Source organism: Gymnodraco acuticeps, unplaced genomic scaffold (genome assembly GCF_902827175.1).
Source record: "Gymnodraco acuticeps unplaced genomic scaffold, fGymAcu1.1, whole genome shotgun sequence".
Classification (NCBI taxonomy): domain Eukaryota; kingdom Metazoa; phylum Chordata; class Actinopteri; order Perciformes; family Bathydraconidae; genus Gymnodraco; species Gymnodraco acuticeps.
The window spans coordinates 39946-112034 of record NW_022992046.1 but is presented as its reverse complement, the minus strand read 5'-3'; the positions used below and the strand labels follow the sequence as shown (position 1 = coordinate 112034).

Sequence of the window (72089 nt, the reverse complement as noted above, 5' to 3'; positions counted from 1 at the left end):
ATTAATATCCCACTGCTATATACAATATATCTGTTTGTAACTTGTGTTTATTTTCTTAAGACCTTTTGGAGAAATCCAGAGTGACCTTTCAGCTGCCAGCAGAGAGGAGCTACCACATCTTCTATCAGATCATGTCAAACAAGAAGCCTGAATTAATCGGTAAAACCCTTTTTGTGAAGTTGATGCCGCACTGACCCTACACAGAGAAATCAGAACTTTCTCTGTTTCATTTCAGACATGATGCTGATTACCACCAACCCGTACGACTACCCTTTCATCAGCCAGGGGGAACTCACTGTGCTGAGCATCAACGACACTGAGGAGCTGATGGCCACTGATGTGAGTGCACCTGCGTCAAATCATTATAAATAATACATGCAAAAACCATGAAACACAGACTAAGCGATGTGTGGAAAACAAGAAATGTACGATATCATTTTCTGTAAAAATCACTTAAACAAAGTATTATTATTATGAATACATTTTATTTATGTATGTATTTATACTTTTTCAGTACACCAACCACTTGTTATGAATTACTTATTTTTTCATTATAAGTTTTAATATAATTTTAAATAAATGGAATGAGCATTAATCAATCATTTAAATAAAAGTAAGATTAAAAATAATAAAATATTTTTGCATGTGATGAAACTACCATCAATCTACTCCAAAATGTACTAATCATAAAGTTTCTACATCCATGTCTGTTTCTCAGAAAGCCATCGACATCCTGGGGTTCAACGCGGAGGAAAAGGTTGGCATCTACAAGCTGACTGGTGCTGTGATGCATTATGGGAACATGAAGTTCAAGCAGAAGCAGCGAGAGGAGCAGGCGGAGCCCGACGGCACAGAGGGTGAGACTTCCAAGCTCAATTTAAACTAAATAGGGTTGCAGGATACATTTGACAAGCCTACATTATAACGTGTGGTTTCTGTCCCACAGTGGCTGACAAAGTGGCCTACCTGATGGGCATGAACTCTGCAGATCTGCTGAAGGCGCTCTGCTATCCTAGAGTGAAGGTGGGGAATGAGTATGTCACCAAGGGACAGACTCCTCAGCAGGTACAGTGTGTTTCTACATCTGAAAAGTCTATATAAAAAAATTACATTGAAATAAGCTTTGAATATAGGAATATAATATGAGAACTTGTTCCCCCTCTGATTCCAGGTGAACAACGCCAGTGGGGCTCTGTCTAAGGCGGTGTATGAGAAGCTGTTCCTGTGGATGGTCACCAGGATCAACCAGCAGCTGGACACCAAACTACCAAGACAGCATTTTATTGGCGTCCTGGACATCGCAGGGTTCGAGATTTTTGAGGTAAACAGGATTCACTTCTACATAAGATGGAGCAAATCTTTGTGAAATAATGTCTATATTTGTTGTAATCATTGTTGTCCATTCCAGATGAACAGCCTGGAGCAAATGTGCATCAACTTCACCAACGAGAAGCTGCAACAGTTTTTCAACCACCACATGTTTGTGTTGGAGCAAGAGGAGTACAAAAAGGAAGGGATTGTGTGGGAGTTCATTGACTTTGGCATGGACTTGGCAGCCTGCATTGAGCTCATTGAAAAGGTGCGTCATTTTTTTATAATCACATATATTTGTTGTGATTTCTCTTCTTTTTTTTTTACTGTATTTAAAACAGTTGGTGCTTAGCATATTCTTGTAGGAAATTTAGTTTGCATTTTTTAATATCAAAATAAACTGATTGAAAACAGCAAGGCAGTATTAACAATAACAATGAATACATAGATAGGAACACATAATATACTTAAAATTATACTTTAAAAAATGACAGTGGACCAATAGCAAGTACCCTTTTTGACAATGTAGAAAATATATATATATATTACATTCATATTGTGTATATATAAATAAATAAAATATGCACAGCCCGAGGTAAATGCAGTGAGGAAATGGACACCCCTGTGACTAAAGAAATGTGTAATCAAAAATTGTTACATTGAAGATGTTCTTATATTAGCATGTATGTATCAGCTAGAATTAGAAGTGCAGAGCAATAATTATTTAATTAATTTCAAACTGGTTTGTTTCAAATGGTGCAACATTTCTCAACGTTATACCAAGCCGTTATCTTACTCCAACACTCATTACTTCTTCCTTGCAGCCGATGGGCATTTTCTCTATCCTCGAGGAGGAGTGCATGTTTCCAAAGGCAACAGACGGCTCCTTCAAGAACAAGCTGTACGACCAGCACCTGGGGAAGAACAGCATCTTCCAGAAGCCCAAGCCCTCCAAAGGAAAGGCTGAAGCCCACTTCTCCCTGGTGCATTACGCCGGCACCGTGGACTACAACCTGAGCGGCTGGCTGGAGAAGAACAAAGACCCGCTCAACGACACCGTGGTGCAGCTTTACCAGAAAGCCTCCCTGAAGCTGCTCTCACAGCTCTTCGCAACATACTCCACTGCTGACGGTCAGTTCACTTTGAATAGGAGAAGTGGAAGAAGTACTCTATTATTTAATTAAAATGAATAATACCACATGGCTTAAATACAGTATGTTGCATGCAACATACTGTATTTAAAATGTAATTTACATAAAAGTCTAAAAATAATGGCATCCAAATATACTTAAAGTACCAAAAGTCAAAGCAATAATTCTGCTTTACAGCACTTTTGAGAATAATACATACAGTATAGTAGTTTTTGATAATAACTGATGTATTAATGTGTTTATCATTACTACTTATTGTAGCTGATGGAAGTAAGAGAAGTGCCAAGAAAAAAGGATCTTCTTTTCAGACGGTTTCAGCACTTTTCAGGGTAATTATCAATAATGATGAATTTATTTTGTGTCTGTCTCGTAAGTTAGTAAAAGTTACTAAAACTATTATTTTTAATTCTTTTTTTATTTATTCCTTTGATACAACTATAATATTGTTGATTATTTTATATAGAACAATTTCTTGTCAATAGACAATAATATGTTTATTTCTTTCAGGAAAACCTGAATAAACTGATGTCCAACCTGCGTTCCACACAGCCACACTTTGTGAGATGCATCATCCCCAATGAAACCAAGACACCAGGTGAGAAGAAATATATTCATTATGAAGTTAAAAGAACACGATTTATACCAGCCTCACACATCTTCACCTCACACCAAGAAAAGTGTTAATTATTCAACGTTAAAGGTGCTTGTAGGTGGATTTTGTTATAATCAGACAAGCAGTTTCCCTTTGTTTTCATTCTTTATGCTAAGCTAAGCTAACAAGCTGCTAGCTCTAGCTATATATTCAATGACAGTAATGAAAGCTATTTTGATTGTTAACTCTTTTAAATAAATCAAATACATGTATATAATTGATATGATCCTTTACGAAATTGTTTGAAAAACTGAGGAAAATGGTTTGCTTTGAAACAACTTTAAGTCCAAACCCCCTAAAATAATAACTTTAATGTTGTATACATTTTAAAACAAAGGAAATGGGAAGGCTGAAAAATGAAAAATCACTTAAACATTTAAAATAGATGATCATTTCGATGCACAAAACAATTATTCTACTAATTGTTACAGATCTCAAACAAATCAAATCGTAGTTATCTTAACTCAAGATAAACATTTGTTGAACTATTCCTTTGTATTTTCCACATAGGCTCCATGGATCACCAGCTGGTCCTTCACCAGCTGCGCTGTAATGGCGTGTTGGAAGGAATCAGGATCTGCAGGAAGGGATTCCCCAGCAGGATCCTCTATGGGGATTTCAGGCAGAGGTAAATCACAACATTCTGTCTGTTTTATTTGTATTGTATGTTGTACACTATTTTACATTTACTGTGTGACAGATACAGGATTTTGAACGCCAGTGCGATCCCGGAGGGGCAGTTTATCGACAGCAAGAAGGCTTCAGAGAAACTTCTCTCTTCTATCGATGTGGACCATGCCCAGTATCGATTTGGATACACAAAGGTATCTTAAAAACCTCACATTGTTTGTCTCGGTTTTTATTGTATTTTTAGGTGAGTACGATTTTATAAGCAGTCTCGATAAGATATCGGATTTTAGTCACTTTTTTCCACCACTGCAGTAATAATGTTGAGAATATATTTTAAATACCTTTTAAAAAGTGGAAATGTCTGGAATAAATTTAGAACTTCTCAGAATAGATCACACGTAGCATTCACTGCTATTTTTTTATTTAATTCTCGACCTTTCCACCTATACAAATGTTGCTTTTTCCCCTATTCCTGGCCCTAATCCTCTTCCTAACGTTTATTCTCATGTTCCAGGTGTTTTTCAAAGCGGGCCTGCTGGGTCTCCTGGAGGAGATGAGGGATGAGCGTCTGGCTGTGCTGATGACTCGAATCCAGGCCGTTTCCAGAGGCTACGTCACCAGGCTGCGGCTGACGGAGATGTCAAAGAAAAGGTCTACTAACATTTATTTTATATACGCATGACTTTAGTTGAACAAAGCTACCAGACATTTCTAGGAAATATAAGGATAGGGGACTTTTACAGAATTAAAGCACAATGAAAACATGTATTTAATAGTTAAACTTTAAATCTCAAGAAAGTTTCATTGTCTTTTGTGGCACATAGGGCAATACGTGGTAAATGCATGTGTGTTTTGGGATTTCACTTAAAAACACTAAAATATCTTAAGACTTAACATCAATTTGATGGATTGTCATGAGATTTTCTTCAAACATGTATGTTCCTCTCAGGAATCTGGATAGATGCTAATGATTTTCCTTTAGCGCCACTAGAATGTCAACAATCTTAATTTATCAAACCCTTTATTTCCGACAAAGTTAGCCTCAGCTGTACTTTGCGTTTAGTGCTAACTAGCAAATGTTAGCATGCTAACAAGCTATGCTAAGAAAGAGAATATGGTTATCTTTATACCTGCTTAACATCAAGGTCTTAGACTGGTTAACCTGTTAGCATGCAGGTGTTGGCTAACACTTGGCTAACATATCTACTTAATGTAAGTATTTTAGGCAGTAAAAATGCTTTTTATAAAAATACGCAAAGCCTTAAAAATGTATTTGCTTTTTCACCCCATAGAGAGTCCGTTTACATCATCCAGTACAACATCCGTTCTTTCATGAATGTGAAGAACTGGCCTTGGATGAGACTCTTCTTCAAGATAAAGCCTCTGTTACGAAGCGCAGAGGCCGAGAAGGAGATGCAGAACATGAAAGAGGCGTTCTCTCGACTCAAAGAGGAGTTTGCAAAGTCGGAGGCAAGGAGGAAGGAGCTGGAGGAGAAAATGGTCATGCTCTTCCAGGAGAAGAACGACCTTTACCTTCAAATCCAAGCGGTACGTAAACATCAGAGGTGTGCTTTTATTGATAAAGAAATTAGGAGAGACAGCACTTGTTTCTATATTTAACTACATAATCAATAATGATGTAAGATAAGAAAATGTATTCCGGCAGGGAAATTGGACATGGCAGGGGTCAAATTCAACAAAGTAAAAGTAGAAGATTATAAATAGGAACAGAGCAGATGGTGGTAAACTAACTATTTAGGTTTATGGCACAGAAAAAATATGAATACTAACAATTATTGGGACACACGAAGCGTTTAAAAATAGATTAAAAAAAGAATGCCAAATATAAAACATATACACAATATTCAAATAAAAATATTTAAAAATGAAACAAATTTGATCAAATAGGTCTAGATAAATATGGCCACACAATTAACATTTTACTATTTAAATAAAACAAATATTTTTATTAGGAAAAATATTTGTTTAATGAGGAACTATTTATAATTAGCTAAAAAGGAGGCTGTACTGGCAAGAAGAATAACCGTCATCCTAACTTCAACAGTTTCAGTTTTTACTGCACTTAATAATATGTTTATAATGTGCTCCTCAGGAAAGGGAGAACCTGTGCGATGCCGAGGAGCGGTGCGAAGGTTTGATAAAGAGCAAGATCCACCTGGAGGCCAAAGTCAAAGAGTTCTCCGAGAGGATGGAGGAAGAGGAGGACATCAACGCAGAAATCACTGCCAAGAGGAGGAAGCTGGAGGACGAATGCACTGAGCTCAAGAGAGACATCGATGACCTGGAGCTCACCATCGCTAAAGTGGAGAAGGAGAAATATGCCACGGAAAATAAGGTTCCTCTGATGATTTCATGCCTCTTTTGGTGGAGATGTGGATGACTAAAATCTACAATATTTACAACAACTAACAGAAAAGTGCTTCTCTTCTTAGGTAAAAAACTTGGTAGAGGAGCTCAGTAGTCTTGAGGAAAAACAGCTGAAGTCTTCAAAGGCGATCAAAGCTCTGCAGGAGGTGCACCAGCAGACGTTAGACGACCTCCAGGCCGAGGAGGACAAAGTGAACACTCTGATGAAGAACAAAATCAAGCTGGAGCAACAGGTTGATGACGTGAGTACAGACCACAACATCCATGTTTTAATTAGATCATCAAGGTTGTTTGTTTGGAGATGTTTGTGTGAGATACATATCTATAGTTTGCATCATTTCCCTGGTTTTGCTTCCTTGTCTCCTGCAGCTGGAGGGCTCGCTGGAGCAGGAGAAGAAGGTGAGTGCAGACTTGGAGAGATTCAGGAGAAAACTGGAGGGGGATCTGAAGCTGTCCCAAGAAACCACCATGGACCTGGAGAATGAAAGGCAGCAAACGGAGGAGAGACTGAAAAAGTATGTTGTTGGGTGATTCATTATTATTCCTTAGAAATAAAATTGATAAAATGACTTTTAGTAACTGAGCATTTTAGTTTGTAAGGGTTAAACTTTTTCCTTTTTGCTAAGAGGAGTATTACACCAATGTCATGTATGTACATTCAGTCTGTATCTGCAGCCATTTAGCTTAGAACATCATTTGAAACTGTAAGCCTAGTTCTGTCCATCAATGTAGCGCTCTCACGATACACGGTTATCGCAGCAGGCGGTTATCATGATACTTGTAGAAAATTATAATTATGCTACTAGTGAATTCATATTCATTTATCTTTTCATTTAAATAAAAATAAAAAAACACTAATTTGTTTAAGGGGCGTTGGGGGAAAGCGATATATTGAAGGATATATATTAATTGAAAAATATTTAAAAGAAATTTGCTCTAGATTATTTTACATGATATTATCATAATGTATGCATATTATTAACATGATTTAAGGTTTATTTTACAGTTATCATCGATTCAGTTTAATAAAACACCCCTGTCCAAAAGGAACAATGTTTGCCCAACAAATAAATAGCTGTGTACAATATCTCAAATGTCTATAAAGTTTACTTGGTGCCGACTTAAATATCAAACTGTGGAAATTGAATATGTCAGCACTTTCAAATAAGTATTCAATACTAAAATCTGCCTACCAGATCATATAAATCTAACTATTTAAGACATTAAGTGTAATGTACAAGCAAAAGCAAAAATGATTCCGTTTTGTTCAGTCATTGTCTATAAGCAAAGCTAACTGACTGCTTACTCCAGCTACAAATCAGAATATTTTCCAAAATGTTGGAAAATATGTAGAAACTTCTTGTTTTTATGGGTTTTTGCTAGGCATTTTTGTTTTCTAATTGTAATAAAGCATGGAAATATCTGATGTGCTGAAAATGTACTCTTTTCAGAAAGGACTTTGAAATCAGCGATCTGCAGAGCAAAGTCGATGTTGACCAAGTTCTGAATACCCAACTACAAAAGAAAATTAAAGAGCTTCAGGTATGATTCATAACAGGGACGTGCACAGGTACGGGCTAATGTTGCCCGGGCAACGGCCCTTTTGCCATTTTTGCCTGACCTGCCCCTCTGGAGAGAGCAAGAGTTTTTTTTGTTTTCTATTGTGGCTGAATCAACATGATAAACCCACAATTAGTATTGTAGCGTCTCGCTGCGGGAAACACACCTTGTCCGCGCTGTCATCTGCCCCTAGTCACGTGACTTTGTTTACAATCTGACAGCTGGAAGCAAAGGAAAGCCCTCCGAGTCCAACCTCATATGGCTATGGTGATCACACCAAACGCCTGCCCTGGCTCCTGCCCGTTAGAGTATAGGGGACAAACCAGGGGACTTTACTTCCTCTTGACACCGTCGGTTACTTACAAAAAAAACACCTAAATATACTTGTTATTGTGCTTCTGTCTTTCTGTGTCTTTTACTCTGCTCCGTAAACTCCCTCACCCTTTTTTTTCTTGATCGCCCTCTCACGGAGAACACTTCACTGTCCCGCTTTATTGTAGGATTTCTGCCATGTCTCCACTTTAGCTGGACAATCTCTGTTATTAAGTTATGGAATTCTAAATAAATAAGTAATTAGATACCTTACCGTTACTACGCTCATAAAGAATGATAAGAATAATGCGTATTGAACTGATTTAATTAATTAGTGAGTTTAAAAAGGTAATTATAGAAGCCCTATGTTATCAGTAGCCTATGTCTGCACAGCAGTAACAACGGTAAAACTACATTAAAACAGAATTGTCCCCATTGTTTCTTTAATAGTTACTAACATTAGATATTTTAATGAGATATGGACCGCAACAAAAAATGTGCCTGAATAACGAATTTAGCAGTTGGACATAAAAGTCAACTGAGTGTCACTTGCAATGACAGTGTTGTGTTTTTATTTTATGAGTTTATGTTAGAATTTTCAAAAGGCCCTTTTTCCAGTTTAGAGCCTGATTCATAACAATAGTAGATATTTTCCAATGCATTTTCTTTACTATCATAAGAAGTTGAACAGGTTTTTAAACACGTGTTTCCTGTAGGCTCGCACTGAAGAGTTAGAAGAAGCAATAGAGTCTGAGCGCTCGGCTCGAGCCAAAGTGGAGAAGCAGCGATGTGATCTGTCCCGAGAGCTGGAGGAGATCAGCGAGAGGCTGGATGAGGCCGGGGGGGCCACCGCCGCTCAGGCCGAGATGAACAAGAAGCGCGACGCCGATTTTCAGAGGCTGCGTCGTGATCTGGAGGAATCCACCCTGCAGCACGATGCCATCGCCGCAACTCTGCGCAAGAAACAGGCCGACAGTGTGGCCGAACTCAGCGAGCAGATCGAAAACCTCCAGAGAGTCAAGCAGAAACTGGAGAAGGAGAAAAGTGAGCTGAAGATGGAAATCGACGACATGGCGTGCAACACGGAGAGTGTCCTGAAAAGCAAGGTAAAAGATCTCCAGATATGACGATGGTTTCTATTCTACGCTCCTCTTTTGATACTTATAATAGGTGTTAAATATTTCAGGCTCATCTGGAGAAACTGTGCAGGAGCCTTGAAGATCAGATGAATGAATATAAAACCAAAGCAGACGAAGCCCAGAGGTCTCCGAGTGATTACACAACGCTCAGTGCTCGCCAAACAACTGAAAATGGTACGTTTCTTAATGTGAACTTTTTTATAAGATACAATTAAGATGTAGGTATATTTATTTTGTGTCATTTATCAAACAGGTGAGCTAACCCGTATGCTGGAGGAGAAGGAGATCACTCTGTCGCAGCTGAACAGAATCAAAAACGTCGGAGGTCAACAGATTGAAGAGTTGAAGCGACTCTTGGATGAGGAAACTAAGGTCTGAAGACACAATTCAATTCAAAAATTCAAAAGCAATACAGGCAACATTTATATATTTTCAACAGTTGATAGATAACTGGCACCTTGGGCCCCTGGTAGCTGACTCCTTTGTTTACTTCCGTAACATTGTTTGTGACTTCACTATGGAACACTCATGCTTCTATTGGCTAGCGCTCCAACACATTGTACGTGATAGGCTAAGAGGCGGGAGATCTCTAAGCAGTTTCCCAGTCACAACAGAGCCGGCCAGCTAACCAATCAGAGCAGACTGGGCTCTGGTTTCAGACAGAAGGTGAAAAGAGTGCTGCAGGACAGATAGTATGAGAAAAGAAAACTCCTGTTTGAATATTAAGGCAGGTGAACATGTCACAGCAGTGGCAGAAATGCAAATATGAAACCAAACATTTGCAAAATGTATGTGTTTTTTTGTGAAATTATAATAGTCATTTTGTTTTACAATTTGTGTAACCTTTGTAATCAAAATGATTGTACTGGTACATTTCCAGCTGAATCAGAATCAGAGATTCATTGGTCCACAGCAAGTTGTACCTCAGCTGTTGCGTTGACTGCTTATTTAGCCAATAATGTATCTTAAACAATATCAGGTTATAAAATACAAAATGTTAACAAGCTTTACCATGTTGTACTATCTTGATGAAGCAGTTTTACTTCAGGCAATAAACCAGTGTTGTAATGAATATGTTTTCGCTTTTGTTAAGACAAAGAACGCCCTGGCGCACGCTTTGCAGTCGTCTCGACACGACTGTGAGCTGCTGAGGGAGCAGTATGAGGAGGAGCAGGAGGCCAAAGGGGAGCTGCACCGCTGCCTGTCCAAAGCCAACAGCGACGTGTCCCAGTGGAGGACCAAATACGAGACGGACGCCATCCAACGCACCGAGGAGCTGGAGGAGGCTAAGTAAGAAATGGCTCCATGTTTTTTTAGTCACTGCTGATGCATTATTTCCACTTTAACACCAATCATGTCTGGTTTCCAAAGGAAGAAGCTGGCTCAGCGGCTGCAGGAGTCTGAGGAAATGACAGAGGCAGCTAATGTCAAATGTGCATCTCTGGATAAAACCAAGCTGAGGCTGCAGGCGGAGGTGGAGGATCTCATGGTGGAGCTGGAAAGGTCAAATGCAGCTAATGCGGCGTTGGACAAGAAACAGAGAAACTTTGACAAGGTTTGTTTGTTTCCTCCTCTTTTTCCCGATGTTTAAGGGTTTTATTAAACCAGTCTTCTCCTCTTTTAGGTTCTGGTTGAATATAAACAGAAACATGAGGAGAGTCAGTCAGATCTGGAGGTTTCCCAGAGAGAGTCTCGAGTGTTGAGCACAGACCTTTTCAAACTGAAAAATTCCTACGAAGAGGCTTTGGATCATCTGGAGTCGATGAAAAGAGAGAATAAAAACCTTCAGCGTAAGAGCTCTGCTGCAAACAAATCATGCATTTGGTGTTGTTTGTTTTTGTTTCTGACTCACGATGATAATACATATTTTTATTTTCTTTACACTTTCAGAGGAGATTACAGAAATCACAGAGCAAGTCGGACAATCTACTAACATATGTCATGAGCTGGAGAAAGTTGCAAAGCAAGCCGAGCAGGAGAGGAGAGAAACCCAGGCGACTCTGGAGGAAGTGGAGGTGTGTATTTTGTCCATGGGCGGATTATTAGACAGGTTCCTGGGTAAATACGTCCGTACTGTAGGACCAAAAAGACAGACTTTTTGTTTCCTCTATTTGTAGTCATTTTGTGTCTCTTTGTAGACGTTTGTGTTCTATTGTGACCTCTTTTTATCCCTTCGTATTCATTTTTACAACTTTTTAGTCCTTTTGTGTCTGTGTGACCATTTTGTGTTCCTTGCTGGTAATCTTTTTTTTTTGTTGTAATATTGTATCACATTGTCCTTTTGTGTCGGGTTGTAGTAATTAGTTGTCTCTTTATTGTTGTTTAGTGTCACTTCTTTGTAATTGTTTCAGTTTTTCTATTGTTTTTTTTGGTCATGCATCTTTTTGTGTAGTAGTTTTGTGCCTTTCGTAGTTGTTGTGATTCTTTTTGTGTGTCTTTGTGGTCATTTTAAGTTTTAAGTGAAAGCCATGGGGGCCCCTGAGACTTTTGGCCCTTGGGCTTGTGACAGATAGGCCTTTCAATAAACCATCAAGGTTACTTCTTGAACGACACATATTGATACATTTTTCATTATAATAGACACAATATTAAGGGCTTTGTTTTATGTTGCAGTTCAACCTGGAACACGAGGAGGCAAAGATCCTGCACCTTCAACTGGAGCTGAACCAGATCAAGTCAGAGGTGGACGGAAAGGTGTCTGAGAAGGACGAGGAAATCAACCAGCTCAAGAGGAATAACCAGAGGACCGTGGACACTCTGCAGAGCACGCTGGACGCCGAGACGCGCAGCAGGAACGATGCCATGCGGATGAAGAAGAAGATGGAGGGGGATCTGAACGAGATGGAGGTCCAGCTGAGTAACGCAAACCGCCAGGCGTCCGAGGCCACCAAACAGCTGAGGAACCTGCAGGCGCAGCTGAAGGTTGGTTTATGCCAATGCCGACACTACAGGCAGAAAACGTTTAAATCACAGGTTCACATTGAGATTTTTGTCTAGTTTGCTTCCATAACATACAGTATATCCATAACTGAGATCTCCTACATTCACCGAAAATGTGCAATAGATAATCGCTCACATACATATTTTAGCATTACATTTCAGAAAACGTGGTATACAAAATAAATTGACTGAATATAAGTAATCAACTGGGGAATTTTCAAGGTGATATCTGTTAATTATTAATCGGTATATCAGAGCCTGATTTATGTAACATTCTATTAAAAACATTTTTTAAAATTTTATTACCGTTACTATTATCAGATATATAAAAAAAACGTATATGCAAAATTCCCTCTCAAGACCAACAGAGAGAACTTAGTTCATGAGAACTCTTTAGTTCTCATGAACTAAAGAGCAGATCGCGTTCACACCGGAATAAGTCCCTGGGGGAGGATTAGGCAAATGAGGCCACTGACGTCACTTCTTCTTCTTCTGCTTTGAGTTTACTGGCAGGCCGCAAACAACTTCACGGCGTATACTGCCACCCGAATTCCCCGGCCGGAAGTTCCCGGAGTTGGGGACTGGTTATGGCTAGAAAGGATCCGTCTTGTGTAAATATGACGTCACGTTCTCGTTGTAACTCTCGTTGGAGCGGCTCGGAAACACATCTACAGCAGTAAAGGCCCTGACACATCAAGCAGTCACCAGAGAACTCGCCGACGCCGACTGTTGCGTCGGCGTGTTCTCCTGCGTCTTGGCCTTGTGTCGCACTGGAACACACCGCAAAGACTTCAGCCGAGCACGTACGAACTGCGCATGCGTGAGCGGCAATAACTCTCCTTACCAGCAGGCGGCGGTAGTGTGTATTCGTCATTCAAAAGAGACAACAACCGGAAGACAGAGAAGAAGAACAGACTACGTGATATAAACAAACAACAAATAGCGTGTGCGTTCCATTTTCACTCTCGTCCATCGAAAACATGTTTCGTGCGGTACTGGAGCTATCAGCCATTGGAGTGTTGCTTGTGGAAGACATTCTCAAGCAACCGTTTCGCTTCTCATGCACTGATTCGCTAGCTGAACAGCCAATCAGAGTGATTTCTTTGTCCGACTGCCTGTGGCCGACGCACGGCCGATTCAACATGTTGAATCAGCCATGCGTCGGCCATGAAAGGCCAAATAAGGCGTGTCATGGCCGGCGGTGCGGGACCATGTGCGGGACACACCAAATTGAGTTTGGGCGACAGGGCACGCTTCGTCGTCCGACTAACGAAAACGGCCGATTTCGGCCTGGTGTGTCAGGGCCTTAACATGCAACATACACATTAATGCAGCAGCAATATTAATAGAGAAACATCAGACATAATAGTAAAACACTGAAAGGGAACATTTTATTGCACCAGGAGCTATCTTGGGACTTTTACTGCAACAACGTTGACTTGCCTGTGAATAAAAAATAAACCATAGTGTTGGTGATCTACAGTGTTGTCATTCTTCTTTGAACAGCAAGACCGCTAACACCCTATTTCAACAATCACACTCCCCGTAATTGACATAATTAATAGATAGTTTAGCTTCTCACCATCATTTGATGTGGCCCACTGATGTTAACGATCGTAACTGAAAGGCTGCCTGCCAAACGTAAACAGTCAGCCACGTGACTTGCAAACTCTTGCGAGAGTTTTACACTAGACGGATCCTTTCTAGCCATAACCTTGTGGACTGGCTTCAGTAGAAGAATTCCGAGTAAATCGCCAGAACGCCGACACCTCCTCATCTCCACGTTTTATTTTGTGTTGCCATAAGTTAGTCTCTTACCGTTTGTGCGCTGGGCTAATGCTAATAATGCTAATGCGAGCAAATAAAATGGCGGCTTCACAAAACTTGTTTGTTACTTGGGGTAACAAACCGTAACAAAGCTTCTAGTTCTGGATTTGTTTTGGTGTGAACGCACATTTTCTGAACTATATCCGAACTATACTGGGAAAAATACTCCAGTGTGAAAGCGCCTATTGACTTACATATTTGAATCGATAATAACTGTTAAAAATATTTAACCTTGTTTTATGCAATGTTTGGATTTCTGTTCTGGTGCTGTATACAAATTAGCACGTGTTATAATGCCTTATTTAATTATTGAAACAGAAAAATTCAGCGAATTTGTCATATGAAAAATAATTGGGCAAGTGAAACGGTGATATCTAGTAGTTAAAATATTTACCCTATTCATCTTAGTTTCTCCCCTCTGAAGCTCCAAGCCTTTGCTTTCTGCCGCAGGACGTCCAGGTCCACCTGGATGAAGCGCTCCTGTGTCAGGAGGACTTCAGGGAGCAGCTAGCCATCACAGAGCGCCGCACCAACCTCCTGATAGCGGAGAACGAGGAGATCAAGGCGGCGCTGGAGCAATCTGAGAGAAGTCGCAAGCTGGCCGAGCAGGAAGTGATCGACTTCAGCCAGAGGATTCAGCTGCTGCACTCTCAGGTTAGGACACGGCTGTACCAGAAAGATATATAAGGAAACAATGTCAAAGTTAATGGTGTACCCATTGATTGCATAGGGTAGAACTGGACAAGAAACAAGACATTAGGTTAGATGAAAAGTTTTGGAAGAAAAGTTCACACTGGCCAACACACATAGAGACCAGATAAACGTGCAACGTGTAACACAACGTCACACAAGCGACACTACATGCCACTGCTACATTTGACCTAGCAAGGATCCGATAAGATGTAATGTGCTTTGTGACTTTTCTTGTAGTTGTTCAGGTTGGAAGTCCTTCATGCTCTTACTTTGAAATGCGTAAACCATTTCAGACATGTCATCAGCATGTGCTATCAGATTGCCGAGTGACACAAGTAGATTTTCAGTCGTCCTAGTCAAAGGTTTGTTTTAAAACTCCTTAAGTATAAAATGCAAAAGCCATAACAGAGAATTGAGATCCAAAAATGAAAACTATATTCACCCATTTCTGATTGAAAGTTGTAAAACGTCAGAAAGATATTCCCAAATTGTTTTCCTTTAATACATTTTAAGTATTTACAGATTTCTTATTTATAGAATTTGTTTTTGCAGTTCAGTTTTACAATACATTATATTTTTTGAGTTTACAAATCTTTTATTTTTGCATTTGTGAAAGGTTTTTACATTTACAGACAGATTGTTGATCTGTCCACACACATACAGTACTAGAGACAAATCCACCTCCATTATCTCACAATTATACTAAATGTGTCATATTTATATGATTTCTACTGATCAGAACTCCAGCCTCATAAACACCAAGAAGAAGATGGAGTCAGATTTATCTCAGCTGCAGTCAGAGATGGAGGATACCGTCCAGGAGGCGAGGAACGCCGATGAGAAGGCCAAAAAATCTATTATGGATGTAAGTCTCCTCCAAATTTGTATTAATCTACTGCGGAGAGCCATTTCAATGAGGTTGTGCAGATAGATACAATACAAATGTCCATACAGGCTGCCATGATGGCGGAGGAGCTGAAGAAGGAGCAGGACACCAGCTCTCACCTGGAGAGGATGAAGAAGAACCTGGAGGTGTCAGTGAAGGATCTGCAGAAGCGTCTGGAGGAGGCCGAGCAGCTGGCTCTGAAAGGCGGGAAGAAAGAGCTTCAAAATCTGGAAGCCAGGGTATGAATCAAAAAGGGATAAAAACAAATCTTTGTAGGTAAAAATAAAACAAAATTTGATTTTAAATGACTGTATTTTTAAGGTGCGTGAGCTGGAAAATGAATTGGATTCAGAACAGAAACGCAGCAGCGAGGCCATGAAAGGTGTGCGGAAATACGAAAGGAAAATTAAAGAGCTCACTTATCAGGTACAATCCTGCCATATAACTGTGAGTGCCACCAGGTGAGATGTGCAAAAAACTAAATAACACCCTCAAATGTTTCAGGGTGAGGAGGAGAAGAAGAGCGTGGCAAGACTTCAGGATTTAGTCAACAAACTGCAGCTGAAAGTAAAAGTGTACAAGCGGCAGAGTGAGGAAGCGGTGAGTAAAAATACACGTGTGAAATGTTCATGTGCACATTAAACAAAAACAGTCTGACTTATGATATTTTCTATGACACTCAGGAGGAACAAACCGGCGTCCATTTGGCGAAAGCTCGAAAGGTGCAACATGAACTGGAGGAAGCGGAGGAACGAGCCGACACGGCAGAATCCCAGTTGAATAAGTTACGATCAAAGAGCCGTGATGTTGTCGGTAAAGGGGAATAGAAATCTAAACTGTAGTGACAACCAATTATTCTCATTATATCATATTTCGAATGGTCTAAGGAAAATAGTGTGGTATTGATTTTTGGTTTTAAACCTTATTCATTAAAAGGGAATATTTTATTTTCGAGGTTGAACCTGTGTAGCCAAAATACAAACAATAATTGAAAACAATTAAAACCATTATGACAGAAATAAATCCTACTTTTTTATTTGATATGGCTTTCAATCTTCAAAATGGTTTTATTTTATTATTTGCAAAGAAATTCTCATATTCTCATTTTTGCCCTATAGGACAAATACATGCTATTCGCTGTATTATGTGTTTGATGCATGCAACCATATCAATGTTGTTGCTAATCATTGACATACCCCAAGTTGTAAAATATCCCCCAAGCATTTATTATTCATAAAAGAAAGACATTTGATGGTTTTTTTTTCACAACAACAATTGGCATTATTTAAACAAATGGACGTTTCAAGGGTTGAAATTCAAAACATTTATGAATATTTAGCAGTAATAATTATGATACATATGCATGCTAAAAGATTTAACTGAAAGTGGAAAATACATTTTTAATTAATTTTTATGGCAGTTTTATGACACAGCCAGAAATGTTCTAAAAGTCATCAAATATAAAGACATGTGGTTTAATTTGCACAGTAAGAAAGATGTTGAGTCAGTGATAGTTGTACAACTTGTGGCAGCAATCGAAAAAACTGACCTTCAAGTAAGACGGGAAACTTGTGGCGCGTTGGTGTTCGGATCAGGTTCGGATCAGGTTCAAACCCCACTGCAGTCAGCATGTCGTTGTGTCCTTGGGCAAGACACTTCACCCCAAATTGCTCCTGTGTGCCCACAGTATTGAGTATGTAAGTCGCTTTGGATAAAAAGCGTCTAACAAGTGACATGTAATGTAAGCTACAATGTCATATATATATATATATATATATATATATATATATATATATATATATATATATTAGTGCTGTCAAACTTATCGCGTTAACGGCGGTAATTAATTGTTTGAATTAATTGCGTTAAAATATTTAACGCATTTAACGCATGTGCAGAATGGCCCGCCCCATACGTGCCACCAGTGGCAGCGCTGGGGTAGGCTACACCCATACCAAGAAATGGCTTAGCCCCACCATGAAAAATGATGTTAAAGGAGACCTATCATGCTATATTTAAATGATATAGTGTATGACCATACCTATATAAGGTATATTTATACATTTTATTTTTCAAAATACCAAACAGATCATTTTTTAGCCATGCCTCGTTTCGCTCATTTTCGCTCTTTTCCAAGCCTGTCTTTGAAAATTCTGAGCAGCAGCTGACCACGCCCCCTGCAGAAGAGGGGGGCATGAGCCGGTGAGAGTCACGTTAACATGCTTGCTGTGATTACGAGTGTGGAATAAACATGTCATCTCAGAGCAATGCATGTGTTCAAGCGTATTATCAATTTGATCCAGAGACTGACCCTGAAGCAGCGGAGGTTTTGGTGGAGGTGGAAACATCTCGGTTGCAGCAGGACGTTTCTGAATGGTTAGTTGACAAGCTGTTGTTCCTATTTATTTTACTCTGTTACGATGCTTGCTACTTATTCCGTTCATATTTTGGCTAATTAGCAAGAATGCTATGTGTACAGTTTATAACTTAGAGCTTGTAACGCAAAAACAGCGATACATATATATATTTATAAAGGGAGACATTCATATTTTCAGCATATATACAATGGCCTCATTGCGTTTATTAATAGTTTAGTCCTTTTCTTCCAACATCGTGCAACAACCGTTGGAAAGTTCAATAACTTAGGGTGATAAAAAGTATAACTCCAACAACACCTCAGTTGTCAGCAGTGTGTGTAGTTTCATGTGTTTTTAAAAGCTCAGTTATTGACTTCTTTCTACAGGTGTACATGTGCAAATTGCGCCACGATGCCTTCTGAACGGAGAATGTGTGCTGCATGGAGATACCACAGGTAACATTTTTGATAGCTTCACTAAGTTGTCTGTTTAGAGAATACATTTTTAACATGTCATTCAATATATCTTTATCACACTAGGTGTCAAGACGGATGCAGGAACTTGAGGACTCTATAACCTGTGGTGGACCATCCTGGATTGGAGCCTGTGTGCCTGAATGTGTTCTTCCTGCAGAATGCATTTAATATTTACAGAGCTGAACATGGTGGACTACAGTTGAGGCAAATAGAGCAGTGAGTGGTTTGTTTGTTTTGACTGAAAGTGTAAAACGAATGCTAATATTGTTCATGGAAATAAATACTGGTGTATATGGCTTTATGCAATCTTTCATTGTACATGTACTATTATATATATATATATTATTACACAGCAATGGCATAACACACCCATGTGTACGACAAAAAAAGTCCACACACAACCTTATGCTTTTGAAATCAGAATATTCTTTACCCATCCAAACATGAATAATCACGACACATTTGATATCAACTCTGAACTTTATTGTCAAAATGAACGGTTCTTTGAACCCATAAAAAAAAAACGAAATGTACTTGTATTTTGTATAAATTACACTAAATATTTTTTTTAATGATTTCAGGCGTCACAGGTATCTAGCCTACAGAAGCTTTGTGAGCTGGTGCTGGGGCTTCCTTGGACGCAGGATCAGAGTGGTGATTCCGGTCTGCGTTTTCCTCAAGGAGGCAGGAGTTTCCTGATCCGCAAAATGTCGATGTTGGGTTCAGACAGCAGCCAAATTGAACCGTGTAGCATACCCGGCGATGACCTCGTCCCTGTCAGGTCGCTCATAATGGTGCAGGGTCCACAAAGACTTGGTCGAAGATGAGGTCCATCAAGTTGGCCACGTAGCCTGTGCAATGTTAAAAAAAAAGCACAACAAAAAATGTGGTTTAGATTAGTATATGCATGTAAAAAACTGAAAGTTCTTTCTAATTTTATATTTGTAAATAGTTGTATAATAAATATTTTAAACACTTACGGAATGTGGGGTCAGTCTTTACTGGTTTTGCTCTGCATTCTCCCTTCCTGGCCTTTGGGAACTGCAGTTTATACAGAGGGTTTCCAGGGGATGTAGTGGCTTGTGCACGCTCAGCGTTTTCATTGTAGTGCAGGGCTGCCAGGTACAGTCTTTCATTTCCGCCATGAGAAAAAAAAATGTAAATAATAGCAAAGGATGTACAAATTGTCACTAATTAGTAAGTATGTGAGGTGCTGGCCTGTAAAGAAGAAAACATAGTTGGAACAAAATCATCTCAATTTAGTATTCAGGATGAGAAAATACTATTTGGATAAATATCGTCTGAAATCCCAAAAGATGGGGCTTAAAACTCTCTATTTAGCAAAGCTCTTTGCTTAGCCTTTTCCAATCTGAGTTAGTTTTGAACCGTAACGTGCATGCTGTGTTTCTGACTCAATACAGATGATGTGTTGGAGAGGGGCTGAGCTCAGTAGACTGACTGTAATGAGTGCTAGCCACTAATTAGCCTGTTGCTAGGTAAGGCCTCGTCAACAACAACATACCAACGGGGCTTTAGCTCCGTTTTACTCGTGGTGTGTGTCCCCCCTCGCATACATACACACGGTGTTGTATCCTCACACACCCCCATTTATATTCATGTGCGCAAACAAGTAAACACACAAAAGCTTTTACATATAACGCTGCAAAAAACGGCATGTCTCATTAGCGTAGCGTAGCTTAGCTTACAGATCGATGATATCTGATCGTTCTTACAGACTACAATCACAAAAGCTTTTACATATAACGCTGCAAAAAACGGCACTTACCTACAGAAGATTACGTTTGTTATTATAACTTACTCAATATGATTTTAGAGGACACAAAATACTAATAAATAGGAGAATAAATACTTGTGTTATCGGCTAGGGTGTGGCTTTACAGCCTTCACACAGATGGCCATTACGGCAGTATGTCTGAACATGTTAGCAAATGCCTGATAATTAAAATAAAAGACAAAGCAAAGACTGCGGAGCGTACAATATAAAATGTTACAAAAACATATAAACACCTAACCGATTACTATTTGGGTTTGAGGCGACATTGATACGGCAAAGCTACATGCTACATACTACAAGCTAGAGATAGCTTTATCAGGAAAAACACCGCTAAATAAAAACTTACAGCTTCAAAATTGGATGTGTCCTCACTGGCCTGCTCCCGGATGGTTGGTATTGATCCCGGCAATGCACGTGGCCGTGGCTCATTCCCCTGATAGGTGGAGAGTTGACCAATAAGCAGAGCACGTCTCTTTGTGACGTAGGAAAGTGTTGAAATCTGGATCCGTTTTTTTCAGATCCGTTTCAGCCACTTTTTTAGAGATTTGGCGAAGGAGGAAAATAGAGAGGGTTGTGTTTTCTGACACTTGGTGAGTTCCCTGGAACACCGGGGACACATATTCATGTATAAAAGACGTCCAAAGGTGCATTTTGCATGATAGGTCCCCTTTAAAGGAAGTAAAATAAAGTCTGCCAACTCGCGCGGAGTAAATTGCACAGACAGCAGTTAGTAAGATTGATTTCAGTAGCCACGGTTTTGAAAACTTTTGTCACGTAGTGATCGTCTTCTCAATAGAACATCTTTGATAACGGCGTGGTGTTGTTGCAGGAAGTCCCGACGGAGAATACTTTTGCTGTAGTACAGGGGTGCACATAACTGGTACGCAGGTTATGTGCGTAATCTGAAATGCGTACCGTCACTTGTGTCACAAAGCGCATTTGCGTACCGACGTACTTGTGAAGCTTTTCCAGAAGGCGGTAAGATCACCGGACGACAGAGTCGGTCTCCGTGTGCACAGACAGGGCTGCTGTTAACGTCGGTCTGTACAACGGAATTGTGCCAAAACTACGCCAACGGCTACGGAGGGAGACTCCCCCCCCTTCACTGGAGAGCTGCGCTAAAACAGCTGATCACAACGTTCACACTCTGTGGTCACGAAGTACTCCACTAGCCGCCGCCCCCCCCCCCCCCAACGACTTTCCTGAAGTACTCCCCCGTTGATAGAAATCAACACGTAATGAATTAAGACCCCACGGTTTGATGATTGATAGGTGTGTGGGTTGTCTTTCATTTTGACACGCAGAAAAATGTTATAATAAACATAACTGTATGTTAAATGGATATATCCGCCTTCTTTCATTTATCTTTCCATTCCCACAACAATATGCATAAATAAATGGCATATTTTGGACATAGTTCGAATGGTGATTAATCATGATTAATGAATTTTTAAGCTGTGATTAATCTGATTAAAATTTGTAATCGTTTGACAGCCCTAATATATATACATATATGTTTTGTTTGTCTACCCTCCCTCCCAAATGTAAAGCGTCTTTGGGTTCAAGAAAAGCGCTATAGAAATAAAATGTATTATTATTATATGCAGCTGATGTCATATGCTATGCAACATCATATTATTCCATTAAAAGGGAAGTTGCATTGTGGGGAATATAGGAGCCAGTCTATTTGTTTGTCCTTGACCTGACTGCATACAGTATGTTGTCCTTTGTCGCATTGATTTTTAAATGTGTCTCTTGGGAATGTCACTTATTTTGCAGGTATTCATTTATAAACCTAAGTATTGTAAGTCAAGTCCACTGGTGGCCCTTAGAGATAAGAGATCACCGAAGTCATGTGGGTTTGTTCTCTGGGTAACATGAATATCTGAGCCAAATTTCGTGGCAATCCTCCCAATAGCTTTCAAAACATTTTACCCAAATCCCTAAAAGTGTCAACCATAGGTGCCCTTATAGGAAGAGTCTTATGATCACCAAAGCTGTTAGTATTCATCCTCTGGGGAGCATGAAGGTTTACTGAAAACCCATCCAGTAGTTGTTGAGATATTTCAGTGTGGACCAACCAGACTCTTTGTCACTGACTCTATCTATATAAATATAGACTCGCTAGTCTGAGATGTTAAATCAACATGTGAAAAACTAGGTTTCTTCATCTGCTCTCCATTCTCTCTGTTGTTAAGCCTGGGGTCAGTGAGGACTGAGCAAAGCAAACAGACACAGCTCAACATGCTCCAGGAATAGTGTCTACTCGGCAGATATTTACGCACTGACCCAAACTAAAACCTCATTGTTACCCAGACAAAAACTATGCTCTCTGCATGCCTGTCAATCAGTGTCTCTGAACATTATGGGAAATACATAATACTATTAAATGAATCCTGCCTGCAGTCGGAACCCCGTTTTTTAATCTCCTTGGATATTTAATCCTTAAAATAAAAAAAATACAGTTACAGTGACATATATTTTTTTAATATAACAGTTTTCATTGTAAAAGGCTAAAGAATTATTAAAATGTATCTTAAATAAAAAAAATAGTCCCCATTGGCTTTGTCGCAATGCCTGCAGTTAAAATAGATCGCCAAAAGATGGAGACACCATATTCATGTCGAACATTATTCCATTTGAAACAATTAAAATGTACAAAAATGTTTGTTTGATTTGTTTGATGTTATTGATAAAACATATTGCTCATATGTTATAATACAAACATGGTCACAATCGCTTAACTGGAGAAAAACATATCACTGCATAAACAAGCATGGTTACAAATTCAGATGGTGCTACCACACTGTTGTTTATCACTAAAAACTGAAGCTCTCAGCTGATAATGAAAATCTGCTCATTTACACTGCAGTCTCACTTATTCAACTGTAAATAATCACATTAGCATTGGCTCACAGCTTCAACTGAAAACTGTTAAAAACCTAAATACTAACAGGCCTGTCATTTGAGTATTGTAAACCTTGCGTTTTAGAAATGGACCATGTGAAAATCCACATATTTTCTCTCCTGTCCACTGTGCAGTAATAAGCAGCAGCTGGTATGTTCATGACATTTGTAGAAATCCCTGTGAAGGAAGGTTAGAGTGACTGTGACTTTCAGTAGAGGAGCGTTACGTACAAAAAGCTGAAGGTTACCTCAGAGAGAGGAGTGAGTGCAAAGCGGAGGACTTGAGGAGCTGACAGGTCATTCACACTAAGTGGAGATCAAGGGACAAACAGGTTACCACTTCATCAACATTGCAGGGTGATTCTCTCACAGTGGAGGTTTGTTTTGGTGGCAAGAATATGTAAACCAAGAACATTACAGTGTACAAATGTAACCAAAAAATATTAAATTAAAATACTTAGTATAAGTCTCAAGTCTTTTCAATCCAGTCCCAAGTCCTAACTCTGTGTTTCGAATCCTAAACAAATCATAAGTCACTAATTCTGACCCACACGTTAACCATTCTAAAATTAGTTTTTGGCTTGGTATTGCATTGTTTTTGTTCGCAAATGAAATTGTTTTATGTACCAACTTTACAACTGGCACTTAGCGTTGCAGTTGTTTATGATTCTCTCCTGCAACTTGATTGGATACTGTCTGGTACAACAAAGTGGAAAGTGCTGACTTGACCGTTAACATTATTTGATGAGTCAGGAAGTAAATGAATTCACTGTAATTTACATAAAATACGTTTAATCTTTTGTGCTTGGTGGAACATATCAGGAATTTTCTAGTACAGGGCTTCAAGTCCAAGGAAAGTCTTGAGTCAATGGTGGTAAAGTCCAAGTCAAGTTGCAAGAGGTTTAATATTATTTTTCAAGTCGCTTTCTTGCAAGCTTTATTATGCTTTTGGGAGTCTCCCTTTCCGGTATTGTAATAGGTTTTTGTGCATGTAAATATTTGCAAAGTTTAAAATCACAAAGTTGCCTCCAGAGGGATTTTCTCTACCACTCACTCCCCTCCCTGCCTGTTACTTTCATGCTTTTATTGGCGAGCGCTCCAACACATTTGACGTCATAGGCTAAGAGGCGGGACATCTCTAAGCGGTTGACAATTCACAACAGAGCCGGCCAGCTAACCAATCAGAGCAGGCTGATCAAACCTACTTGATTTTCACCAGTTGGTAAGAAACTTAATTGGCACGCATGAGGTAGTTAATTCAGATTTTAAGCTTTGATTGTATTTCTCCTTGTGATTTCTTGATACAAAACCAACATACACTTTACTGCTGGATATTAAGCTATGATGCTGATATATTTTCATGATAACAACCCGCTGTTCACACTTGCTCCCCCTAATATAATGAGAGCTCAAGTTACAGACGGATTCCATTGCTTATTCTAAATGTGGTAGCAAAGCTGTCGTCATGTGATCCTACACAGGACACCGTTATGTGTTAACTTGTAAACAAAACAGGCAAACCAGACCATTTCCTTCAAGGTGGCTGGCTGCCTCTAACCTTGGCATTGAACACATGGCTTAAGAAATGTTGCAGAAAAATTACTTATGGTTTGAATAATTATAAAAGGAATACAATTCAAAACGCATAAGAAAAAAAGAGCATTTGTAGTAAATGAATGTCACATCAGGATGTAATCTTCTTTATCTTCATCTGGCCTTTGTAATTGGTGGTGTGCCACAGGGTCCCATTCTTGGCCCATTTCTGTTTTCTTTTTACACGTTTTAACATATACACTTCATTAATATATTAGTTATATAATCATTATAATGATGAACAACTTTTTCTTAAATTTCTTTGTTTTGGATACTGAAAACATTTTTAATAGAAATAATGTAAAATAATGTAGACAGTTTTAAGCTATCCTCAAACCTTGATGCATGTTTTTCTTTGTGGCTCTTGTTTTGATGAAAAATAAAGAAATCCTATTTGTAGGAAATATTTAGCTTCAACATTTATTACCCTATTCTTATACATATATTACAGTAAATTGTGTCTTGAGTGATATCAGTGGATCACAGAGAGTCTAAAGATTTAGGATATACAAAATGCAATTTAAGAAAACCACTACTAAAATAGAAAAAAAGGTTCCCTTTTGTTCCATTGACCAACTGGAGCTAGTGATAATAATGAGCAGTGTCTGCTTGTAGAATTATGAGTTGCATGTTATGTCAGAGAAGTGAGGTACTTAACCTTCAGAACTTGATAATGTGTATGATGAATTATCATCCCTAATTAGATAGTAATAACTATTCAATAGATTTCCCCCAAAATAAATAACTGATTTTTGTGGATAAAAGTTCATTCTTCATGAGACATTCCTTAAAAGTTATGTCGACATTGTTCTGACAACTGTCTGCTTTTTGATCCATTTAATCTCAGCAAGGTGCCCTGGAGGTGAATGAGCAGGTGGTGAAGGTCATGATGCATCAGGTCAAATTCTAACGTCTAAGTTACGTCTGGTGTATACCCATAAATAAACACAATGAAACATTTACATCACTAAATCCAAATTTGACATCAAACACATTGATGAAGAAGCTCATCAGTCATTAAAAAGCTAAGTAGTCAGTAAACACATAGACGTTAAGTAGCTAATGACAGTTCTTGACAGTATGAAAGGCATGTAAAAATAGTGCTTGAGGATTATCACCTGCCGCCACAGAAATGTTCCTATTACCACTACAAGATCCTGTGCCATGGGAGCATCCGGTTTTCTTCAGCAGCACATTCGTCTTGATAAAAGGAGACTCAACCTCCCGCTGGTGTTCACTTAGCATCCTGCCATTCACTGACAATTGGTCTATAATTTCCCCCTGTGGCATCTGTCAACATTGTTGGCTCTGATACAACTCTACTGGGTCCTGTTAACCCGGTAAGTAACACATACATTAGATAAATAATTATTTTGGTTTATTTAATTGATTGCAATATCTCATTTTTGCTTTTTTTAAATGTCCAGGTAGCAACATGAGCTCCGATGCTGAGATGGCCCAATTTGGGCCTGCATCCGTCTTTCTCCGCAAACCTGAGAAGGAGAGAATTGAGGCGCAGAACCGCCCGTTTGATGCCAGAACAGCCTGCTTTGTGCCTGAGCTTAAGCAGCTGTACATCAAGGGTGTCATCCAGAACAGAGAAGGTGACCAAGTCACCGTGAAAACTGAAGCTGACGAGGTACATGTCTAACGGAATTAATTCGCAAACATCATTTGAAACTTTACATTTATCATACAGAAATTCTAATTTAAACAGCAGCTGCCTGGAATGTATGTAAAAAACACTTCAGCAAGCTTTAAAACTGGTTAGCGTAGCAAGAAGATTATATGATTTGTGAAAAATATGCCATGTGTGGGAAAATGTTGTAAAGCTAAATAACTAGCAGGATTCAGGAGAACCAATTATATAAAAATAAATTTAAATATAAATGTATACTTTGCTAAATTTCAACACACTTCAGACTATGGGTTTTAACTAATACAATACAAACATCACTTTAAAATGAAGAACACTTGTGGTGATCGGCTGCAATCAAAACCATAAAGCTATTAACCAATAAACAATTGTATTTTCTAGGTCAGAGTAAAACAAGTATAACAGTAAATGCAGGGATTGTTTGACTGGATAAATTGTAATACTACTTGGCACTGATTGGGACAACCCAGACCTAATAATCCTGCTACAGTGGCTTGTTTAAAGGCACATTTTCTGAATACAAGCTATGTGCATTACTTTATGGATTGAGCATGTCCATGCTTTCACAGTATAGAGCACCTACAACAGCATTATGATACAAAATAGACATGTATATCTAATTTTCTCAAATATAGGACCTTTAACAAAAAAATTGAAAGAAGTCAAGCTCCAAACCAGTTGAGGCTGAGACATGGCATATTTTTCACAAATCATATAATCTTCTTGCTACGCTAACCAGTTTTAAAGCGTGCTGAAGTGTTTTTTTACATACATTCCAGGCAGCTGCTGTTTGAATCAGAATTTCTGTATGATAAATGTAAAGTTAGTTATTTAGCTTTACAACATTTTCGCTACATGCCCATTTCCACTTTTGTATGCTGTATATTTGAATGTTTTAAATGGTGTTATGTATCATTCTGTACCATGGTGAACTTTGTAGAAGCCAAAGATACTTTTCTTAATGTGATCTAAAGCTTCTGCAGCAGGAATATCCTCTTTTGTTCAATAAATATAATTCCATATCCTCTTCTCACTTTATTTTCCAGATTGTAACAGTCAAGGAGGAAGATTGCCATGCTATGAATCCCCCAAAGTATGACAAGATGGAGGACATGGCCATGATGACCTACCTCAACGAGCCCTCTGTGCTGTTTAACCTCAAAGATCGTTATGCAGCTTGGATGATTTATGTCAGTAATGAAAGGGACTTTTTCACAATTTTGTATTTGATTCTCTGAACTCTCTTACCTCACACACTGTTTATTTCCACCTGCAGACGTACTCTGGGCTCTTCTGTGTCACTGTAAATCCCTACAAGTGGCTGCCGGTGTACGACCCAAAGGTGGTCTCGGCCTACAGAGGGAAGAAGCGCATGGAGGCCCCGCCACATATTTTCTCTGTCTCTGATAATGCATATCAAAATATGCTTACAGGTAAGAAAGAAGGAGGAAATATTTGAGCCTCTCACAGAATAACAGAGCTTTGAGTCTTTGTTATAACATAATGATGACCTTTAATGTTGAACATAAGAAGCCAGACCCATTTCTACTTTTGGGGAAATTAGGGGAACATAATTTAGACTAAATAGACCACATACACAAGTAACCCCCCATAGTGCAAAAGATCTGAAAAGTGACATATATGTCACATTGGGCATTAATAGTAAAGTAACTCTTATTTATAACTTAAAGGTGGGGTATGTCATTTTGGAGAAACCAGCTCGAGTGCGCTAGAATTTGAAAATACACAACCGGAAAAAATCTGCCACTTCCTTACAGAGCTGCTCTTCCAACACACACGAACGCGCATATGACCAATGAGGGCACGAGATAAGTTTGTGCACAGATGGAAGGCTGACAGGCAGGTAGGCCATCCAGTTACTTTAGCCGAGCCGGCTCAGATGATTGGTCGTGCTTTTTACAGTATTTTTTGTCAAAGCACTTAAGATATTCATTGCTATCGGGATGTTAAGAGCATTCCATGGAATATAACAAAAAGTGTTTCTGAAATAAATTACATACCCCACCTTTAATTAATGACATCTTCAACATGTTGTTATGGGAACACAAAATCACATGACCTGGCCCATGACCCACCAGACTGTTCAGGGTGTGTCACTTAGGGACTTCATAAGATAAAGACAAGGCTAAAGCTGTATAAGGAACTTTCCAGAATATTTAAATGTCATGTAACACCTGCATCACGGTGGGTCCTTATGGGTTAACATAGTGGTACTAAAGATATAATGAAATCCCTCACAGCTGTATAACAGTGTTTATAAAGGATCCCATTGCTCATAATGACAGGGCCTTTAAGTTATTTTGTCACTGACAAGATTTATCATCAACAGATCGTGAGAACCAGTCTGTCCTGATCACGTGAGTCCTGTTGCGTATTAGTCCAAATGTATTTTATAATTTAGTCCATAAAAAATAGACAGGATGATTTTTTGTTCTGTATTCATAGTGGAGAATCTGGTGCAGGGAAGACTGTCAACACCAAGCGTGTCATCCAGTACTTTGCGACCATCGCAGAGGCTGGAGGCGACAAGAAAGAGCACTCATCTAGCAAAATACAGGTAATCCCTCAACAAGATATAAGCATAGAAAATAAAAAATAGAATGGGAATGTGATGAAGGTGGCTGTGTCTTCCAGGGGACGCTAGAAGATCAAATTATTTCAGCGAACCCTTTGCTGGAGGCTTTTGGGAATGCCAAGACTGTGAGGAATGACAACTCCTCACGATTTGTAAGTATCAGCTCTCAACATGGAAGCTTCAAACAAGCGACAGTAGATCCAAGAATAGCCTTCATCTCAAAGCCTTTTTTATGAGCCTTTCACCCGGGCAATTTCACAGAAGAATGTATGATCTTTCATAGGGTAAATTCATCAGAATTCACTTTGGAACCTCAGGAAAACTTGCTTCTGCGGATATTGAAACCTGTAAGTTTGTTTTTCCACTGTAAAAATGTTCATTAAAATGTATAAGTAAAGTTAGGGCTTTTAATTGTGTGTAAAATTATGAGACTAATACCAATACCAAATTGATACCAAGTGTATTTCAAGTTATACTTTATTTGTTTATCTATTCATTTGTTTATTTAGTTTTAAAAGAATAATGTGTTATATCATTCAATATAGATTTGCTAGAGAAGTCAAGAGTGACTTTCCAGTTGACTGAAGAGAGGAGCTACCACATCTTCTATCAGATAATGACTGGCCACAAACCAGAGCTGATAGGTATGCTGAGGACATTATATCTGTATCATATTAAGATACAGTTTGTTGAATAAATTCATGATAATAAGTTTCTGTTTCTATGTTCAGAAATGCTTCTCATCTCAACAAACCCGTATGACTTCCCCATGATCAGTCAGGGACAGATCACTGTGGCCAGCATCGACGACAAAGAAGAGCTGGTGGCTACTGATGTGAGCTATCTCTTGTCTACCACTTTCAGATGGTTACACATTAGAGTGTGGTGATTGGCGATTATCTTTGTGAAATTATGGGGTCTTTTCAAACCAAACCAGATTTGGTGATAATTGAAACAGTGAAAAGAAAGACACTGTCCGTTTTAGGGATTATAAGTTTGTTTATAGTGTTTTTCTGATTAATTAACAAGGCAGTCTTACTGGTGCCATACTCCTGTATTTGCTAGTTCATAAAGTGTATTTATTCAACTCAAATAGGAGCTAATAGAATACAGAAAACTTGCTTAAAATTACGACTTTTATACGCCAGTGCATATAAAAGTCGTCAACACTGTTTCCTGTTCTGACGGTTGCCATTTAGGAAGATAAACACATTTTTTTTCACCCTAATACTCTGTTTAACAGACTGCCACTGATGTGTTGGGCTTCACCCACGATGAGAAATTGTCCATCTACAAGCTGACTGGCGCTGTGCTGCACTATGGGAACATGAAGTTCAAGCAAAAGCAGCGGGAGGAGCAGGCGGAGCCCGACGGCACCGAGGGTAAGACTTCTCAATTTAGTTGTAGTAGTTTATTTGTTCATAAGGAAAACATGCAGGTATTAATACAAAAAATGTGTTGTCTCAGTGGCAGACAAAGTGGCTTTCCTCATGGCTCTGAACTCTGCTGAGCTGTTGAAGGGTCTTTGCAACCCCAGAGTGAAAGTGGGGAATGAATATGTCACCAAAGGCCAGACAGTCCCCCAGGTACTGTGAGAGTTCCAATATACAGGATATAGATAAATAGGTCATTACCAAATTTGCCTAAAAATACACATTTTGTGTTGGCAAAACATTCATCCTCAAAATCTCCTTTGTAGGTCACCAATGCAGTTGGTGCCCTGGCCAAGTCTATCTATGAGAAGATGTTCTTATGGATGGTGATACGCATCAATGAGATGCTTGACACAAAGCAACCAAGGCAGTTCTTCATTGGGGTGTTGGACATCGCTGGATTTGAAATATTTGATGTGAGTTTGGACAATTAGGTTTATTTTGGTCAGTTGATGGTGATGATTCTCAGTTTTATTTTGATATGTCATGTGTTAATACTTGTCTTTAGTACAACAGCATGGAGCAAATCTGCATCAACTTCACCAACGAGAAGCTGCAACAGTTTTTCAACCACCACATGTTTGTGTTGGAACAAGAGGAGTACAAGAAAGAAGGGATTGACTGGGAGTTCATTGACTTTGGTATGGACTTGGCGGCCTGCATTGAGCTCATTGAAAGGGTAAGATTTATATAACACACATTAGTTTATCTATTTATTTATATAGAAAAGTATAAGAATTGTCCTTGAACTGGATCTATGGTTATCTGACTAGTACAAAAGCAAATAGCCATTGTTGTTAATTTGTAATGGTGACAACACACCTCAGTTAGGACATAAGTTTGGTTGCACCTCACTGGGAAAAGTGTGGAACTCATTTTCTACAACCAGAATAGAATCAAAGCATAGAAGAATTAGCAAGCTACAGTAGCTGACTAGCAAGCGATCTGCTAGTTACTAGCTAGCTAGCTACTTCTCCAAAGCCTGTTTATGTTGTTACTTCCAAACCTCACCATAGTTAGTCTGCAGCCATCTGTAGGGGGGGATAGTTTACTGGAGTATGACCACTACAACGGTCACAATGTCAACGGTATACATAGAGATGGCCGCTTTAACCATCCTGCTAAGTTAATTTGAATGGTTATGTCCATTCTACCATACCATTTTCTCCCTTTAGACACCATGATTAATGTATGTCTGTGGTTCCTTCAACAGCCAATGGGCATCTTCTCCATCCTTGAAGAGGAGTGTATGTTCCCCAAGGCATCAGACACTTCTTTTAAGAACAAACTCTACGACCAGCATCTAGGAAAAAACATTGCTTTCCAAAAGCCAAAGGTTGTCAAAGGCAAGCCTGAGGCTCACTTTACTCTGCTGCACTATGCCGGCACCGTGGACTACAACATCACCGGCTGGCTGGAGAAGAACAAAGACCCTCTGAATGAGTCTGTGGTGCAGCTTTACCAGAAGTCATCAATGAAATTGCTGTCTTACTTGTATGCTTCGTTTTCTGCCACTGATGCAGGTACAACATTTGCAGAAAGACAGAAACTTAAGTCTTAATAAAGACGAGCGGGACTCTGAGGTGGCAATTATTTGAACAACACCTCTAACAACCTCTGGGTTTCATACAGGCGCTTTCACATCGGAGTACTTTTACCCATAGGCTACTTTTCCCTTTTAGTTCCAGGGATTTTGCGTTCACACCAAAAAGAGAACTTAGTTCATGAGAACTTTTCCCCCCTTTTCAGTCCCTGCTAGATAGCATGTACTTTCCTGGGGAGAAAAAAGTTCCAATTTCTGATTGGCTGGGCGAATTGCAAACCACGCCCCGTAAAACTCTGAAAAGTTTTGTGAAGCCGCCATTGTATTTGCTGGCATTAGCATTATTAGCATTAGCCCAGCGCACCAACGGAGAGAGACTAACTTATGGCAACACAACAAAAAACATGAGAACGGTGGAGTGATGAGGAGGTGTCGGCATTCTGGCGATTTACTCGGAAGGCTTCAGTAGAAGCTGCTGGGAGTCCCAGCAGCTTCTACTGAAGCCAGTCTCCAACTCCGGGGACTTCCGGCCGGGGACTTCGGGTGGCAGTATATGCCGTGAAGTTGTTTGCGGCCTGCCAGTAAACCCAAAGCAGAAGAAGAAGAAGAAGAAGAAGTGACGTCAGCGGCTTCATTTGCGTAATCCACCCCCAGGGACTTATTCCGGTGTGAACGCGATCTGCTCTTTAGTTTCATGGGGGAACTAAGTGCTGGGAACTAAGTACGGCAAAGTACTTGGTGTGAAAGCGTATGCTTTCAAAATCTTCTGTCTTCTTTGTAGAATCAGGTGGAGATGCTGGCGGCAAAACTGCAAAGAAAGGTGCAAAGAAGAAGGGTGGCTCATTTCAGACGGTGTCTGCTGTTTTCAGGGTACAACATTTATAAAACACTGTTCTGATACAACTTTCTTGTTCGGTTAAGATCTAATGACCATTGATCTACTGTAGGAAAATCTCGGAAAACTCATGACCAACTTGAGGAGCACCCATCCTCACTTTGTGCGTTGCCTGATTCCAAATGAGGTTAAAACACCAGGTACAGATTTTCAAGAAATTGCATATCCACAAATTCCAAGGCTGTTGTTTGGTACACTGAAAAATGAAATCCATGATATTGAGATATGCTCCTAGTGTAATGTCCACTTCATTGTAGGTATCACGGACAATCATCTGGTCATCCACCAGTTGCGCTGTAACGGCGTTCTGGAGGGTATCCGGATCTGCAGGAAGGGATTCCCCAGCAGGATCATTTATGCTGACTTCAAGCAGAGGTCAGCATCGATTTCTACCTGAAAGAAGAACATAAGGAAAACAAATACAGTTTCTGAAATATACATTTTATCCAATTTTGAACAGATACAAAATCCTGAATGCCAGTGCCTTTCCCGAGGGACAGTTCATTGACGGAAAGAAGGCTTCTGAGAAGCTTCTTGGTTCAATTGACGTGGACCACACTCAGTACAGATTTGGGGCTACAAAGGTATGTGTCAGATGCGTCATAAGGTTAACATTAGACAAACAATTTGTGGACTGTAAAAAAATTTTGTCTCCCTTATTTTGGTAACATTTCTCTCAACCACAGCATTTTCTCTTAAAGCTCCCATGTCACGCTTTTCCGGTTATTTCCCGTCCCCTTGTGTGTTATGAAGGTTTTTATGCATGTAAACGGTCTGCAGAGTCAAAAAACCTCAAAGTACACCCTGTAGCGAGTAAAACTCTAATACAGAAAAGACCTGTCTATGCTGCCCCAGAACACCTCGTTGGAGATTTCTCTTTTTCCATTTGTTTCTTCTGGGAACCAAAATGGACCAATCCACGGAGCTCCTCACACACCAGGATCCCTTGGCGTCACTATCAAACGCAGTGGGGGGACCTTTAGCGTACATTTTCAACTAACAGCGAGTCCCATTGACTTGCATAGAGCTCCCTGGTTGGTAATAGACGAGTTGGGATCACGGAGAAATGCTCTCCGCAGACCCATTCTCACAGCGTTTATAAACCTTTTTCTTGCTCAATATCAAGCCACACATACTGTTTTTATCAAATCAAGTTTTATTTATATAGCACATTTATAAACGATTTTTGGTCGAGCCTTAGGGCTGTACATAAAATAAAAATAGCCTACAGTAGAGACACTTTACAGCAAATACAACAGCACAGATTGTTTAGAATATCAGTATGAGAAAAACGACACCCTCTATCCTTAGACCCTCACATCGTACAAGGAAAAACTTCCAGAGAAAACCCACAGTTTAAGGGGGACAAATGAGAGAAACCTCAGGGAGAGCAACAGAGGAGGGATCCCTCTCCCCGGACGGACAGACGTGCAATAGATGCCGTGTGTAAATCGAAGAGATAATACATTTTACAGCATATAGACCGAATGTTAGGAAATGCATGTGTCTGTAATAAGAAGATGAATCCACGAGGATGTCAGCTACAATCCTGTGGAAGCCATCAGGGAAGCAGCATGACGAGACCCAAGGCAGGACCGCAGAGACAGGTTCAGCCACGACCCGAAGTCCACGACTTAATCCAGAACTCAGGATAGAGGATCCAAGACACAGGACTACAGCAAGAGGATCAGCCTCGACTCCGGTTCCCGGCGTAGATATAGATACAAAACAAGTAAAAAGATTTGGCTGGGTTAATCAGAACAAGAGAATACACAGACACAGACAGAGAGGGAAAAGGTCATTGGATAAAAGTTATTCTTGATAACCCTATAGAAACATCTCATGAACTTCCCCACTCAATCTATCAATACCCGAGCAGTTCTATTAGATATAGGATAAGAAACAGAGATAGGGAGCACAACAACCTATCTCTTCGTCAGATGCACTCCCCTGCTTATCTAAGCGACTCTGTACCCCGTTACCCTCTACAAGGCCATAGACCAGCAGAGAGAAAATGGGGGGTGTGTAAGGGTAAGGATTTTTAAGAATAAACCGCAAGGGTCTAAAGCAGTGTTTCTCAAACTTTTTCATACCAAGGACCACTTAACCAATAACAAAACTCTCGCGGACCACCTAACTCCACAAATATCCAAAAACACATCGTTTTTTACAAATCGCCTGAAAATTGTACAAACAAGTGGCAACATGTGTGATGAAGGTGTTTATCTGGGTTATATCATGCAATCAAAAGTGAAACTTAAGCTCGCTCCATTGCGGTGATATTCCCGCGAGAGTGCGGAAAACTTAAATTAATTAATTAATTAAAAATGTGAAATTTTACCAATATACTCACGGACCACTAGGGGGCGCTCACGGACCACCAGTGGTCCGCGGACCACACTTTGAGAAGCACTGGTCTAAAGGGAAAAAAGATGAAATATAAGGTACTATATTTTAAGTAATCCTATCTACTATTTCTATATTTGAATAATGTATAAACTATTTTAAAAATACTTTATGAAATCCTATGTTATGTTATAAATATTAAAATAAAGAACTAAATGAATAAATAAATAAATAACTAAATAAATAAATAAATGAATAAATAGATAATTAAACAAAAGCCAAAGAGAAAAAGTGAGTTTTAAGTGTTGATTTAAAAATTTGAGTTTTTACTTCGGCTGTGAGTTATCAGGTGTGTGTGTGTGTGCTCAGGATGAGTTTTGCGCTGTCTCGCTGTATCGCCGACCTGGAAACCAAACCAGTAAGCCAGCTCACTGAGCAGCGAGCCTCGCAACGTCCCGACCAATCAGAGCACACTGGGCTCACAGGGAGGGGGGGGGGGGGGGGGCAGGAGCTCCAACAAGCCGTTTAGGACAGAGAATGAATACCGGTGAATACACATACTATACAGAGATGCTGTATGAGAAACCAATGTGAGTTTGGAAAATTGCACAATATAAATCTATTTTAGTAGACCTCAACAATGGAATTATGATCAGTAGAAATGGTCATGACCAGAGTTGGGTAATAATATTACTTTTGTCGGTAACGGAGTAGTGTAACGCGCTACTTTTATAATTCAGTAATCACACTACAGTTACTAACATTGCCCCGACACGCGTTATTTCGTTACTTACGAAAATCAGCCATAATCACACTGACAGACAAGAGGGGTTTCCGCCGCAGGTTTATATGTACGTAATCTGCGCGTCCACATCTCCACGTGCAGTGCTGCATAAACATGGCTGAGTCAGCGATAACTTTCGAGGGGTGGAGGTATGCCCATTATTTTGAGTTCGTCCGAAGAATAGACAGGAATGTGACGGTGAGGTGCAAACTGTGTCCAGGCCAGAAGCTGTTATCCACTGCTGCAAACACCACGTCAAACCTCAACAAACACCTGCAAAGAACACATGCTAAGGTAAAGCTAATGCACACGCTATTTGTTGTTTGTTTATATCACGTAGTCTGTTCTTCTTCTCTGTCTTCCGGTTGTTGCCTGTTTCGAATTACTAATACACACTACCGCTGCCTGCTGGTAAGGAGAGTTATTGCCACTCAGGCATGCGCAGTTCGTACGTGCTCGGCGAGTAAAGTAACGAGTAAAGTAAATAGTTACTTTATGTAGAGAGTAACGAAGTAGTGTAATATATTACTTTTTAAAAAAGTAATATGTAATATATTACATTTTCTTAGTAACGACCCCATCTCTGGTCATGACATGGGACCTTTAACCTCTTCTACACCGCACCCCCGATACCGGGGGGAAAAACGCGTCATCTGCAGGAAACAGCGTCTGAGGCAGTGGCGGCGCTAGGGGGTGGCTACTTGGGCTCAAGCCCCGGATGTTTTCTGAAAAGCCCCGGATGTTTCACTTAAAAAAAAATGTAAATTTTTTTTAAAAACGTCTCGGGAGTAATGTGCAGTACCGGAGTCCAACAGAGAGGCAGCCACTGTGGGACGTTAGCCTGCGTACTGCGTATCCTGCCCTGAAGAATAAGTGATCCTTCCTAGTGCCTGATGAGTTTTAAGCTAATAGCCTATACAGTTATGGATATTAGAAAGTTATTGTCATCGAAGCAGGCGCCACAAGCTGCAGCAGCAGCAGTATCAGCAGCTGACAACAATGTCATCACCAGCAGTCAAGAAATGGATGATGTTTCAGGTTAGTTAATCTAATGGTGATATCTGCACTCTGGCTGACTGAGTAAGAAGTGAAAAAGAGTGATGTAACGTTAATGTTATAGCTAGTAAACATGGAGTAACCACACTAAGTATACCTTATATGTTAGTATGTATACAGAACATGACTAAACATTATCCTAAGATGTAACGTTAACCCTTCATACCTCAGTCTAATTTTAAGACACTAAAATAACGTATTCCAATTTGTATTTTCTTTTCGCGCGTGGAATTATACCGGCTCTCGTTTCAGTACACATAACAACAGAACTGACAGGCAACCCTCTGAATCAGACTCCGATTGGCTGTGACTGCATCCACTCAGAGTGTCCGATTCAGAAACGTGACTCTTACACTCTTTACGTCACAAACAAAGATGGTGGATGAGAATAGATCTATAAAACGATAAGCAATGCGCCAGAATCAAGGTGAGACTATCCGCATCCTTTAAAACTCTACGCACATTCGTTTCACCTTAATAAGTAAACGACTATTTGAGTGAGTTAAGGCATTAGTTTGCTTCATTAAAGGGTGTTAATGAGTGTTCTCCAGTGCCTTTTGTCCGCTTTAAGGTGTTATTAAGGTAGGGTTAATGTTGCTCTCAAAGTGCACCAGATTAATGCTTTCAACTTCAATATTTAAAAAAAAATCTTCCCGGGGGACCATGCCCCCGGACCCCCCGAGAGGAGGCGACGACCCCCCTAAAGGATGTTCGGTCCACCCCCGACTTATAAAAAATAGCACTGAGCCTATGAATTAGCCACGAGCAAAACATGCTAACGGGGTGTTGCACAGAAACTCACTCATAACCAGGGGTGCACATAACTTTTTTGCCCTGGTTCTCAAAGGAGCACCTGGAGATGTTGCTTGGTACTCATCCTTAAAATGAAATAAATAAACCGGTCTTTATTTGCCAGACACACGGCACTGAACACACATGCAGAGGTGAACACAGAACACACATGCAGAGGCGAACACAAGACAACATTAGCACGACCAGTAATACAAGCTGTCATCACTACCCTCCTGACTGTTCTCCTCACTGTCTTCCTCTCTGTCAGACATGGTAGCTGATGATCAGTGACGTGCGGTGAGGTTCATGGCTGGTGAGGCACTGACTCTTTCAGTCAGATTTACAAATATTATATTTTGACCTTAATCGAAATGTTCGATTATTTTCAAAAGCTTTTTTAGTCTGATACTTCGATTCATTTTAAACAGACCGTTCAACAAAAGGATACCCAAAATCTAAATATTGGATTGTTCTTTCTTAGTAAGATCCCATGTTCATTACAATTGTGGTCTTACCTTGACTTGAAGATGAAGTCCATGCTCTCCTTCTGGACAACAAGTTACTATTACTTTTTTGTAAAAGTCCTCCTTATCTTCCTCTAGTTTAAAAAGTCTAGTTTGTTGTTTGTCTACCGTCTCTGCGTAGAATAACAGTAGCAACAAGAACCTGTGGGCTCACGTGCGCCCCCTTCAGTGCGGCAGAGGTTATGGCTGCCTCTCCTGGTGCTTTTTTCATTGCCGTTGTATGATGAGACCAGCGAGCCTAAATATCATATATACGTGAAATAAGTTATTTAGAGACTATGGATGGCGAGGATAAATGTAATAAAGGGATCTACAAACATTACATTGGTGACCTACAGTGAGATGGTGCAGGCATGCGCTTAGGGTAGGGCTGTGCAATTAATCGTATTTTAATCGCGATTACGATTATGGCTTGCGACGATTATGAAAACAGCATAATTGACAAAATACGATTATTTTGCTGGGTGCGCTTTCGCCTCTCCCTAAAAGCCCACTCGGCCACGTGGGAGTGACATGTGTTGTGAGTGTTCAGCGAGAGCGAAGATGTCAGAACAAGAGCAGCAACTCGTTAAAAAGAAGGGTAAAACTATTTCCACTATTTGCAAGTACTTTGCCATTACATTTCACATCGCTAAAGATATGTGCACTGTTAGCAACCAGGGCTTTAAGCAACTTGTCAACACGTTGGACAAGCGTTACGCGATGCCGTCTCGGTATTATTTCAGCAGGTCTGCGCTGCCTGCACTATATGACAAATGCCGTGGGGAAGTTGAGAGAGATGTGGCTTCAGCTGACTACTTTGCCACCACAACAGACCTATGGTCTAGCCCAGGGGTGCCCAACCAGTCGATCGCGAGATGTGTCTAAAAATAGAACAACAATATTCTGTTTTATCGTTAATGTCCTGTAACATAATCTTCCTGTGCCAGAATAATGCACTTGAACGCATCAAAGCTTTGTGATTGGCCGGCGTCACATGTGTCGGAGCGTGGCTGAGGGTCTTCAGTACAGGTGGCAATATCGTCACCTGCCTGCGCTCATCTCTGAAACCAGACCATGTAAACAGGCTGTTGTTTCTTGCAAAAAATCTTTAAGAGATGAAATGAGCAGCCCTACCAGCATTTGCCATGGTGGCCTACATTTTTTTAATTTGGTCTTAAATTGTAGTTCAACATTTATTTCCTGTTACTTCTGGACCATGACGGTTGGCCAGCCTGAGTGGAATATGTTGAATATGTTTTACCAAAATGTTGGCTATATGTTAAGGAGTTTTCAGTAGGTTGTGACAGTGCACTGCATCATGTTTGATTTAATTTATTTTGGTCCAATTTATTTTTATTTATCATATTAATAATATATGTTTAGTATGGTTTTGGAAGTGCGCTCCAACATATTTGTTCTTGTTTATTGGTAAAATATTATTTGTTTTAAAGTTCAATAAATGGTCAATGAATAATCGTCAAAATAATCGTGATATCAATTATTGACCCAAATAATCGTGATTATGATTTTTGCCATAATCGCACAGCCCTAGCTTAGGGTCCACTTTCCAGCCAGTTTCTGTGGGGTGACGCATTCTGAGGTGAGGCAGAGCTCATCTGTGCCTCACCTCACCCCACAGTAACTGGCTTGAGCGCGCTCACAAAATAAGTGCCCGCGCTACATTAGTGCCCGCGCTCCAGCCAGTTACTGTGGGCTTACGTGAGGCAGAGCTCGTCCCTGCCTCACTTTCCCCTCCTCATCGCTCTCATATAGGAGTTGTAGCGGAGCTCGGCCAATTTGCTGATTTTGACTGTAAAAAGCGATTGGAATCGTACATAAATCACACTTACAACACAGATCAGTGGAGACATGTTATTATTATTACTATTTAGTTTTTCTTTAGTTGTTTTTCCGTTACATTGGAGTATGACAGGTGAGGCTCTGCCTCCCCTGACTGCACGTCGCTGCTGATGATGTAGGCCTACTTCTTTCTCTCCATGGTTGAGTCTGCGATTAGCTGCTTGCATCCACAAGTCAACAGCTGGGTTTGGGTCAAAAGTCCAGTTTTAAAAGGATATGTTTGGTTACTGTCCTATAGTATACATTGGAATGATGTCAAACCTGTTTCTCCCAATAATTATAAAGGAGTGCAGTGCCTTGAAAATATGTGTTTACATAAATTGTGACCAAACCGTTTGAACTTAGACTAAAGTGAACTATCTAAACACTCAAAGAGTCCTTTACCTCACTGAGCTGTAGTTATCAGTCTCTCGGTCTGACTGGAGAGGACTCTCCCTCCACATTATTGTAGAAACATCTTCTTCTTATATCCGCAGCTAGCACCAGATTCAAATAACAACAGCGCCGGCACCCTCGCTCGCTCACTCCCTCTCTCACTCGCACTTTGGCTGTGAGCTGCGGGCGCCAGATAAGCCAACATCAGGGGCGGACTGGCCATCGGGACGTTCGGGACGAATCCCGATGGGCCGGTACTGAAGTGGGCCGGTCAGACGATGTGGGCCGGCCGGTAACCGGCAGGGCTCGACATTAAATGGCCCGCTGGCCCGGAAGCACTATTTAGACACCCCGGGCCAGCATAACGTAATTTCCACTTGCCCGCTCGGGCCACTAAAAATATTGCTTTAAAAAAATGGTCCTGTGGTATTGGTATTTTGACTAGCAATACTAGCTCGTTCCGTGAGTCGGTTGTCGTTGTTGGGTGAAAAGCAACAGCTGTTTGCTGCGGAGCGCAGCGGGAGCGCGCTCCTTCACTACAGACTATCGCGCCACCTAACCATTCGCCAAATGTTTTTAATACCAGCGGTAACCGGCCAAGCGCCGAGCAAAAAACAATCTAATAAAAGAAAGTCACCGGAGGAATTAAAGGAGAGTGACAGGGAGTATGAGAAGAAGAGGGAGAGAAAGTTTCAGCCAGCTTGATCGATGGAGTTGGCTGCAGTGACGCGTCCTAAAACCCTTTTATAATCTATCGATTAGATTTATGATTCGAAAATTATAAAAGTAGGGTAGACATGTGGAGATTATCCGGCTGAACAAAACGTGCATTTATCAAACAGGTTTGTTTTCCACAGACCTTATTTCCAGCTATTTTCCAAAAACCTTGTCGTGGGAACCAGCAGCTTACTTCCTGGTTTTAGGATGCGTCACTGCACCTCTCAATATGATGCCAATATAAACAAGGTCTTCTGTCGGCTCTGTACATCAATGCCGACCTATGCTGACAAGTAAGTGAAGAGTAGACAATATAAAGGTATTGGCGAAATGTCCCAGCAGTTTAGGATAATGAAGGTTCTAATCAAATCAATTACATAGCCATTACATGTCTAACTCCTAATGACAGGAAGGCAGAAAGTGCATTATACAAATAATAATAGGCTACATTTTTTTAACAATGACCACAATATCATTATTTTAATAAACCAAATATGAACAATTGAGGAAAATGAGGAATAACTGAATGTTGTAGTACAAGTAGTAATGTAGTTAGTGCATTTTCTTCATTATTAGTCGATTTTCTTTTGGACGAATGCTCCGGGCCAGTGGTTACAATGGTGGGGCCAGTGATAATACAAGTCCACCGGCCCGGAGGTAGACATTATTTACCCTTAATGTCTACCGCTAGTAAATTGTCTACCCCCCGTCGACAATTTACTAGCGGTATTTACTTGTGGTACCGCGGTGGGCCGGCGGTACCGAAGTGAGTCGGTCGAGAGTCCCGGGCTGATTTGTAGTCCCAGTCCGCCCCTGGCCAACATCCCCCATTTTCATCACTTACAGCGCCCATCGTACAGGGCAAATGAAACGTGTAACCGGGGTGAAAAGGGTGTTACATTTACTTAATTATGAATGTTGAACATCAAGGCTGAAAATTAGGATGAGCACCAACAGTCAAAAATGTTTTTTTTCCCTCCCAGAACTGCCAGCGCAGCGCCTCCACAGATCTGGCGCCCTAGGCGAAAATCAACGCCAGGCGACGGGCCGGCCCTGAGTTCATATGCAACTCGCAAATATCTTTCTCTCTCTCTTCTCTCTTCTCTCTTTTCTCTTCTCCCTTCTCTCTCCCTCTCTCTCAATGTTGGTACGCAAATGCGCCTTTTTTCAAAAGACCCGGTGCTCTTTTTTTGGCCGAGGTGCGCATGCGCACCTGCGCACCAGTTATGTGCAGCCCTGCTCATAACACCCTTATTACTTATCGTAGCTGCACGTCCAACCCATCGATCTGATCGTGAGATGACACAGAATCGATGGATACATACATTATAATAATAATTTCAATTTAAATAGCGCCTTTCACGAAACCCAAGGACGCTTTACAATGGGAAGTAACAAAAAAAAAAAAAAAAAGAGTAATAATAATCATCCATGATAAGAACTCGCGAAGCATCAGAACATGTGGCGCTAGGTAGCTTGAAACAGCAACATGGCTCACCTTGGTCGTTGTCTGGTCAATAGTGGTTTTCAATGGCATTAAAACGATAAAAACGCTGCTGAAGTTAATCCATAGGTTAATCCAGGGGGGGAATTAATTTAAATTTTCCGCACTCTCGCGGGAATATCTCCGCAATGGAGCGAGTTTACATTTCACTTTCGATTTTCATGGTATAGCCCAGCGCAACACCTTCGTCAAACATGTTGCCACTTGTTTGTACCATTTTCAGGCGATTTGTAATCTGTTCTAGAAAAATTATGTGTTTTTTAGGATTTCAAGAAGCGTATAAAATAAACAATGGATGTTTTTTATGAACATTTATCCATGCTGAAAGTAGATTTAGATGTTAGGAGTGAGATAGAGATTATTATCTAATATATGCATCCAATGAAGCATTGTATGAAGTCTGTTGATGATCAGAGGCTGTTGTTGGGGCTGCATAAACGTTTCTTTATATATTTTTTGTAGGCAGACCATGCATGCCTCAGAGAGTTAAACTTGGGCCTGCGACCATAGTTTTACTGTATTTTATTTTTAAAATCCATAGCGGAGGTTTGTGTCATATGAGGTGTATTTTGCATATCTCTCAGTAGCCAACGATCTGTGAGTCTGTTGGCTCGGACATAAACTCTGTCATAAATGTAGTCTACATTTCATAAGAGGTGTAAAACCTGAGAGCATTTTAAATCGCATTTGAACTAAATGCTTATATAATCTGTAGTTGTATTTGTATTGTTGATTTAATGTGTGAACGAGGCGATATAGAGAAGGTTAAGCTGTCATTATTAGGTTGTTATATACTGTTGGAGTGGTAAGCAGGCCTATTGTTTTTGGATATTTGTGGAGTTAGGTGGTCCGTGAGTGTTTTTTTATTGGTTAAGTGGTCCTTGGTAGGAAAAAGTTTGAGAAACACTGCGCTAGTGGATTGTCAAAGGGGGAGCCTCGTTGCAGGGACATTATACAGATGGATAGTCCGCCCCTGACAAATGTCTATGCACACGTTATTATTAATAATTAAAAAAAATTGATTAAAAAAAATGATAAAAAACATTTATTAATTTTTTTTAATTTTCTATTTTAATTATGTAATCATCTCGCGACCCCCACTTTGGGAACCCCTGGGTTAATCAAATGTGTCTGTGTCCCTTTGAAATGATTTCTGATAATCCATAAGAAATAAACCTGCTTTCCCGTTTCCAGATGTCAGAGAGAGAGATAGGTTCACTCTGATGCAAACCTGCATGCGCAAAGCTCCCACCTTTTTTTTTACCATGTGTGTGTATGGGGAATTCCCCTTCGATTCTATTGGCTCTAACGGTCAAAAAGAGATGTCAATCACCAAAATCGACCAATGGGTTCCAGTGAAACGGTAAAAACGGCCATTTCCACCCAAATCACCTCAGAGGTGGAGTTTTTTTTGATAAACCTCTCTAAAAAGGTCAAATGTCACTTGTTTTGCATCAATCTTGATACAGGGTTCTTATTATATGTTGTACTTTGGATTCCTAAAGCTTTTAGTCTACCAAGGGTAGTTTTCACTATAAAAAAAAGAATTTTTGGACGGACACTATAATTTACAGTTTTTTACTATGTTCAATCATAATTTTCTTTAAAATAAAAAACATCTATATTGATTCTGACTTTTCTACATCCAACTCACATGTTTATCATTACTTTGAGAAAAAAGATTATTAATTTAACCCTTTTAGAAGGGAAGATATGGTCATTTGTTCTGGGAATGTCATTTTCGAGCCTGAGACCTGAAAAACAGGCTCAGGGCTTAACAGGTTAACTATAAGAGTAAAAATAGGAAATCATTGGTGAGTCCAAGAAATCAATGAATTCTTCTGACAAAACGAAAATATATGGTGGATAGGATCAGAAATAAGTGGACATTGGTTCTTATATTGTTTTCTGCATGACGCCTATTCATTGCGTTTAATGGACTGATGGCACATTACTCATGGCCAGGCCCTCCCATTTGACATTCCTGCCCTCCCCCAATAAACACGTTTTTTTTAAAATTATAAATAAATGGTGAACTTTTATACTACGATGTATAGTCAGATAGTAACTAAAACAGATTGCAGGCTACGTCAAATAAATGCATGTCTGTTGTGATTTGTGATTCGTCCACATTTAGACCAATCACAGCGTCACACTCTGCCGCCTATTCTGGATTTGTTTATTGTTTATTGTGCATTCTGTAGACTCCCATTTCTGTTTGAATTACAAAATGGACATCAGAAATTGGCTTAAAAGGTGTAAGGATTTATTAAAACGAAATAGCGATGAATAGGGGTGTAACGGTTCACAGAAGTCACGGTTCGGTTCATACCTCGGTTTGGGGGTCACGGTTCGGTACGGGTTCGGTACAACAAGGAAAAGCAAAGAAAAGTCCCAAATGCATAATTTTTTTTTGCTGTTATTTATTTTTAACAGTCGTGCAAGTTTTGGTATGAAAATAAGGAACTCTAACATTTGGAATCATTAACTGTATATTACACAGTTAAAAACAAACCACAAACAGTAACACACACACTCAGATGGCCATATTATTTATATTGGCTGATGTCAAACTAAGAGGTTAAATAAGCTGTACAACTAAAAAGAATGTCTTGAAAATATAAAAATAAATAATAAGAAAGTGTTTCAATCACAATCAATAAAAGGCAACTGTAACATCTCCTGATGTCAAAATATAAAATAAATACAATAATAAATATAAAACAAAATATAATCTGTACCTTTAGGAGCAATGTCTAACATGTGTAATTAACTTGTGAGTGTGTGAGGCCATTATGCCTAAATAAAGGTACTCAAGCTTTACTCTATTTTCAAGTTTTTCTTCAAAAAGATGAGTTTGTCTACGTTGTCAGTAGTGAGGGCAGATCTGTTGGCGGTAACTATGTCACCTGCCGTCGAGAAAGCCCTCTCGCTGGGGACTGAGACTGACTCGGATGTGCTTGAGCATGTTTGACGTGTTACCACTAGCATACCGCACCGCTGTCGAACAACGCCGACACACCGTCCTCGTCCGATCCACAACTCGCACCCCATCATTGTTGTAGTCCACAGGGAACCCGAAATGTTCCCACATACCTGATTTAAAAGAAGCAGGTGGGTCTTATAGCTCCTGTGTGTTGTGTGAACTCGCCGTAGCTACTAACTTTTCTTCTTCATATGTTGTGTTCGTTTTGTTGTGTTTTGTTCTTGTTCTTCATTTGTTATTTACGGGCGGCTGGCTTTTAGGCGCAATACCGCCCCCTGGATTATATATAGTGTAATACTGCCCTGAGTGACAGACTTTTTTCCCACTCGTAAAAAAAGGCGTATTCGCCGTGTGACTGCATGTGCCGAACCCGTGACATCAGAACCGTGAAGGTACGGGACGAATACGGATACCGTTACACCCCTAGCGATGAAAGAACTGCAGCCGATGCAGCTGCTGGCGACCCTGCACCTGCCGTTGCAGCAGTACGCCTTAATGTCACAAGCTTGACCTCGGCAAACCCCGGGGCTGAGTTAGCGAGCCCAAGCCTTGACTCATCAAGGCGGCCGCCACCAACGCTGTCCTCCGATGCACAGCTCCTTGTGCCCCTACCATTACCACCTGCATTGCACACCACACCCGCCAGCATCATCATCATCATCATCATCCTCCTCCTCCTCCTCCTCCTCCTCCTCCTCCTCCTCCTCCTCCTCCTCCTCCTCCTCCTCCTCCTCCTCCTCCTCCTCCTCCTCCTCCTCCTCCTCCTCCTCCTCCTCCTCCTCCTCCTCCTCTGTCTCCGTGCCGGTGCCTCCACTACAGACGCTACCTTGCAGCACATCAACAGGTACTATTGGGCCAGCAACCGCTCAAAGACCAACAGCCCCAGATGATCTTGGGGTTAATAAACCCAACCAGGTGAAACTGGATCGTTATCCAGGGAGATTGTTTTCAGGAAAGAAGTGCACTTTTGCCGCTGCATGGTACAACAATAGACCATGGCTTGAATATTCGTTAAAAGCAGACGCAGCCTTTTGTTTCCCCTGTAGACAGTTTAAAGTAAATACGTCTTCATCTGATGCGGCTTTTATTGTCAAAGGTTTTTACGACTGGAAACACGCATTACAGACTAGAAGGACTGCTAAGACATGCCGCATCAAAAGAACACATTTCATGTGAGAGTTTGTGGAGAAAGAGAGAGAGATACGCAAGGAAACAAATAAGGAAATTAGTACTTTGGTGCAGATCAGCTGGCACGGAACCGTTATTACGTGTCAGCTGTCGTTGATATTATAGGAGCTTTTTTAGCTGTCAACCAACTCCCTCTCAGAGGTGACCACGATTCACTCCACAGCATGTCCGAGTCAGGCAGTGGGCTCTTCCTATCGCTATTTGAGTATACGCAGTACAAAGATGCAGAGTTGGCCAAAATAATGGAAAGCATTCCCCACACAGCAACATACACCTCTCACGACATGCACAATGCCATAATAAAACTAACAGCAGTTCATCGTCTCCGTTTCTACTATTTCTCTCCGAGTGCAACGATGAGGAAGCTGCCATCCTTAACCAGTGTGCCTTGCTCGTGATTTACCAGTGTTTGTGCTGCCACGCACACAATGTTTCAAAAGTGGTTTCTATGTTGCCATTTATTTTTGTATGTATTTGCGATAAGTGTGCGTCTTTGCACAATGCTGTTGGCCTTGCTGTTTGATATATAGTGTGCCACAGGCCCGCAGCACGTGATGGTTTTGTGTGCCCTCCCATGAAAATCATATGCCCTCCCTTTAGATTTGTTCTGGCGCCGGGTCTGACATTACTACACTCTATTGTTGCAGGTCTTCTTTAAAGCGGGCTTACTCGGCACTCTGGAGGAGCTGCGAGATGAAAAGCTGGTCTCTCTCGTGACCCAGACTCAAGCAGTGTGTCGTGGGTATCTCATGAGAAAACAAATCTCTAACCTAATTGCTCAAAAGTAGGGTCAACACCATAAAATGCTCTTTTACAATGATAGTATCAAACCAAAACGACTAAAAACTATTATCTTACAGAGACTGCGTCTGGATTCTGCAGTTTAACTTGCGCTCGTTCATGAATGTGAAACACTGGCCGTGGATGAAGCTGTTATTTAAAATCAAGCCGCTTCTAAAGAGTGCAGGGACCGAAAAGGAGATGGTGAACATGACGGAGGACTTTGTCAAAAACAAAGATGACCTTGTAAAGTCGGAGACCAAGAGGAAGGACCTGGAAGAGAAGATGGTTTCTCTTTTGCAGGAGAAAAATAACCTCCTTCTGCAATTACAATCTGTGAGTGACAACGCAAGTAAAAGCCACTGATCTCCATCAAATCATCTCAACAATCAAATGTAACCGTTATTCTTTATTTTTCCTAGGACTCAGAAAATATTTGCGATGCAGAGGAGAAATGCGAAGGCTTGATCAAAAGCAAAATCCAGCTGGAGGCCAAACTCAAAGAGGTGACCGAGAGACTGGAGGACGAGGAGGAGATGAACGCTGAGCTGACCGCCAAGAAGCGGAAGCTCGAAGACGAATGCTCTGAACTCAAGAAGGATATTGAAGACCTGGAGACGACTCTGGCTAAAGTGGAGAAGGAGAAACATGCCACAGAGAACAAGGTTTGGGATTTCTCTGGTAATGTTTGATGGAATATCTCCTTATATGGAGCCGAGTATCCCTGAAAAACGTTGCATTTCTATAGAAATGTATCGCTGTGAGTTTAGGTGTTGTCCAATGAACAACAGATGGGATTTTTGTGAAGACAGAGCTACCAAGTTGCACTTTATAAATCTCTTTGTATTTTTGCAAATAACCACCAACAACAAAACACTGGTACAAAGAGAGTTTACATTGTAATAATAATGAATTTGTTTCATTAAACTACATTCAGATACAGCTATTTAAAAATAAAATGTTATTAAGGTTGTATTTTTAATAAGTATCTTTTACAGTGTGTTATTTATTTTGTTGTTATTATACATAGTTATTATTTGTTATAGATGCAACCACATTTAGATTAAAGGTACACATTTAACCTTTTCACCTTTACAAAATTCAAAAGGCCATACATTAGTGGTCAAGACTGTTTTTAAATTGATATTCCTTTTACTAAGCCCTATTTTTCATGATCACACTTGTTATTCTCTGGCATTGGGAGAAATGTGAGTGCTGCGTAATTCATGTTTATTCTTCATATTTAATGCATACTACCTATTGCAGGTTAAAAACCTGGTGGAGGAGCTGGCTGGTCAGGAGGAAAACATTGGCAAACTGACCAAAGAGAAGAGAGCACTTCAGGAGGCTCATCAACAAGCACTGGATGATCTTCAGGCAGAGGAAGACAAAGTCAACTCTCTGACCAAAGCTAAAGCCAAGCTGGAGCAGCAAGTGGATGATGTGAGTTATTGTAGACAATAATACAATTACGGTGTTAATAGATATCTTAATTAACTTTGTACAATTTGCTTCAAAGCTGGAGGGTTCACTGGAGCAAGAAAAAAAGGTCTGCATGGACCTGGAGAGTGGCAAGAGGAAGCTCGAGGGGGATCTGAAAATTACTCAAGAATCCCTGATGGACCTGGAAAATGACAAACAACAATCTGAGGAGAAGATTAAGAAGCGAGTTCAAACTGACAGCTCCCAGTTTGTGTTTGAGAGGCAGACACCCTCACATTTGAGTGTATGCTTGAGACCTTCCTCTTCAAAAACGACTGCGCCTTGGCCATTAGAATAAATAAAACTGTGAAATGATAGTCTCATGTTGGATAAACGCGTCATCTAAATGAAAGGCAACACATGATAAAGTTTATAACAAGAGGCTGGTTCAAGGCAAGCCTGAGTCAGCCCCTAGTTTTTATTGTATGCTGGCTTAAGCTACATTCACACATGTTGCTTAAGCCACATAGGTAATTTTTGCGCATAGGTAAGTGTTACAACCTTACTTAAGGCTGGAAACAAAGAGGGAGGCCACACAGAGTTAAATGCCAATCAGATGTTTATTTAACAGTTTAAAATAAAATACCTCCGAGTAATTGTGTATGTAAGAATAAGACTGTCAGTAGTGTCAGCAGTGTGTGGATGTGTGGAAGTGTGCTGTAAGCATGTTGGATGGTGCATCAAACCAAACACAGGTGGTAGGCTGAGGTTGCTGCAGCAGGCCAGGATCAGAATCAGAGAGTGAACCTTCCAGTTGGGCAAGCCTTTATGCCTTCTTGAGGCTCTGCCTCGAGATGGGCGGGCATAAACAGGATGACACTCCCAGTACCTGCCAGAGGACAGCAAGGCAGGGAGCACAGACAGGCAGAAGGGGGGAGGGGTCGTCACAGTAAGGCTTCAGGAAAGGAATAATGGAAAACCGTTAATTGTACTTTTGTTTAATTATATTGGATCATGGAAATAAAAGGAACAAAACGACTCTTGCCCAGTCTTGTATCATTTACCCCTGTGTAAGATTCTCCAACTGGTGCCTCAGCAGTTTTATTTTTAGTTAATTATCTGTTTTATTTCTTTATGATTTTGGCTGCTACAGGCTGTATATAAATATAATTGGATTTGATTGATGACATCTCATATCTTCTTTTCCTTGCAGAAAAGAGTTTGAAAACAACCAGCTGCTCAGCAAAATTGCAGACGAGCAAACGATTAATAACCAGCTTCAGAAGAAGATGAAGGAGCTCCATGTAATAAAACTCACATAAAAGTAATGCATTCATTTGACTGATAACTACCCTAATGGTATGCATGCTGTATTTCTTTATTTGAAGACTCATATTGAAGAGCTGGAAGAAGAAGTCGAGGCCGAGCGAGCTGTCCGGGCGAAGATCGAGAAGCAGAGGTCCGATCTCTCGAGGGAGCTGGAGGAGATCAGCGAGAGGCTGGAGGAGGCCGGGGGGGCCACCACCCTGCAGATCGAGATGAGCAAGAAGCGGGAGGCAGAGTTCATCAAGCTGCGGCGGGACCTGGAGGAGGCCACGCTGCACCACGAGGCCACCACCGCCACGCTGCGCAAGAAGCAGGCGGACAGCATGGCCGAGCACGGAGAGCAGAACAACAACCTCCAGAGGATCAAACAGAAGCTGGAGAAGGAGAAGAGTGAGATGAAGATGGAGATCGACGATTTGTCCGTTAATTTGGAAACTGTTGCGAAAACTAAGGTGATTTTGTTAAAGGTCACCTATTATGCAAAAGCTACTTTTTCATGTATTTTACACATCAACATGTGTCCCCTCTTCTTCATGTCTCTTCTACATCAACATGTGTCCCCTCTGTGGAAAGAGATTCTGAAAGTTTCAGGAACAAAGATTCTCTCTCTTTTTGTCCTGATCCATTTCTATAAAAACCTGTCTGAAAATGAGCTGATCAGATTTTGGCCACTTTATGATGTCATAACGATTTTTTGGCTTGTGTAACCATTAGCCAATCACCAACCAAGGTAACCCCCCCCCCCACCAACCTTATCACCTGAATCTCCTCCTAGAGCTCCATTGAGTTATTTGTAACCAAATCTCTCTCAGAGTGGCGTGGGGAGGGGCTCCTTATTTTCATCTAAAGTAAAAGACAGAGAATCAGCACTTTTGAAACAGGGCTGAAACAGAGGGGATTATGGGATGCTGCAATGATCTGTTTGGTATTTCGAGCCAAACACTTCAGAGACATGTTTTGTATATATCTGAGACCAATAATATATTGATGAAAAACAGTATAATAGGGGATAATAACAGCAATGTCTCATAATCAATAAGATCCTCATATGGTTGTAGCTTTGTCCCTGTCCTGTGACAACCACGGATCTCTTAAAGTCAACTTTTCATGACTTTCTCAGAAAAACAGCAGACCTCAGCCTTGTGATGATGTGTTTTCCAGCTGATCCAAGAGGATTTTTAAAGACTGAAATGCTCATTTAAATTAAATGTTTGCAATGCATAAAAGAACACTTCTTCCTTCAGTTTATCAAAATTAACACTTTGGGGATACGTGGTGTTCACTGTACAGAGAAAGGATGACAAACTGTCATCTGAAAAGTAACTAAAGCTGTCAGACAAATGTAGAGCAGAAAAACATTTACGTTTTATGGAGTAGAAATGAGTATGAAACGAAACAACTTAAAGGTGGGGTAGGTAATTCACTTCAGGAACACTTTTTGTTATATTCCATGGAATGCTCTTAACATCCCGATAGCAATGAATATATTAAATGCTTTGACAAAAAATACATTAAAAAATGTCATCTGTGGAAGCCGTAGTACTGTAAAAAGCACGACCAATCATTTTAGCCGGCCCGGCTAAAATAACTGGATGGCCTACCTGCCTGTCAGCCTTCCATCTGTGCACAAACTTATCTCGTGCCCTCATTGGTCATGTGCGCGTTCGTGTGTGTTGGAGGAGGGACTCTGTAAGGAAGTCTGAAGGAAGTGGAAGATTGTTTCCGGTTGTGTACTTATAATTCTAGCACACTCGAGCTGGTTTCTCCAAAATTACATACCCCACCTTTAAGTAACGTACTAGTACCTCAAAAGTGTAACTCATTACAAATACTCACCTACATACATAATACAGTGCGTAATGTACAACCTTTACACATTTGTAGGTGAACCTGGAGAAGACCTGTCGCTCACTTGAAGATCAACTTATGGAGCTAAAGACAAAGAATGACGAGAACTTGCGGCAGATGTCCGATCTAAACAATCAGAGGGCTCGTTTCCAAACTGAGAATGGTAAGGTATTTTTCTCCTTTAAAAAAAAGTGATGTAGAGGAAGTATTCAGATCCACACTGTGAACAAAATCAGTTATGATGTAAGAGTGAAGTAAAAGTCCTGCATTGATAAAGTGACTTTAGTAAAAGTACATAGTCTGAAAGAATGTAGGCTGTTCAAAGCACTAATGTTGTGTTTGAGTTGGAGCTCACTCTGAACTATTACCTAATGAGAATGTTATATTAAGTTGTACTTATGTGCAGTACTTAGGTCAAAGTAATTCATTTCCTTACACCATTGGTTTGTATTGAAAGAAACGTTGTTTTTTTAGCTGAATATTCCCGACAGATGGAAGAAAGCGAGAGTCTCATCTCGCAGCTGACTAGAGGAAAGCAGGGATTCACCACGATGATCGACGAGTTAAAGAGACAGGTGGAGGAGGAAACAAAGGTCAGTAAAGGTTTGGTAACACTTTTCTGCTTTACTTTGCTTCTTTTACTCATTAAATGTGTTTTGGTTGTTTTTCTGTCTAGGCTAAAAACGCTCTGGCTCACAGCGTGCAGTCGGCCCGGCACGACTGCGACCTCCTGAAGGAGCAGTTTGAGGAGGAGCAGGAGGCCAGAGCCGAGCTGCAGCGCTGCCTGTCCAAAGCCAACAGCGAGGTGGCGCTGTGGAGGAACAAATACGAGACGGACGCCATCCAACGCACCGAGGAGCTGGAGGAGGCCAAGTAATCATCAGTTAGCAGTGGTGTAGTGGGGATTTTTTTACTGGGGGGACGCTATTTTAATTAGGTAATCCCAAACAATGCCACACAAGTGCGCATGCGCACAGTGCACTCACAAAACGGGCAGACAGGTCCACAGAAACTACCGGTATGCTTAGTCCTACTTTAGTTAGGCGCTCAACACACACACAGACTCAAAACCATGGACACACTGGCACATAAGTTACATAAACAATGTATAGGCCTAATGCAGACATGGCGCTGCTTTTCACACACACACACCTTGCGTTTTCAATCAATCAGTTTTGAAGACTGATACATCCGAAATGGATGAACAAACGTTGCAGCCCAGTTTCCCAGCTTTGCAGTCTATCCACGGGTATTCCTCTTGTTTCCTCCACCACATCTCATCTGCTCCGTCCATACCTCTGGGAAAGGTAAGCTTGAGCTAGCCAGGGGGACGTTGCTAGCGCAGCTAACGTGCACGTTAGCTAGCATTATCCACGTCTTTAGGCGGCTCTTCTGATGATGGCAGCTTCACTTGTAGCTTCGGTGCTGCTAGCCTCTTTCTTCTTGTGAATTATATTCTTTTTAGAAAATAAGTCAAGTAAAAAACGTTTGCCTGCCATTATAGGGCTTTTTCGTTAGAGTTCTTGAGGGAAAGAGCTGCCGCAAAATCGTCAGGCGGCGAGCTGGCTCGCCATGGGGTCCCGAGCGTGATGACGAATCATAATTCTTTAAGGAAATCGTTTTTATTTTGTATTATAATTACTGTGAAATGTATTATGTTTTTGTCATTATTACAACAAATACACACTTGCAACTGATAACACTGGCAATGATTTTATATTTATTAGACTATTAAAAAAAAGATCATGCTCCAAATAAGTGGGGGTACGGCGTACCCCCGCGTCCAACGCCCACTACACCACTATCAGTTAGACTCAAACATCAAACGGTCTCTAATAGATAGGATAGCTCTAAAGGAGCTCAATTTACAGTATATTTCTTTATTCGTTTTTCACATTCAAAAGTACATTTTCTTTCTACTGATTTATATTGGCTTTCTTTTTTTTTTACATTGTTTGGGAAATTCAATTTGTCTCAATGTGTACCAGCAACATGGAAATACATATATATGTTTTTAAATATATTAAAAACTGACTGACTATTTGAATATATTGCAATAGTAATATATTATATTTATCACTGGTGTTTTATGACATTTCCAAGGAAAACAAGACTTAATTACAGACCCATTAATCAATTCACTGATATGTCATATTGGCTGCATTCTAGCACTCACTTAATCTTTTTGTACATACTGTAACAAATGTTGCCTTTTAAACTTTTAAACAAAGTGGTTACATTTTTGACAGGAAAAAGCTTGTTCAGCGTCTCCAAGAGGCCGAAGAGCAAATCGAGGCGGTGAATTCAAAGTGGGCCTCTCTGGAGAAAACCAAGCAGAGACTCCAGAACGAGATGGAGGACCTCATGGTGGAAGTAGAGCGGTCCAACAGCGTGGCAGCCACCCGCGACAAGAAGCAGAGGAACTTTGACAAGGTATTAGCGTTTATTAATACCACATCAATGTCATAAAACACATCATTAATAGTATGGTACTGACACGTTTTCTGGATCTGTATTTGGATTTAAGTCTGGGCATGTATATTTATATTGGAATTTTCTTTTACCGAATATTTATTGTCAGTGACATTTTTGTGATTTCAAAGCTTTAAATTGATAGAATATGGGCATATAATGAATGTTATATTTTTAATTTAGACTGAACTTTTTATCCCTCCTGTCTTTTATTTAATTTTTTATCTTTAGCTAATCTAAGTTTATGACATTGTTCTTTCAATATTTGAGTAACATTTCAATTATATTTACTACTTTCAAAGTGAATGTTCCATCTTATTTTTCAAGTTGTGCAGTATCTGTTTATCATAAACCTTTGACAAAAAGCATCTTCTATATATTCTATCCATTTATGCATCTTATATTCTCAACATTTGGAAAAAGACACATTTGTGGTGAAAAGACTACTTTCTACCAGCTAATGTTTCACTGAATTCAGATCGTGGCCGAGTGGAAGCAGAAGTACGAGGAGTCCCAGGCGGAGCTGGAGAGCGCTCAGAAGGAGTCTCGATCTCTGAGCAACGAACTCTTCAAACTGAAGAACTCCTACGAAGAAGCGCTGGATCATCTGGAGACCATGAAGAGGGAGAATAAAAACCTGCAACGTGAGTCAAGTCTCACTGTGAGAAAAGAGCAGCTTATGTTGTTAGGAACATTTTAAAATCTTTAATTCTGTTTTGATCACAGAGGAGATCTCTGACTTCACGGAGCAAATAGGGCAGAGCGGGAAGACGGTCCACGAGTTGGAGAAGTTCAAGAAGCAGGTGGAGACGGAAAAATATGACATGAAGACTTCTCTGGATGCAGCTGAGGTATCAATGATCACAAACATTAAATACTTCTCAAGCATTGGTGAAGTACAGAGGGGGAATTTAACTAAGTTTTCACTTAAGTAGAATTTTAACGTCCTTGCCACTTTTTCTTATACTCAACTATATTCCTTAGTTAAATATTGTACTTTTACACATACAGTGGGGCAAACAAGTATTTAGTCAGCCACCAATTGTGCAAGTTCTCCCACTTAAAAATATGAGAGGCCTATAATTGTCATCCTAGGTATACCTTAACTATGAGAGAAAAAAAAATCCAGAAAATCACATTGTCTGATTTTTAAAGAATTTATTTGCAAATTATGGTGGAAAATAAGTATTTGGTCAATAACAAAAGTTCATCTCAATACTTTGTTATACCCTTTGTTGGCAATGACAGAGGTCAAACGTTTTCTGTAAGTCTTCACAAGGTTTTCACACACTGTTGCTGGTATTTTGGCCCATTCCTCCATGCAGATCTCCTCTAGAGCAGTGATGTTTTGGGGCTGTCGCTGGGCAACACAGACTTTCAACTCCCTCCAAAGATTTTCTATGGGGTTGAGATCTGGAGACTGGCTAGGCCACTCCAGGACCTTGAAATGCTTCTTATGAAGCCACTCCTTCGTTGCCCGGGTGGTGTGTTTGGGATCATTGTCATGCTGAAAGACCCAGCCACGTTTCATCTTCAATGCCCTTGCTGATGGAAGGAGGTTGTCACTCAAAATATCACGATACATGGCCCCATTCATTCTTTCCTTTACACGGATCAGTCGTCCTGGTCCCTTTGCAGAAAAACAGCCCCAAAGCATGATGTTTCCACCCCCATGTTTCACAGTAGGTATGGTGTTCTTTGGATGCAACTCAGCATTCTTTCTCCTCCAAACACGTCTAGTTGAGTTTTTACCAAAAAGTTCTATTTTGGTTTCATCTGACCATATGACATTCTCCCAATCCTCTTCTGGATCATCTAAATGCTCTCTAGCAAACTTCAGACGGGCCTGGACATGTACTGGCTTAAGCAGGGGGACACGTCTGGCACTGCAGGATTTGAGTCCCTGGCGGTGTAGTGTGTTACTGATGGTAGCCTTTGTTACTTTGGTCCCAGCTCTCTGCAGGTCATTGACTAGGTCCCCCTGTGTGGTTCTGGGATTTTTGCTCACCGTTCTTGTGATCATTTTGACCCCACGGGGTGAGATTTTGCGTGGAGCCCCAGATCGAGGGAGATTATCAGTGGTCTTTAGGGCTGAACGATATACCGTGTCATGGCGATAACCGCGGTATGCGCATGCGCGGTATTCACACCGCAGGGACGTGCGGTTTTATTCATTTAAAAAAAAAAAATGCTAACGCACTTTAGCACAGAATTCAAAATAAAGATACCCTTATTACTTATCGAAACTGCACATACAATATATCCGATTAAAGCTGAGACTCCACAGATTATTTAAGTATAGTATCTCAGCGATCCGATCTCGCAACAGGGGAAGCAAACACAGACATCACAACACGTACCTTTTACGGAGCTTTTACGGGAGATCGTCTCACCGTAGCTGTCAATCTGATCAAAAGACGTGTTCAATGGCATTAAAACGAGAAAGAAAAAACGCAGCTGAATCGGTTGATCCATAGGTTGATAATGTATCTGTGGCTTTGAAGCAATTGTTTATAATCCATAATTCCATTTTTATGTAAAAATCGGATCACAAAAGTTAGCTGCTAATGGTAGCTACCTTGGTGGTATGCAGCTTCCGGTTTTGGCTACGCGTCGTCACTCTTACACCTTATTTGTTCATGTGTTGGTGTGTGTAGAACTTCCCCTGATATTTGACCTTTGTTTTTAGACAGATTTAGCACCAAAAAAACCCTCTTTTGGGGCCATTTGGGTGGATTTTCCATATCTCTGGCCCACCTTGCTGGATTTTGACATGTGACATCTCTTGCTGACCGTCAGAGCCAATGGAATCGAGGGGAAATCACACAGTCCTTATTTGGTAATGTGTGTGTGAGAGACTTCCGCATAGCCAAGACCGGAAGCAGCAGCCACTCTGGTGGCTACCATTAGCAGCTAACTTTTGCTCTGCGATATTTACATAAAAATGGAATTATGGATTATAAATTAAATCATTTTTTTATACAGAGACGTTAAAAACCTATGGATTAACCGATTCAGCCGCGTTTTTTCTTTCTCGTTTTAATGCCATTGAACACGTCTTTTGATCAGATTGACAGCTACGGTGAGACATCTCCCCTCGAAGCTACGTAAAGGTACGTGTTGTGATGTCTGTGTTTGCTTCCCCTGTCCGAGTTCAGATCACTCAGTGATGATACTATATACCTAAATAATCTGTGGAACCTCAGCTTTAATCGGATATCTTGTAAGTGCAGCTACGATAAGTAATAATAAGGGCACTTTTATCTTGAGTTCTGTGCCAAAGTGCGTTAGCATTTTTCGCTCAGGGGTCATTTAGATGCTTCTTATGAGACTTGTGTTTTGTTTTGGTATAAAATGGTTTGTATCGTCAGTTAGCTGAGATTATTTCCGTTAATCTGGTATAACACATTAATAGGTTCTTAAATATTACGATCCCCTGAGACACTGTCGTGAAAAAAAAGTAAAGTACCCGCCGGGACTTTGGGGTTTAACAGGTTAAAAAAAACGCAATATATACCGCAGGGGGGGGGGAAAACCGCGATGTCAGTTTTTTTCAATACCGTGCAGCCCTATTGGTCTTGTATGTCTTCCATTTTCTAATAATTGCTCCCACAGTTGATTTCTTCACACCAAGCTGCTTACCTATTGCAGATTCAGTCTTCCCAGCCTGGTGCATGTCTACAATTTAGTTTCTGGTGTCCTTTGACAGCTCTTTGGTCTTGGCCATAGTGGAGTTTGGAGTGTGACTGTTTGAGGTTGTGGACAGGTGTCTTTTATACTGATAACGAGTTCAAACAGGTGCCATTAATACAGTTAACAAGTGGAGGACAGAGGAGGCTCTTAAAGAAGAAGTTACAGGTCTGTGAGAGCCAGAAATCTTGTTTGTTTGTAGTTGACCAAATACTTATTTTACCGAGGAATTTACCAATTAATTCATTAAAAATCCTACAATGTGATTTCCTGGATTCTTTCCCCCCATTCTGTCTCTCATAGTTGAAGTGTACCTAGGATGAAAATTACAGGCCTCTCTCATCTTTTTAAGTGGGAGAACTTGAACAATTGGTGGCTGACTAAATACTTTTTTGCCCCACTGTATGTCTGTCAGTTTTATTTACTTCACAAATTAAGATTTTTGCACATTTTTGATAATCTTTGAATTCCTGAATGGTTCCAACTTCTCAAATGTAAACATTTCCTGGTTTTCCTTCAAATATTGGAAATATTTTTATTTTATTATATTCAATTCATCTCATTACCTTGATTTCACTTCATCTTAAAGATATATATAATACTTTGAAAAAAATATAAAACTTTATTTTCTGACTTTACAGATTAACATTTCTTATCCTCTTCTTGTCTTGTGAAAACCAAGTATCTCCAGATGATTTTGAATATTTTATGATAAACTGAAGTGTTGAAAATGATTTTAAACTAATTAAAATCTCTTGGATCAGCTGGGTAATGAATCGTCACAAAGCTGAAAACAGGGCTAGCGTCAAAGCTACAAACGTATGACAATGTTATAGAATAAGATACATTTCCATAGATCCAACTGACCAACAGTATATAAAAGAGTAAAATACTTCCTCCAGCCCCGTGTAAGAACCAACTGATGTTGTTTTCAAAGGCCTCCCTGGAGCAAGACGAGTCAAAGATCCTGCGTGCGCAGATGGAGCTGAACCAGGTGAAGGCTGAGGTGGACAGGACGGTGGCGGAGAAAGACGAGGACATGGACCAGCTGAGGAGGAATAGCCAGAGACTGATGGAGTCCATGCAGACCACTCTGGACGCTGAGGTGCGGAGCAGGAACGACGCGCTGAGGGTGAAGAAGAAGATGGATGGGGACCTGAACGAGATGGAATTCCAGCTGAGTCATTCTAACAGGCAGGCTGCCGAGTCACAGAAACAGCTGAGGAACGTCCAGGGGCAACTCAAGGTACAGCAAGATATAAAGCAAAAACCAGATCCGGTTTAGACAATCGCTTAGGCATGTAAATCTAATCTAAACGCATTTCTAGGACGCCCAGATCCACCTGGATGATTCCATCAGAGGGCAGGACGACATGAAGGAGCAGGTGGGCATGATGGAGCGCAGGACGGCTCTGATGCAGGCCGAGGTGGAGGAGCTCCGAGCGCTCGTGGATCAAATGGAGCGGAGCCGCAAAATATCTGAGCAGGAGCTGGTGGACGCCAGCGAGCGAGCAGGACTGCTACACACTCAGGTAGGTGGTTTATGAGTATCAAACATATTGGAATAAACCCCTTTTTATATCCAGGCATCACACTGGTCGAATACAATCTTTGGATTTAAGTCTCTTTTTATCTTTTGCAGAACACGAGTCTTCTTAACACCAAGAAGAAGCTGGAGGCGGATATAACGCAGTTGCACGGAGAGATAGAGGAAGCCGTTCAGGAGGCGAGGAACGCAGAGGAGAAGGCCAAGAAAGCCATCACTGATGTGAGTGCATTCAGACACTCACTATTTAGCTCATGAACATTTCTCAAATGTTTGTTTTCATTCTTAGGATACTTTCAGGTGGAGGACATTTGTATGAACAGTTCAAAACATACTTTAAAGCAAATTCTTAGATGTTGTTCTAGTTAAATGTCTGACTTGCAGAGGTTGATTTCCATTAGATTTAAGAAAAAGTCCCGCCTGACAAAAAAGGTTAACAAAAAGTGCTTTTAACTGCTGTTTAGTAAGCTATTTCCCTTATCTGCTGACACACACTTTTCTGTTTTTTCTACAATGTTTCTAGTGATTTTTTTCTTCATTATGTTTCGGTCTAATAATTTACCATCATTACTATAGAGTTGTATTATTTTTCTTATATTTATATTGAGTTCTCTGTAAGACGTGTCATTTTAATACCATTATTTAATTACATTATAGGTGGAGCTTTAAATAAATCAGTGGGTTTTCTGTCTCTTCCTGTACGATATATAATGTATCTGTGTTATGTTTGTGTATTTATAATAGAGCAAATAAAGAGCCTGTGCTGAATAAATGCTTTGCTCTTATTCGGGCACCTGCAGGCGGCCATGATGGCGGAGGAGCTGAGGAAGGAGCAGGACACCAGCGCTCCCCTGGAGAGGATGAAGAAGAACCTGGAGGTGACGGTGAAGGATCTGCAGCACCGCTTAGACGAGGCGGAGAACCTGGCCATGAAGGGCGGGAAGAAACAGCTCCAGAAACTGGAAGCAAGGGTATGTCTCATGTTTCTGCTTCCACATTAGAGATTCATAGAAATAATAATAATAATAATAATAATAATAATAATAATAATAATAAAAAAAGGTTTTAAGGTTTGTAATCTGCACCAGAATTGACATGATGGAGATCAGAGAATATCCAGTCTCTCTTCAAGGACAAATTGTGCTTTTATGCTAAATGAAAACCCTGTCAAAGTAATTTAAATATTAGATTTATTGCAGTGTGACTAAGAACAATCCATCAAGAATACTGTATGTTTCTGTGTAGTTGTCCATAAAGGTATCAACTAAAGTCCCTAGACAGAAGTCTAAATAAAACCCTGGAAAATCATTGAATCTCTTGCTGTCCAGGTCCGTGAGCTGGAGAGCGAGCTGGAAGCTGAGCAGAAACGTTTGACGGAGGCCGTGCAGGGAGTCCGTAAATATGAGAGGAAAGTCAAAGAGATGAGCTATCAGGTACAGAAACTCTGTTTCTCCTTATCTTTTATTGAAGCATTTCACCTCCATATTAATGTTGTACAAATATACCTGTACTTGTTTCAGTGTGAGGAAGACAAGAAAAACAACACTCGACTGCAGGACTTGGTGGACACGCTGCAGAACAAGATGAAGGCCTACAAACGGAACGCAGAAGAAGCTGTGAGTGAATCAAGATTTGCAGAAACATTTTCAGTAATTGCCTCACCACTGGAGATGTTGTTATTAACGTTTAAAGATTATATAAAATATGAATCCTCTTGTAGATAGACTTTTCTTATATAATGTTTAGGGCTGTCAAACGATTACAATTTTTAATTAATCACAGCTTAAAAATGAATTAATCATGATTAATCACCATTCGAACTATGTCCAAAATACGCCATTTCTTTATGTATATTGTTGTGGGAATGTTTTTTGTAAAAATGTTCTGTGTGTCAAAAGGAAAGAGAGCACCTATCAATCATCAAACCGTGGGGTCTTAATTCATTACATGTTGATTTCTATCAACGGGGGAGTCCTTCAGGAAAGTCGTGACCACAGAGTGTGAACGTTGTGATCAGCTGTTTTAGCGCAGTTCTCCAGTGAAGGGGGGAGTCTCCCTCCGCAGTCGGTTGGCGTAGTTTTGGCACAATTCCGTTGTACAGACCGACGTTAACAGCAGCCCTGTCTGTGCACACGGAGACCGACTCTGTCGTCCGGTGATCTAACCGCCTTCTGGAAAAGCTTCACAAGTACGTCGGTACGCAAATGCGCTTTGTGACACAAGTGGCGGTACGCATTTCAGATTACGCACATAACCTGCATACCAGTTATGTGTTACCTGTACTACAGCAACAGTATTCTCCGTCGGGACTTCCTGCAACAACACCACACCGTTATCTTGATTCTGATTGACCAGAAGACATTATCAAAGATGTTCTATTGGGAAGACGATCACTACGTGACAAAAGTTTTCTCTGGTCTTCGGTATTTCGAGACAAGTGGCTTAGACATGGTGGGGCTAAGCCATTTCTTGGTATGGGTGTAGCCGGGTAGGCTACACCCATACCTTACCCATACCCTGGCGCTGCCACTGGTGGGATGTATGGGGCGGGCCATTCTGCACATGCGTTAAATATTTTAATGCAATTAATTCAAAAAATGTATTACCGCCATTAACGCGATAATTTTGAGAGCATTAATAATGTTATTTCTACAAATTCTAAAGACACATCTGTTTTCTCTGAGAAGTAGTCATTTTTTAGGGTTAAGTCATCATTTTATAAATAAAGTCTTGATTCAACAAGAATTGACTTAAGTCTTAGTTCCTTAATATTTAAAAAAAAAAAAAAAAGTCATATTATAAAAGGAATAAGGTTTTGAACTAGAGAATGCAATTCCTGAAGAAATTGCTAGTGGGAATGCTTTACGGTACGTCCACACAGCAGCTTTAAACAAATCTTCCAACGCTTCCAACGCTTCTCTGCCCATTGACTTTGAATGGGGAAGACGTCACTTTGTCTCGCTTTTCACCGAACTGCATTGTGGGGGAGCGAAGCGAAGATTTCCAGGATTTCCAGGATTCAAAAGTTGAGCAATGTTCAACTTTTGAAGCTGAGCTGGAAGCGTCAGCCAATCAAATCCCGTTTATGCAAATCTGACGGTAGAAGCGATAGCCAATCAAACCGCGTGTAAGCAGGGAGAACCAGACCGCAGTTCATTTCCTCATATTCCAAACGAGAAATTACGGTAGCAAATCACCCGGTTCTTTACGACCAGAACTATTAACGGGATACAAACCGGAGGAACCAGGCATGGAGGGAGGTGGCAGAGACAGTGGGTGAAACTGGTAGGTTTTCTCCTGTTTGGGGAGTTTATATATATATATATATATATATATATATATATATATATATATATATTGCTCGCATAAAATCCCCGGGTTTTTTTGCTTTGTATGTCGGGGGCGGGAGATTCATGTGATTGGTTGTTGGTCGCGTTGCTCGCAAAAAATCCCCAAGCTTTCAGACACGCCCAGCTCCAAGATTTTCAAGATTTTTGAAAAGCTGTTGTGTGGACGTACCGTTATGCTGACGCTGAATTGCTATGCTGAAATGTAATGTGTATGAATAAAGTGAAGAATTTAGATTGAAATGATACATGAACACTGGGGGCTTGAATGTGTGATAAGAGAAGAAAAGAAAGCAAAAACACTTTGAAAAGCAGCAGAATATTTGAAGTGCAAACTTTTGAACTAACTTGATGGCGAATGATCTGTCGCCATGGCAAGGGCATTTGATGACACCCCATAATATGCATAGATGCGTTGATGGCTGCATCGTTACCAAACCTGCAAAGTTTTGGGCCATTTCGAGCATTTTCACTGAAGTTGTGAGAAAACCATGTTTCATAGTGAGAATTGTGTTGCCAAGGCAACGGCATTTGAAGAAATCTTAAAGGTCCTATGTCATGGCCATTTCTACTGATCATAATTCCATTGTTGAGGTCTACTAAAATAGATTTATACTGTGCAATTTTCCAAACTCACATTGATTTCTCATACAGCATCTCTGTAAAGTGTGTGTCCTAAACTCTCTGTCCTAAACGGCTTGTTAGAGCTCCTGCCCCCCCCCCCCCACCTTTTTCATAAGAGTTATAGCAATATTGTGTTTTACGGCGAGGGATGTGTTGCCATGGCAACAACTTTTGAGGAAAACTCACTAATGGCACATAGACATGTTGAAGGCTGGACCATTAACCATTATCTGAAGTCTGCTGCTCTGAGCATGTCAGTTGGAGTGATGACATCATCGTGTTCCATGACACAGGTGTTTATATTTGAGCTAACGAGGTGTCCAGAGATCAAAGGTTTCTATGGTAATGTGCAGTAATCAGTGAGAGGTAGTGTTAATTTCGTTGACTAAAACTATGACGAAATATGTTCGTCAACGACCTTTTTTTCCATGACGAAAACGAGACGATGACGAGACGGCACCGACGGCAGTAAACAATAACTGTAACGAAATCATCATGCAATATCGTTGACGACAAGTGACGAGACGAAAATGTAGTTTACTAAATAAAAACTATGCCAAAATCTCTCTTTACTTTCGTTGACGAAAAATGAGGAGACGAAATATTATCAAAGATAACGTTACATCTCTGATAGTCGGTTTTTCTCCCAGCAGTTCCATTTCCGGTGCTGCGGCAGGGCAGCAGCTGTGTGTCTGTGCTGCGCGCGGCGGTAGATTTGAATTACACCGGGCAGCGGCACACTGTGAACTGTCAGGAAGACTCGGGTCTAACTAACCTTATTTAACAGAAAATAAAATGGCAACAACAGGGCTTGGGAGCAGTGGTCGCACTCGCGTTAACCGAAGACCCCCCCCCCCCCCCCCCCCCCGTCAGCGCGAGTGAGAGATAAATTGTGCACTCGACGGATAATAATGGATTATGACGGAAATGTTACGATCCTGTCCATCAATATGACTGACAACGAAAAAGTCTAAAGCCACCACTGCTTGGGAGAAAGAAACGATGTGATATTTGGGCCCATTTTCGCTACAATGAGGCGGAGAAAAAAAGCGAATGCATTGTTTTATCAGAAGGGAAGCAATGTGGCCATAACACAGCTGGTAAAAACACCACAAACCTGAGCAGATACTCTCTGCAAAGCTGCATTCTTAATCATTCAACCTGAGTTTTTCATCAAATAAGGACAAGATATAATCTTATTTATTTATATATACTAAAATGACAAATTATTGGTTTTGGCTAGACTAGTTTGACTGAAATGTTCTATATAATCTGATGACTAAAAAAGACTCAACAGTTTTCATTGACAAAAAGTAGACTAAAATAATTAGTTTTCTTTGACTAAAATAAGACTAAAATGCTCAGACTTTTAGTCGACTAAATCTTGACTAAAATGTTTACTGTTTTAGTCGACTAAAATAAGACTAAAATGCTCAGACTTTTAGTCGACTAAAACTTGACTAAATAAAAACAGGATGAAGGTGACTAAATATGACTAAAACTAAAAAGAAAATTTAACACAGGACTAAGACTAAAACTAAATTAAAAAATAGCTGACGAAATTAACACTAGTGAGAGGAGAACATTTTCATTGTTCTGAATGAGAGATAAACCTCTTACATGTGAACGTTTTGTTGAAGAACCGGAACAGATATCGATGAAATTTCAAAGCGTGAAGCATGTCAAGGAACTTGAGCATCTGAAGTGTACTTTTTGTGTACTTTCAGGTTAATAAGAAATCTGCCTTTTTGGCAGATTAACTAAAGGTGTGCGGCTGCTGTGGTGGGGAAAGATAAGGCTGAACTTACAATGGAGTTTAATGGAGACATGTTGAAAGTTGTTGTCACTTCAAGTCCTCAAGAGGCATTTTGTTTAATTATTTTGCTTAATTGTTTTTTATCTTTCAAGCTACAAGATGTGTTCCTACCTTTCTCATGAAAAATTATGTCTCAGGAATGTAGGGATTGGGAATTATGGCAGGTTTAAAAGAAAATATGAAGGGAAAATTAAATCTTTCCTTCACTCTAGCTGTGACATCACGCACTCTAAAATCTGAAGGCCTCTTTACCAAGGTCTGAACAATGTTTAATATCTCTAAAAGTAAGAATCAGATTTAAAAGTGGTGTTACACGAATAATGTCAGAAAGATGTGTAACATTTTAAAGTTGGAATGAGGTTTCTGAGTGAAAGTATGAAGGAGCAGTTAGCAGTTGAAGTTGCATGAAGATTGTTGAAGTCTGAAGAGTTCTCCATTGACTTCCATGTTAAAAATGAGATGTATTATGGGATGTATCTCTGGAATTATGAAAGTTATGAATGCTAAAAGTAATAGCCATCGATTCCCGATCGAGCTGAACGTTTTGATGTTTGAACGGAGTTTCTGCGATGTTCAATGTGGGAGAAGAAGCAGCGCAAAATAACCCTGCGGAATAATAAAGAATTGTGTGCGTAGCATAACAGATAGTGGGAATGCTGGGTCAGCATTCCCACTAAATGAAGGCCTGTTACTCTTTCCAAAGAAGTTCCACAGTGCAGTACTAGTACTTTTACATCAGTAAATGATGAGAATACTTCTTCTACCACTTATCAATACTCTTCATATATTCCAGGAGGAGCAGAGTAACAATCACCTGGCCAGATACAGGAAGGTTCAGCACGACCTGGAGGCGGCCGAGGAGAGAGCGGATGTGGCCGAGTCTCTGTCCAATATGATGCGAGCAAAGAGCCGGGAGATCGGGAACAAGGTACTGAGGGACTCTTACATGTACAGTAAATATTTATAATAAGCTGTTTCTTTGAGAGGGGTAACTGGGTTATTGAGGAGTTGATAGGACCACAGGCTACCTTTGTCAAACGGTTGAAAGAAAAAGACAACTTATAGAGGTAATTAAAAAGTTAAAATGAAATAATAAAGTTTGTTAAACGATAATAACTGCTGGGCTGACAGATTTGGAGAATTGAAAAAAAAGAAGAGAAGGACAAATGAGAATTTTTATATTTTTAAAAGTATGTGTCTCTTACATACAGCACAAAGTCAGAGTTGTAATTCACATATTTATTCTGCATCACAACCTTGGACCAAGATCACCATGTAAAGTCAGATTTAAGACCATGGTAAACAATTGAGTTATCAAGAAAAAATACATCATCATAAATCAATTGTGGTCCCCAAATATGCAAAATAAGAAGTAATCTAGAGTCAAAGAATAGAAATTCCATCTTTTTATATTTTACTTAATAAAACGTCATATTAATAGACACTGTTTTTGCATCATTTGCAGGCACAAGAAGGACAGGGCGAGAAGCTGAATGTTGGACTTTAACTCTCCAGCAGATAACTAATGTGCATGACAGAAATAAATGAGATATAATAATATGAATTTGTAAAGTTTAATACCATAATATGTCAACTCTTAACTAAATATTGCTAAAATAAATTAACAATCACCTGCCAATTGAGTAAAAACTGTCATTAATATTAAATTACCTCCTCAACATCAAATCCAGTATTGATATACTGTAGAGTAAAACATGAACTGTTGCTACAATGTGTCTTAAAACATTTCATAAAATTACAATATATCTCCTGTGTTGAAAAATCAACATTTGTTGTTGATTTGAGAATAAATAAAAGAAAGACAACTAATATGACTAATTTATTAATGATATATTATAATTTAGCTCGAGGCTCACTCCATCAGTTTGCAATAACCTGATTATTTTGGAAAACTAAATATGAAATCACCATACAAATATAAACTGACAACATACGGTGAGTTTTAAAACTTTACCTCATTCTTACGTTACTGTGCATATATGTTGAATACTCCTAAATTAAAGTGTTTAATGGAGGTACTAACAACCTTATGAATCCATGCATTCATCCAATATATTTATATATATCACCACATAAGATTTATTTCCATCATCATTTAGTCATTTCCTCTCATCTCAATTGAAATGTTTTCCATTTCCTTAATAGATCAGTTTCCTTCTGTATTCTTAGCATTGCTGTCGTTTTTAGTTTTAGAACAATAATACATGTTTGAAAAATGCAAGTCAATGTGTTCTGTGTTACTTGACAGGTAAATATATGTCCCTCACGTTGACCAATGAAAACAAAAAAGATAATAATAATAATACAAATAACGGTGATATGCCTCTCAAGATGAAAACAATAAATCAAAGCGTGAGATATTTTCTTTATTACTATTTTATTGAAATGAAGGCAACATACATCAACTACCACAATGCAAACTACATTTAGCATTTAAAGCCCCTATGTGTGGATTTGAAACATTTCCCGCGTTGCCGCCCTCCAGTGGTGGTAGGAGAAAAGACACTTGTTTTTCATCCACAATGCTTCATCCCAATGGACACATTCAAAAAGTGAGTGCTAATGAGTAAAACAAGATTGCAAAAACGTTTTAAGCACTGCTGTGCTGGGAGGGTTGCTGTATTGATAACAACAAAATGCAATTGAGACGTCCTGAATTAACAAATGATTAAAAAAATATATATCAAAGGTGGAAGAAGTACACATTTTACCTCAATTAAAAAAATATACAAAAATACTCTTTAGTATAATATTTCACCCATTCATTCAGAATCCTGCTAAATTATAAAAGAAGAATACGGCAATATGTTGGTACTGAGACCAATTTTCTGTGGGATAATTGTCATTTTCTACAGACAATAAACATCAAAAATAATTAGAAAGAGATCTTAAATCTCAATGGAACAAACTTGGTTGTATAAGAAATAAAATAAAACATCTCATCCAATCAGATGCAGAAGAAGTAATCTGATCCTTAACCTAATTTAAGGTAGTAATTCCACAGTATAAAGTACTTTAAAACAATCGAATGTCCTTCCTTAAAAGTTATACTTCGGTTCAAGTACTAAAATCTAAATGTGCCTCAAGTAACAAAAGTATACTCAATATGCAGAATAATATTTTGTATATCATTGTATTTTAATTATTAATTGCCAATTACAGAGGCATCACACTACTCAGCCTCCCCGGGAAAGTTTACTCTAAGGTACTCGAAAGGAGGGTCAGGCCGATTGTCGAACCTCAGATTGAGGAGGAACAATGCGGATTCCGTCCTGGTCGTGGAACGACGGATCAGCTTTTTACTCTCGCAAGGATCCTGGAGGGAGCCTGGGAGTACGCTTATCCGGTCTACATGTGTTTTGTAGACTTGGAGAAGGCGTATGACCGAGTTCCCAGGGAGTTACTGTGGGAGGTGCTGCGGGAGTATGGGGTGAGGGGGTCTCTACTCAGGGCCATCCAATCTCTGTACTCCCAAAGCGAGAGCTGTGTCCGGGTCCTCGGCAGTAAGTCGGACCCATTTCCGGTGAGGGTTGGCCTCCGCCAGGGCTGCGCTTTGTCACCAATCCTGTTTGTAATATACATGGATCGGATTTCGAGGCGTAGTCATGGGGGAGGGGGTCTGCAGTTCGGTGGACTAAGGATTGCAACCACTGCTTTTTGCAGATGATGTGGTTCTAATGGCTTCATCGGTCTGCGACCTTCAGCACTCACTGGATCGGTTCGCAACCGAGTGTGAAGCGGCTGGGATGAGGATCAGCACCTCCAAATCTGAGGCCATGGTTCTCAGCAGGAAACCGATGGACTGTCCACTCCAGGTAGGGAATGAGTCCTTACCCCAAGTGAAGGAGTTCAAGTATCTCGGGGTCTTGTTCTCGAGTGAGGGAACAATGGAGCGTGAGATGGGCCGGAGAATCGGAGCAGCGGGAGCGGTACTGCAGTCGCTTTACCGCACCGTTGTGACGAAAAGGGAGCTGAGCCAGAAGGCAAAGCTCTCGGTCTTCCGGGCCATTTTCGTTCCTACCCTCACCTATGGTCATGAAGGATGGGTCATGACCGAAAGAACGAGATCGCGGATACAAGCGGCCGAGATGGGTTTTCTCCGCAGGGTGGCTGGTGTCTCCCTTAGGGATAAGGTGAGAAGTTCGGTCATCAGGGAGGGACTCGGAGTTGAGCCGCTCCTCCTTCGCGTCGAAAGGAGCCAGTTGAGGTGGTTCGGGCACCTAGTTAGGATGCCACCTGGGCGCCTCCCTAGGGAGGTGTTCCAGGCACGTCCAGCTGGGAAGAGACCAAGGGGTAGACCCAGGACCAGGTGGAGGGATTATCTCTTCGCTGGCCTGGGAGCGCCTTGGGATCCCCCAGTCAGAGCTGGTTGATGTCGCCAGGGAAAAGAAAGTTTGGGGCTCTCTGCTGGAACTGCTACCCCCGCGACCCGACCACGGATAAGCGGGAGAAGATGGATGGATGGATGGATGGATGTATTTTAATTATTGATGCATTGTCTCGCAGCTGGTAAAGACGGGGCTATTTTGTATCCCTATGTATTACGTGGTTTAGTTGAATACTGGATTATAATTGGTCAATTTGGATTTCAGGTGTCTGTTAATTCTCGCTAGCAGACCACTGCCAAGGAGAACCGACCCTTGTTAAGGACGATCAAGTATGTGCAATCATATCAATCTGTAAAAAGAACGGAGTCCGGTCGATTTTACTTCAGATGTGGATGAAAAACATTAGTTTTCTCCATCAGAAAACAACGTGGAATACCTTTTTGAATATTCACTTTTATATTTGATGGCTAAACTGTCCCCAGTAAATAAAAGGAAAAGACGGCAAGAGAAGGCAAGAGGTTCCATTATAGAGGCTGGACGTCAGAGAAATCAACAGAAGTAGAGACAGACAGGAAGTAAACACTAAAGGGATCACGGTATGGGCTGTGGCAGTGTTTAAAGGTTTGTTAATTAGAAAGATATTGTGACTATATATGGACTGTTATAGAAAACCTTGATCAGAGCTGCCGTCATTTTAAGTTACGATGCTATTGCTGCCAACAGCCAATGTTAAGCAGTGGAACAAACCCATTTTTCTTAGCAGGAGCAACGTGATAATTAAAAAGAAAATAGTTTGTGAATTCCACAATGGTAACTTCAAAATTGTATTAAAGGTGGGGTAGTTTGAGAAACTGGCTCGAGATACACTTTTTGTTATATTCCATGGAATGCTCTTAACATCCAGATAGCAATGAATATCTTAAGTGCTTTGACAAGAAAATCCATAAAGAAATGTCATCTGTGGAAGCCGTAAAATATGGGCTCAGAACAGTCTCATAATACACACATGCGCACAGAAGGATTCAAACTTGTATTTCCGGATCCACACTTGTGTTTTTCAATGCACACACAAATGTATTCCGTTTCATACATGTCAATACAATCCAAATACAGAAACAAGTTTTACATGTGTATTTTTGATCCTCACATATCGATCCGTGCACAGAAAGCTGTGTTTGCAGGTTCAGGGGATTTAAACGGGAAACTAATAAGTGAGGATCAAAAATACACATGTAAAACTTTTTTCTGTATTTGGATTTTATTTACATGTATATGAAACGGAATACATTTGTGTGTGCATTGAAAAACACAAGTATGGATCCGGAAATACAAGTTTGAATCCTTCTGTGTGCATGTGTGTATTATGAGACTGTTCTGAGCCCATAGTAAAAAGCACGACCAATCATTTTAGCCGGCCCGGCTAAAATAACTAGATGGCCTACCTGCCTGTCAGCCTTCCATCTGTGTACAAACTTATCTCGTGCCCTCATTGGTCATGTGCGCGTTCGTGTGTGTTGGAGGAGGGGCTCTGTAAGGAAGTGGCAGATTATTGCCGGCTGTGTATTTTCAAATTCTAGCGCACTCGAGCTGATTTCTCCAAAATTACCTACCCCACCTTTAAGTTGAATGTACTTAGCTAATTGACACCACTGTATAAAATCACACACATGATGCCTTTAAATAAAGAAATAAACACACATTTTTTAAGAGTATGTTGCATACTAGCTCAGCTTCAGTCTTCTTCTTGGCAGCCACTCATTACTCTCTGCTGTCTTTGGCCTGTTGCATGAGACATAAATCAACATCAGTATTAATGAGACACAGTTTGATACCAGGAGCCGGCAGACTCACCTTCCCCATGTCTCGACCCTTGACTTTCATCTTATTGATCTGGGACTCTGCGATGTCCGCGCGCTCCTCCAGCTTCGCCAGATGAGTGTTGGCCTGCTCCTCCTGTCACACACCAAAAACTGATTAGATTCAAATGCACCAAATGTAAAATATTCTTATTAAA

The 72089-nt window shown here is 40.3% G+C and overlaps 2 protein-coding genes across 3 annotated transcripts in view; both read left to right on the top strand.

The window, feature by feature from the left end:
- Window positions 1–17073, top strand: part of LOC117536888 (myosin heavy chain, skeletal muscle, adult-like) — a 24046-nt gene extending 6973 nt beyond the window's left edge. Inside the window, exons 8-38 of one of the 2 annotated variants that reach the window (XR_004567638.1) lie at window positions 61–159; window positions 236–339; window positions 719–857; window positions 947–1065; window positions 1172–1321; window positions 1409–1579; window positions 2136–2442; window positions 2724–2791; window positions 2970–3057; window positions 3625–3742; window positions 3815–3938; window positions 4259–4395; window positions 5037–5292; window positions 5858–6100; window positions 6198–6374; window positions 6502–6647; window positions 7584–7674; window positions 8721–9110; window positions 9191–9317; window positions 9397–9515; window positions 10237–10433; window positions 10515–10698; window positions 10768–10933; window positions 11034–11158; window positions 11757–12065; window positions 14361–14564; window positions 15343–15468; window positions 15558–15728; window positions 15811–15871; window positions 15994–16089; window positions 16173–16281. Coding sequence is in view for 1 of the 2 variants with exons in the window: in XM_034201974.1 (XP_034057865.1) it covers window positions 61–159; window positions 236–339; window positions 719–857; window positions 947–1065; window positions 1172–1321; window positions 1409–1579; window positions 2136–2442; window positions 2724–2791; window positions 2970–3057; window positions 3625–3742; window positions 3815–3938; window positions 4259–4395; window positions 5037–5292; window positions 5858–6100; window positions 6198–6374; window positions 6502–6647; window positions 7584–7674; window positions 8721–9110; window positions 9191–9317; window positions 9397–9515; window positions 10237–10433; window positions 10515–10698; window positions 10768–10933; window positions 11034–11158; window positions 11757–12065; window positions 14361–14564; window positions 15343–15468; window positions 15558–15728; window positions 15811–15915; window positions 15994–16089; window positions 16173–16316 (5000 nt within the window). In the remaining variant the exon portion in view is untranslated. Of the gene's footprint in view, window positions 1–60; window positions 160–235; window positions 340–718; window positions 858–946; window positions 1066–1171; window positions 1322–1408; window positions 1580–2135; window positions 2443–2723; window positions 2792–2969; window positions 3058–3624; window positions 3743–3814; window positions 3939–4258; window positions 4396–5036; window positions 5293–5857; window positions 6101–6197; window positions 6375–6501; window positions 6648–7583; window positions 7675–8720; window positions 9111–9190; window positions 9318–9396; window positions 9516–10236; window positions 10434–10514; window positions 10699–10767; window positions 10934–11033; window positions 11159–11756; window positions 12066–14360; window positions 14565–15342; window positions 15469–15557; window positions 15729–15810; window positions 15916–15993; window positions 16090–16172 lie in introns of both variants that reach the window. The other variant, XM_034201974.1, reaches the window with a different exon arrangement.
- Window positions 17074–26052: 8979 nt separating this feature from the next.
- Window positions 26053–67718, top strand: LOC117536887 (myosin heavy chain, fast skeletal muscle-like). The gene is made up of 39 exons (XM_034201972.1): window positions 26053–26256; window positions 27321–27464; window positions 27551–27707; window positions 28625–28652; window positions 28741–28852; window positions 28930–29022; window positions 29154–29217; window positions 29416–29514; window positions 29602–29705; window positions 30114–30252; window positions 30338–30456; window positions 30570–30719; window positions 30812–30982; window positions 31517–31826; window positions 32634–32716; window positions 32794–32881; window positions 32999–33116; window positions 33202–33325; window positions 47503–47639; window positions 47716–47971; window positions 48058–48300; window positions 48902–49078; window positions 49155–49300; window positions 50271–50361; window positions 50446–50835; window positions 52268–52394; window positions 52706–52824; window positions 52908–53104; window positions 54481–54664; window positions 55182–55347; window positions 55430–55554; window positions 59331–59639; window positions 59722–59925; window positions 60036–60161; window positions 60740–60910; window positions 61268–61372; window positions 61460–61555; window positions 66520–66654; window positions 67192–67718. The coding sequence occupies exons 1-39, from the start codon at window positions 26053–26055 to the stop codon at window positions 67231–67233; spliced, it is 5853 nt and encodes a 1950-aa protein (XP_034057863.1). The 3' UTR covers window positions 67234–67718.
- Window positions 67719–72089: the final 4371 nt, after the last annotated feature.

Excerpts from the sequence above, each read along its gene's own strand:
- LOC117536887 (XM_034201972.1), top strand. The coding sequence starts at position 26,053 with ATGAGCTCCGATGCTGAGATGGCCCAATTTGGGCCTGCATCCGTCTTT. Across the intron at positions 30,253-30,337 it reads GGAGCCCGACGGCACCGAGG|TGGCAGACAAAGTGGCTTTC; the intron begins GTAAGACTTCTC and ends GTGTTGTCTCAG. Across the intron at positions 50,836-52,267 it reads AAACTGTTGCGAAAACTAAG|GTGAACCTGGAGAAGACCTG; the intron begins GTGATTTTGTTA and ends ACACATTTGTAG.